This window comes from Esox lucius, chromosome 8, assembly GCF_011004845.1.
Source record: "Esox lucius isolate fEsoLuc1 chromosome 8, fEsoLuc1.pri, whole genome shotgun sequence".
Classification (NCBI taxonomy): Eukaryota; Metazoa; Chordata; class Actinopteri; order Esociformes; family Esocidae; genus Esox; species Esox lucius.
Genome location: NC_047576.1, coordinates 1842526 through 1903473, shown reverse-complemented (window position 1 = coordinate 1903473; position 60948 = coordinate 1842526). Strand labels below are relative to the sequence as shown.

Genomic DNA, 60948 nt, shown 5'->3' with positions numbered 1-60948 from the left:
ATAATTGTAAAAAAAAACAGAATGATAGTCACGAAAACATTTCTGTGTTTGTGTGTCCAAACGGCAATTATTTTGTTGGCAGGTTTAGGGTAAAACGTACAATTGGTTTTATCGTTTGAGAGTTGAGATATGAATGATTGTCAATATGTTACAAAGATAGGAACTTCAAGCACCATGAACGGTATTTTGTCAGTGCTGATTTAGAGGTTGTCCAGGAAGTCGAGCTGTCATTCCAATTTCTGGATGTGTCCTTGTTAGCTAGTAGGCTAGCCGATATGTACTATCTGTAAACATGATATGAGGTGTGCCTAAGAGCAAATTTATAACACAGTTCAATTTACCCCTTGTTGGTAATAGCGCTATGCTACGAGTTGGAGGCACAGTGGCCTGGTAAGTGTGTTAACACTATTTTCAATTGCTCAACCTTTAGCGCTAGCTAATTAACGTGAGCTAACGTTACAGTAGTTAGCTGGGTATGCGGAAAGGTGTAGTATGGTAGCCCGTGTACATTAGTAGCTACACAGCAGGCTTGTCACCTGTGTTATATCGAGGCAGTAGTGTTGAACGTAACTAGAAGTTAAACGTATGCACAACTAAACGTTTTCAAACAGCCGTAGCAAGTTCATTACTGGAGTATAGTAGTAGCTAATGTGAGCTAGCTATAACAGTACCTACTCTGTCGTTGACGTCAATTAGCAGCTAGCTATATAGCAATTGGCTAGAGGTTGATTAGGGAAGGTTGTTATTCCTCTGTTGATGATCAATAATTCTATATGATAAGTGCTAAACAAATGTTAACCAACAAGTGTTCTACCCCTCCCGTAGTTGCCAACTAATTAACGTAGCTTTGGTAGTGTGTTAGCCATCTGCAAAACAAGAAGCCGACATTCTTGTAGCCAGTTCCAGTAAATTAGTACTTTGCTAGTCAGCTAGGTAAAATTTTTGGTAGGGAATGTTACTGTACTGTATGTAGCCAGATATATGTAAGTTGTCAGGTACTGTACTTATACTAATATATTGTTTAAATTCTTACATGAATTTCAGTATTGAACTTCTTTGTGAGTCTATGAACCTGACCTGTGTGCTGTGTGTCTCTGTCCTAGTAGCATGGCCTGCAGGAACCTGGTGTCCCCCAACATGGCGTTGAGGTTCAGGATGCCGTTGCAGAAACTGCACCCGCTGTCCCGTGCCATTCACCACCGGTACAATGCCAGTGCCAACCCGCCGCGCCCCCCGCACCGATCAGCAGCTCGTCACTTCACCTCTATGTCCCGGCTGCCCATGCGACCCCCCAAACCTCCACCTAGAGGCCATGGGGGCTGGCGCTACCAGCAGCACCGCAACTTCTGGATGCTACGCTTGGCCTCAAGGCTGCTCAAGCTCCGCTACATTTTGTTGGGATCGGCGGTTGGAGGCGGATACACTGCAAAAAAGGTACCCTATGTTTCAGACGGAGGAGTGAGGGTTACACCTTTAGGGTCCTATCCTAAACTGCATAATTTCTGTTGTCCATTTGACAACAAGCACGCTGGCTTCTGTTGTCAAATGGAAAAGCTGCATCCTCCCTCTCACTAGAGACATGATCATCTCTCAACCCTATAGACAATGGCAGACAGGGAAAAGTAAAATACTTTGGTCATTTCCTGGTTGCTAAAATTCTACACAATTTCTGTTCAAATTACAAAACATGCATGGCATTGTGTAGGCAGTTATTGTGCCATTGGAATGTAATTTTTACATATTTAAAATATCAAATTGTTTTTACCGCTTTTGTAAGTTGGTTTGACCAAAGAAAATTGCTAGCAAGTGTGCTGAAATGGTGGAGTTTTTTATGGGAACCATCGTTGTTGTAATTCAGTTAACTTCACAAGGTGGGTGCAAATATCTCTAAGTCTGTTTTAAGTTATTGTCAGATCTAGATGCACCTTGGCACTGGAAAACTTGTCCCAACCCTGCTAAGAACCTCTGGATAAAAACCACACAGATATGGTTCTGTGGTCATCTGATAAGGAGGGATTTACTGAGTGCTGCTAATCTGATCCTAATATTTGAGTCCAACTATTCCACACCACGAGTAACATAAGGCATTAGTTATTTCATTTAATCAATCCCTTTACTAGTTATATTTTAAAATAAATAACACAATCAATTTCCCTCAGTGCAACCAACGTAGCTTTACGTATCACTTGTTTTCTCCAGTAGCTAGTGGCAAGAAAAGGACACAAAGATGGCAGCACCAGCACTTCCTGCTAAAGTTCATGATATACCTACCAAAGCCACTCGCCCACCTCCCGCTAATTTCAAATCAATATGTGGCATCGACTGGTGATTTGTGCCATGGAAGGCTGAGCTGCGCAATTCAGGCTTAGGAAGCAGTTTACTATTTTGACAATGTCATTATTACCCTCGCTATAACCAATCACCGGGGTTGTTATGTTTTGGGGGCATCTCCTGCCTGTTGGACAACCAAAGTTGATCTCAAATGAATGTCTAAGTACATGTTGTTTTTCAAAACGCGATTATTCTGAATATTTTCAAAACAGATTTAGTAATTATTCACTTCTGAATAAAGTCATGAAACATTATTGGGTTATGCACATTATTGCTAAGAGATTTCAAATTGCACAGCTGTTTTATTTTGTTCTTCATTGTTGACTGCAATTGATCTATCCAGGATTGAAGTCTGTACATGCATATCTTAAAGTAACTAAGTAACTTAACCCCTTACTCTTTACAGCAAGTAACTAAGTAACATAACTTGTTATTTCATGGGAACTGTAACTACTAACTGTAATTAGTTAGTTTTAACTTTCCCCAACACTGCTAGGCACCATTTTCTGTTTTGCATGACAGTTACCCACCTTTTGTGGAAAAATGCTATGTATATGTTACCATTACATCACTGCTTAAAAGGTAGAGACACTTCACTTGGAAATGGGGGGTCTGTCCTACTTCTGTCTCCTAACCCATCTTGTTTTTTCTTGGTATTTTAGCAGTTGTTTTGTCCATTTTATAAATCTGAAATGGTTAGTTGAGCTTGTGATTGAAATGCCAAGTCATGTTTTGTTATTCCAGACCTACGACGAGTGGAAGGATATGCTCCCTGATATGAGTGAATACAATTGGGTGATACCTGATTTTGTCTGGGAGATGAGTGAACAGATTGACCTAGGTAGGTGTGCCATGAAATCGCTCCACTACAGCCAGATGGCATTCACATGATTCACTGTTGTTAAATTCCTTGAACAGTAGATATTGTACACCCTTTATAAATCAGCTATTAAAACAGCAGATGTCATAGAGCCCGTATACATCAGATATTGGAACAGTAGGTGTCATAAAGCCCCTGTACATCAGATATTAGAACAATTGATGTCATAGAGCCTTTATACATCCGAATGGAGCGATTTATCTGGGACCTGTTCTAAACAAGCAACAACAGAAGCACATGGCAGAAGTATCAAATAACTTCTATATAATTGTAGTATTTCCTTTATGGTATATCCATAACCACTAATTTTATTAATGTGACTCGCAATTTAAAAGGCAACGTCAAATGCGATCTCATAGCGCCACTTATTGATTATTAACACTTACGTTTAATTAATGACAAAAATGATGTTAATCACATTGTGTTCAATATTGATCCCTAACTTTATATAGGTGGCCAATGTTAGGTAATCCCACTTCTATTTGTGACAAGAATAACAAGATCTTAAGTGGTTTGGCTTTAGAACTAGTTCAATGTAAAATGGAGGACTTAATGGACTTTTCTTCTTCTTTATATCTATATTTTTTCAGTAGTGCATTGTAGACAAATGTGTCCCCACAGTAAGAATGATTAATTTGTCTCAACAAGCGCAGGAATGTGTATTCCCCTGAACCTTTGTCATTTCTTTTTGTACTCAGACAAACTTACCAAAATGCTGCCAGAGTTAGAGGAGATAGCCAAGCTGCTGCCTGAATTCCCCGACTTTGATAAAATTGGAGAGAACTTCACCTTCCTCAAGAGTATTCTGTCCACCGGTGAGTACGAATGTAGGAGAAGATGGGCATACTGATGATCAACTTTATTTAGTTGTATTTCATTTACTTTCTTTTTTCTTTTTATTTAGATAACTGGCGAAAGTTTTGTTTTCATCTGTAATATATTGGGATTTTGTAACAGTGACACCATTGTAAGATGTAACACTGCAATTGTGCTGTCTTGTGTTAAAATAGTGCAACTACCGATAGTTTGGCTGACTCCATGGTTGTTAGTGTTATCAGTGTGCTACATGCTGACAGTCCAACTGGAGGTGACGGTGAGGATGGCCAAGTGTGTTTTCAATAGGAACCAAAATACAAGCAAATGGGGTGGACCACTGCAACCACTTTTCCGGGATTGCGGGGTGTTGCCCCCATGGGCGTGGTTTCTACTTGGTCATGGCTAGGTTGTGTGTCATCAGAACCAGAATTAGATCAACCACCAAAGAAGATGCTGATGTTTGGTGTTCAGACGTTTTCATGAAATAAGAACACCTTGACAGCGCAGTACATTGAATGTACAAAATCAAAACTGAATTGCTAGAGGATAAAACGTTTCCAATAGCCCAGCGGGCTCCATCCAATGTGGAATGAAAAAAGTTTGGAATTACTAATCATCTCAATCGTCACTAATCAAGCTTCAGAGTTTCTCTGCTCAGATGGGAGAACATGTGGGAAGGACAGTTATCTCTGCAGCACTCCTTCAGTCAGGCCTTTGTGGTAACATAGCTAGACAGAAGCCACTCCTGCGTAAACGGCATATGAAATGCCGCTTAATGGACTGAGAGAATGAGGAAACCAACATTTAATTATTACACCAATGCAAAGCACTACGTTTGGCAAAATAAGGTACTGCTCATTCAGGACAGGTTTCTGTAAGTGACCTAGACTTGAACCCAATTGAACATCTATGGGGAGACCTGAATATCATGGTTCATCCACGCTCCCCATCCAGTCTGACTGAGAATGTGAGGATCTACAAGGAAGTATGGGTAAACTGCCCAAATCCCAGTATGCAAAGCTGGTAGAGGCATAACCAATAAGACTCAAAGCTGTGATTGCTGCTAAAGGCATTTCTACAAAGTACTAAATAAAGGGTCTGAATGCTTAAAGTGGACAAAATAATGGAAAAAGCACATGGAAAGGACTGCTACTTTTAAGTTACTAAATCGCCATTACAAACAACAGCAGAGGTCACATCATGTTGTGTGCCGTTTAGCTGTCCAGTGTCAGCTATTAAAAAGGTCTGACATTTAGCACTTGGATATTTGAGTTTTCGAAGCAACATTAGACAGATAGTTATAAAGAGGCCATATAGTCAGTGGCTGAATTGCTGATGAACCGGTTGCAAAAACTGCAAAATTATTGAATGTGTCAAATGGAACAGACTCATAATTACAGCATATGCCAAACGTGGATAAATTGCATCAGCAAAGAGGAACAGTGGTCGCAATTCAGAGCGGACCAACGGAGATAGACAACCCTTAACAGGATAGTTAAGTGTCCCAAAAGCAGAGCCTAGAAAATTACCAGGGAATTGAATCAGCACTGTCTCAACAAAGGCTCTACGCCATGCATCATTCAGAAACCACTAATATCCAAGGCCAACGCACAACTACGAAAAACCTGATGTAAGGAGCAAAAAATATTGACCCCTGAGGAATGGAAAAAAGTTAAATGGTACCTTTGGAGGAAGCTAAAGGATGCCTTCATCCCAAAATGTCGGCTGCCAAGTATTAAGCATGGTGGGGGATTTGGGATGGTATGGCAAGCCATCTCTGGAAGTAATTGGATTTGATGATTGCCCTGGAGGATTGTAAAGTGAGGTACATTTCCACCTCCTTCATCCCTCAAAGAACTGGAGGCTTTTCTTGAAAAGTGATGCAAGACAGCATTCCAAGAAGGATTGGAGCTGTTCTGAATGCAAAGGGTGGCTGGCCCGGCTGGATATTAGGTCCTTGATATAAATCTGGAGTTATGTTTTCTTTATTTTGTATGTACCTAAGATATTTCAAATAGGCACGCATTTCAAAAATGTTCTCGCTTTCTCACATCCAAATACTACTCACCATTATTAGATTGATGCAAAAACCAAAGTGTTCAATTATGCCTGTAACACAAATGAATGTGGAGAAAGTGAAAGGGTCTGAATACTTTCCAAAGACACACTATCACTATTGTATTCACGTGACGAGTAAAAGTGGAAGGTGCCAGTTCAGGGACCTCACAATCTGTCAAATTTCACCAATGAATAAGTTATCGTCTGTTATTTGGAATCACAATGAGCAGATTCCCCACACAGCCGATGCAGGATGCCGCCTCAACCAGCTCAGCCTGTGGGCAGTGCCTTTACACATGAACCCCCCCCCACTTTGCTTCAGTCTTTTGATTTTGTTTTGTGTTCTTCCTGTCTCCTCCCCCCCCTCCCTCCAATCCGTGTTTTTCGCAGGTGTGAGTGTGGTTAGTGAAGAAGCTTCTGGTCTGCGTCTGTTGTTAGGTGTGTACAACCTATACTCCCCCACCACCTGTGACCTGCCACTCATTCAGTTCCTGACAATGTATGTTCAGCTGCACCCTCTCAGACCTGTTCGATCCAAACGTGATGGACCGAACACCTACGAACCCGGCACTATTGGCTTCCAGTCCACAAACGTTTCTCTTGGCCCAACGCTGCTGTGTGGTTTGGGGCGCCAAGAGAAATTGTTGCGCTGGTGCTATAGTGCGCTTTGAAGGAGGCAATGGATTTAAATTCATGCTGAGGATATTTGAGATTGATCAAAAGTGTGCATAGAGCAACATTTTGTTGACCATGTTATTTATGTTACTCTGGAAGTACACAGTTCCTTTGAAAAGAAAATGGAGATTGTCTTAAATCCAAATCAGTCAGTCTTTAATCTAGTCTACAGTGCTCTTAACAACAGATGCAGTGTGTGTCTTTCCCCCTGATCATGCATAACCTCCATACTGTATTTGATACAAAAACCTGTTAACTTTCTCAAAATACCCTAGTTTTCAAGAATGGAATTGGGAGATGGAATTTTGGAACCTCCAACTGGAATTTCTAGAAAACCTGGGAATTTGGAAAAAGTTGTTGGATTTTTGGAATACATATTTCATCAGTTTGTGTGGCTTTTCTGTCCTGTTTTTTTGTCTTTAAAAAAAACAACTTTTTAAGCTCCTCCTTTCTCTAGCTCCTCCCCTAGTGAGGTCTTTTGGCTTAGGGGATCGTCCTTGTTTACTGGTACCTGACCAGTGCTAATTTCAGTACCATTTTCGTGTCTGTCCATTAAAACTCGGATTAACATACCTACTGTTGGTGGACAGTACATCTGTATTTGCTCATACTGGGAGTTAGATGTAGTCAGAATATTTGAAGTATAATGATCAGAGGTGTAAAAGTATTCTGTAAAGGCTGTGTTCAGCAGTTTAGGGAAGTTTCTATTTAAGGCCTAAATGATCAGGTAAAGTACCTCATTACTAACCGGCGATTGATGAAACAAAAAGGAAGTCAAAAATGATAAATTTCGGTCTCTAGTTAAGAACTCCGTTTACCTCTTTATTTAACTCTGTTAGGAATGTCTGGCCGCTGTTTTACACTTTACCTCGTTATTTAACTCTGTTAGGAATGTCCGGCCGCTGTTTAACACTTTACCTCGTTATTTAAAACTCTGTTAGGAATGTCCGGCCGCTGTTTAACACTTTACCTCGTTATTTAACTCTGTTAGGAATGTCCGGCCGCAGTTTAACACATCTTAATGCTTCTACTTTGAACACATCTGGGGTTGATTCACGTATTCATACGAACCATGGAACGGGATAGCTTGGTTCATTGTTATCCCGATAGCTCATTTTGATAGATCTGATCACTTATAAAAGGCATGTTGTCCAGAGGTTTAAGCCCAAAACAACAAATGGCTGCGGAAATAAACACTGTACCTGACGCTTCTTAAATGTTTGGGAAATACATCCGTTGCCTTGGAAGCACCTTGACCCCCATCCGCCCATACCTCTTGTGTTGTGGGCAGTACCTGTCTTATTGACCGGTATTTCAGAGGCTGGATGAGAGATTTCTCCATGACTCTCAAGTGAGGTGGGTGCCTATGAGGTTAGAGCATCTGGCCATCGGTTGCTGGTGAAGTGAAAAATCTGACCCTGAGCCAGGCAGTTAACTCCAATTACTCCCAGGTGGATGCTGGAAATGAAAATATTTCTAATATCTTTATCCGGGCTCCCGGTTATTCTAGAGAGACATATTTCAGATGGTATCGTGTGGGTTGTCCGGTTCTTGAATCCTGTGGGCATTACATGGAGGCCTCTCTCCTGAGAATGCCTTTACTTTTTACCTGTCCTTGCCTTTCTGCAAGTGAAATATGGAAGATGATGTTTAATCCTGTGATCATGTGTGAGTGAGCTTAAAAAAAAAAACCTGTTTTTATGCTTTTGTGTCCCAGCAGACGCCCCAGGAGATCCTACAGTCAAATCAGCCACAGAAACCCCAGTATCGTCCACACCAGAGGCCAGCGACAAGCACTTCAAGAAGGCAAGTCTGCTGTGCGTCACTTGACTAGCTCACAGTCGCTCCCTCTGGCGTGCAGTTTTGTCTCATTAGCTAACAGCTGCTTTTTGGAGAACAGTTTGGGTCAATGCCATTTCAACAGTCTATTTAAACAAAAATTAGAGTAACTTGTATTTATGTTTGCCATTTCCTCCTCACATTATTAGTGTGTTTGGTTTTTCCAGAAGCCTGTTGGGGCATTCAGGAGATAATGCTCTTTAACTTCTGAACAATGCTTTTCTATCTACCTTTGTTTCATTCCCATTGTCTTCTCATATACTTTCCATTTTGTATTGTTCTCCTGTTCTCAATGGCTGTTGTCCCGAAGTTCAATGTAGTCTTTCTTCTAATGATTATTTAAATACATGTTTTGCTGTAAAAACCAAGAGAATTATCTGTTAAAGGAAATATAGCAAAACAGGCTGAAATTACACATCAGAACGTGCCTTTTGCCTCGCTGTCTAAAGCAGTGGTCCCTCAAATGGATAACCAAGGTCATAGGCGAACTTTATTGAAGGGTTTGGTTCATTTCTATATAAACTCAACTAAATGTATATAAATTACTTGAAAGGTCTGCTTTAAAACCCAATTGACCCCAAGCATGCTGATGCCTCGGTTAACTGACATACATTGGGCAGCCGAAGCCAGTAGTTTGGGAAGAGTTGATCTTCTACGACAGCAACACGCTTTGTACAAAATTCTAGTAAAATTCCCAGGTTTCCTTGAAATTTTTATTTCAGGATTGAAATGTTTTTCTTCTTATTACTTCCAGATATAAGACATATTCCAACCTTAGAATTTTGGGAAAATTACCAGATTCTTTCAACCTTTTTCCCAGCTTACTTTGCTTCTCATTATGCTGACACAAGCAGAAAAAAATTATGACCAGATTCCTTATTTCTGCAGTGACTAGATCTTGATATTACATTTTGAATTTCAATAAAACTATATAGTTTATCTTCTATCAAAATGTATCAAATGCATGTTGAAATTTGATCAAGACCCAAATCCAGAATATTTAGACATGTTGTTAATGTGTACGTTTCTTTAGGTTGAATGTTTTCGGTTTTGTTGTAGTTTGACTATACAAGCCAAAGAGATATTCACTGTTTAAGACTTCTAAGAACCCAGACAGGATCCACCCATTGTTTGCCATTGGCTTAGAGACACTGGTTATGGTATCAGTTGCCTCTTCTGCTTTCAAATCTCCGGACTGGCAAAGTCAGTTCTAGGTTCTCTTTGCAATTGAGAAAGACTGACTTTGTTGGGTACCGCGGATGTTGGCAATATATTTGACCAAGACATTAAGACACTCTACCCCAAGCCTTAACGGCCTGCTGAACGTAAAGACCTGACGACAGAGTGGTTGCAGATGGCCGTGAGCCTGTCTGTCTACAGCTCAGCCTTGGCCCCAGCACAGGCCCGGTTGGTCGGTGTGTTGCTGGTCCAGCAGGTTGTGTTGATGGCTGTGTTGCCCTACCTCTCTCTCAGGGTCTGCTCGGCGAGCTCATTCTCATTCAGCAGCAGATTCAGCAGGCAGAGGAGGAGGTCCGGCGGGCCGCCGCAGCAAATAACTTGCGGCCAAGCCCAGAGCCCGCCCCCAGCCACACCCCGCCTCCACCGCCACCTGTGAGCCCGCCCCGGCCTCAGATCCCTGTGCCAAAGCCAGCCACCACCCCGAACCCCGGTCCCAGCCCCCCTCTGCAAAAACGCAAGGTGAAGGTCTTAACCCCGCCACCCCGTCCCTCACCAGTGTCCAACCCTCATCAGTAGATGCCCCCTTCAGTACGTAAACAACAGAACCACCTCCAAACCTCAGGGGTGGACAAATCCTCCTCTTCGTTCAGGTTCTCTAAAGAAACGGGGAGATGTTATTGGTGGGAGGAATTGCGAAGCTCTGTCATCTGGATTGGTCTCATTTGAGTTACTTAGTGGTCCTTCCATTTGAGTATCCTGTGTAAGATGGACAAGAAGGCACTTTGGAATACTTTGTGGAATGTATACCTGTCACTGATTTCACATGAACTCCTTTTAAATCACTTGGGTATGTGCTGTGCACAACAAATTGTATTGTCTCCTTGTGCAGTGCAAAACTGAAATCTTAAACTGTTAATTCAGCACTTTTTTACCATTACTTCTGAAATATCTTGCCTGTTTTTAATTGTTTCGATTGTGGCTGGTTTGTCTTCCCGTACTAAATAACATTGCCTGTGCTAGTTAGCCAGTACTGTGTATATTTGTTCTAGTAGCAAACATTGACAACTTGCTTCGTTCAACCCACCCAAACATACTACTCTGCAGTCCCTCTCAAACGTTTTGAAATCATCTATAATCCGTCCACTTGGTGTACCTCAGGGCAGTGTTCTGTGACTTCTGTACCCTACCACTGGTGGAATGGCATGTCTGAACCCTGGGCGAGAGCAAGTTCAGTCCCCTTAACAGTAGCTTAGCCCAGTTCAGTCGCCTCAGCCGTGGCTTAGCCAAAATCAATCTCCTCCGCAGAAGCTTAGGCCAGGCTCCCACAACTCATACAAGCCGCTTGACTACGACCGACCGTTGTCATGTAACGGACGGACACTTCACTAACGGACGGACAACCTGCACTGCACGGAGTGAAGTGACATTCTGGTTGCATGGTGTTTTGTTCCTGGTGTATCTTGGTGTCAGAGTACCCCTGGACTTTTCACAAGGTCGTTGTACCATGAACTAGGGCACCCGCTTCACTAATCTGTGGTGGTCTCTCTGGAAAACATCAAATACATGGACCCATTGAGGGTCCTACAGGATTAGGGCATTTTCAAACCAATGCCCTAATCTGATAAAATAATGGCTATTATCATGGCATTGAAATGTGGGAGTAGCTAGAACCGTAACCTTAGCTGCATACCCCGTCTCATCTGTGTGTTTTAGTGTGTACTCGTCTGTGTGTTTGTGTGTGTACTCGTGTGTAGTCTTTAGTCTCCAGTCCTGGGGCTCCACCCCACTATTGCTCTTTGTGTCTGTCTTTGGGTCTCCTCCTCCTGAAAATGCTTTGGGGGTGTGGATCTGTTAATCTGGGGTGCTTAGTGAATCATGAAACATGCCTGTTGTGAATCAGTCATTATGTTGCAATAATCTTGATTGATAATTGTGATTAATTCAGAGGTCCTTTCCAGATCTTTCCTTCTGTGTTGCGTTAACTTGGCTCCCGTCTATCCTGATGACCTCCGCTCCACCTTCATGTAGGGCTGCACGATTTGGAGAAAATATTGAGTCACCATTTCTTTGACAAATATTGCAATTACGGTTGATTTGAGATTTTCAAACATGGGTGTAAACAGCGTAGTAAATCTCACTTAAAAGTAGAGATCATGGCCTACATAGTGTGCTATTAAACTACTTATTTAATGCAATGGGGTTTGCTGTGTTGCGGTTGTTGGCGTAGCTTGGTAGGCAACCTTTTTCAACCCTAGAGGTGTTTCCTCTAAGTATATTTGTAGGCACTGACTACAGGCTGAAACTATCATAATCACGGTGTTGTGTGGGACAATATATTGGTGCCTCTTCTTTAACTTGAAACATCTTTGCTAGCAGTTGCAGTGTTAACTCAAACTCAGAATTTAGACAAAATGAGGCCAGGTATTCAAGTAAAAAACCTACAGCACCTGCAAGAAAATCGGTTATGGATGTATGATGCCTGCTCGTTGACATGCATGAAGTGCTTCTCATTCACTTCATCACCTAAGTTGATGATTTGGGGGGGGTGGGATCCAAAAAAAGAAAAAATCGTTAGTATCACAATTCTGAATATAATTTGCGTAATCGTGCAGCCTTATGTTCATGCATGTTAGCTGTTTGCAGACTATGCTAGTGGTCTAACAGTTTTTGTTGTGACTTTTCGGAGTTGGAAGGTGGGTTAAGACATGTCCCAGACATGTGAGAGAGTTGTAATGGACCACTCTCTCCCTCTCTCTCTGGTTGCTCTGTAGTCATCAGACAAGGAGAAGGTGGACCAGCTTCAAGAGGAACTGCTCCGAACACAGGTAGAGCTTTACAGGATACATCATATGCAATGATAACATGGCCAAAAGCATTGCAAGACCATGCTAAATTCATAAGGTGATAGGACCATTTGTTTCTGAACGTGTATGGGGTAAAGAAAGGGTCACGTCTGAGAGTCTTGTTGACTGAATTAATAAGGAGATCCGTTGTTTAAACTGGAGCTCGTTTCTGCGTCATCCTCAGATGAAGTACCAGCGTATGCTGGAGAGACTGGAGAAAGAGAACAAAGATTTGAGGAAAGTGGTGCTGCAGAAGGACGAGAAAGGCATCCACCAGAGGAAAGTCAAGGTTAGTGTGAGTCGTTTAAAACATTATTATTAAAAATAATTCAGTAGAAAAGTATGAAGTCCCCCATCCGGCAAAGCTGCAATCACACTTCCATCTGTGTTCCTTACAGAAGTCTCTAATTGATATGTACTCTGAGGTCCTGGACATCCTCTCGGACTTTGACTCCAACTACAACACCCAGGACCATCTGCCCAGGGTATGGATGAACCGTGGATGGACCATGGCTGTATTTGAATGCCCTCTAAAATTAGCAGACATAATTTGGATGTGTAAAACACATTTTCATAGATTTCCCACAACCCCTCTGATCTGCTTCTGGGCTTGGCAACACGGTCTCATCTCTCATGGCCTCGTCTTCCTCGTCATGTTTCTTCCCTCCCTCCCTCCCTCTGTGCTGAACTGTAGGTGGTGGTGGTGGGGGACCAGAGTGCCGGGAAGACGAGTGTGTTGGAGATGATCGCCCAGGCTAGGATCTTCCCCCGGGGATCTGGAGAAATGATGACCCGATCTCCTGTCAAGGTAATACAACTGATCTATTACACTAGTAGAACCTCTTCAGACTCAAGGCACACCCCACTGTAGCAAAGTTATCGAAGGTCCTGTGTTTGCACTGCCCCACTTTCTGATTCCTCAGAGTTCTTGTAGTTTCCACATGCGCTTTGGGAAGATCTGATTGCTGCTTGTCTTGGTGTGTTGATGTAATCTGAGACCAAGAAATGGCTCGAACATTTGTTGCTTCTTAAATAAAGAATGTTGTGCGCCATGTGAAAAACGGTTTGACCTCCCTTGTTAATTCAACCCATTGAAATGGATAAATACCAGGTTTTAAATATACATTTCTGAAGGCATTTCATAAATATGGGTTACAAAGACATTTCTTAAACTCTGGGGCTTTAAGAAAGCCTGTATTTCAAAGACATATTGTCCTAATGGACAATGATTGGGACAGTAACGAATCTTGCTCAGAGTGGCTATCCTGCCAAAACCACAATGAGTATGGAGTAAAATTGTCCAGGAAGTCACAAAAACCCTGAAACAACATCCAGGGATCTGCAGGCCTCACTCTTCTCAGCTACCGTCAGTGTTCTTGACCAACATCAGAAAAACTTAGCAAAAATGTGATTAAAGGCAGAGTAGCAGGGCATAAAACATTTCTGGAGAAAAACTTGCCAAAAGCAACTGGATTATCCTCAGAGGTTCTGGAACAATGTTCTGTGAACCTTTTAGCCGACGTGGGCCCTGTTATGTCTGATGAAAACCAAACACATCTGGGCCGAATTCCTCCACGGTGCTCTTAGAGACTAATCAATAACCACAGGAAGCATTTAGCTGTCGTTCTAGCTGCTGAAGTTGGCGTAACCAGTTACTGGGTTCCCTTTGAGCTGTGCAGGTCTGATCTGTTCCACATGTGTTCCGGGTGGATGGGAAGCATTGTGTTTTGGTTTTGAACCAGGGGCTGCTGTTTTCTTGTCCTCCACCAGGTGACACTAAGCGAGGGGCCGCATCATGTGGCCATGTTCAAGGACAGCAGCCGTGAGTTTGACCTGGGCAAAGAGGAGGACGTAAGTTAACACAGTTTTGGACCAAACCGACTTTAGGGGTGTGTATCCAGGCAACCTGTTTTATGTTTTTTGACAATGTATGTTGTGGTATTTTCATGCTTTTATTTGATAGCAAATGTGGGGACAATTGAGTAGATGGCTTTTGCTATGAAGAGCAGTGGGTTTGATTCAAACCTTATCTGCAGTGATGCAGTTTTGCCCACTGGGCCACCAGTGGCCACGCATTTATTTAAAGGTCAATACACGGTCCCTTCGGCATTTGCAGTTTTATATGAAATAGTTTTTTGATGCGGCAGTCTGCATTCTACTTGGGAATATGAAGTGATTTTGAGAATTTAGTGATAATAATGAAAATTTGATTGTTTTAGAAAATCAGGGCAGATGAGCAGGCAAGCCCTTACATGATGTTGGAAATTGTTAATTTAGCAATAATTCTGCAGTCAAGGCATCTTGGAGGGACGGATTGTGTTGATCTGGATCCCAGGGAGAGTAGTTACTGCGTTTTCAACAGATAATTTTAATCCTAATCAAATTACATAAGAGCATGTGACGAGTGAAGCAGACTGAGGGCAAAGACAGTCACGCTTCCTGTCACCATGGAATCATCCAATAATTGTTGTTGTCCTTGGTGACCGTAGTCATGGATGCTCTTTGTTTTTACTGATTCATTTACGTGGCGATGCGGTGATTCTGTCCTCTGTAGCTGGCCGCCCTGAGGCATGAGATAGAGCTGAGGATGAGGAAGAGTGTGAAGGAGGGCCAGACGGTCAGTCCTGAGGTGAGGACACCCTGCATCAAATGTTCTGCTTTGTGTCTTTCATGGCTCCCCAAATGTGACACCCTACTGGGGCCCTTTTATGTATCGGGGCCCATCGGTCAGAAGCAGTTAATGAAGAACTGCAGAGAGAGCGGTGACATCTCAGCCTGGCATTTAAGCTGCTTGTAACTGTTTTATTTTGCGACAGACGATCTCCCTGAATGTCAAAGGCCCGGGCATACAGAGGATGGTGCTAGTGGATCTACCGGGAGTCATAAGTGTAGGTAACACACACACACACACACACACACAGGTCGGAGCAGTGATGGTGTGGTGATTTCATGCCGTGTGTTCCCATTAGACCGTAACAGCAGGCATGGCGTCTGACACCAAGGAGACCATCTTCAGCATCAGCAAGAACTACATGCAGAACCCCAACGCCATCATCCTCTGCATCCAGGGTAAGTCGACGCCGGAGTCATCCATTTAGGTCACGTCATCCTGGAACTCCTTAACTCCATGTCTCTCTCGCCTCCCCTTTGCTCCTCTCCTTGGCGGCCTCCTCTTTATCTTCTTTAACCTTGCTGTTCATGTTTTACATGTTAGTAGTTTAGCGGCCACTCTCGTGCAGATCGATGTGCCGTTGGATATTTGGAAAAGCCTGATGCACAGAAAATCACATTTGGCTGGGAAGGGCTACAGAACTTATACATTTAAAAAGTACATTTGGAAAGACTAACAGAATGACTTACCTACTCACGCACTGACTCCCTCCTGTCTCCCCCTCCGGTCTTCACTGTTTCTCCCCTGTCTCCCCCTCTGGTCTTCACTCTCTCCCCCTCTGGTCTTCACTGTCTCTCCCCCATCTCCCCCTCTGGTCTTCACTGTCTCCCCCTCTGGTCTTCACTGTCTCCCCCTCTGGTCTTCACTGTCTCCCCCTCTGGTCTTCACTGTCTCCCCCTCTGGTCTTCACTGTCTCCCCCTCTGGTCTTCTCTGTCTCCCCCTCTGGTCTTCACTGTCTCCCCCTCTGGTCTTCACTGTCTCCCCCTCTGGTCTTCACTGTCTCCCCCTCTGGTCTTCACTGTCTCCCCCTCCGGTCTTCACTGACTCCCCCCCGTCTCCCCCTCTGGTCTTCACTGTCGTCGTTACCCCCCGTCCCCGCCCCCCTCCCGTCTTCAGATGGGTCAGTGGATGCCGAGCGCAGTATTGTGACAGACCTGGTGAGTCAGATGGACCCCCAGGGAAAGAGGACCATCTTTGTCCTGACTAAAGTGGACCTGGCAGAGAAGAACCTTGCCAGTCCAAACCGGGTGAGAGGACACACAGATCACAACAGTCAACAGCAGGAAGCATGAATGACATTTCAATCACAGAAATGACTTTTGACACAGAAAAGAGTGTGATTGTCTCAGTCCAGTATGTCATTTTTGCTTCTGGTTGTAATCCTGTTTTACCACAAGAGGGAGCGCTTTAGTTTGTTTTCAAAGCTTGATAATACACAAGTCATGTCTGATGTCCGACTCAGTGAAGTCCATGGACATTTGCCTTCTGCTTATGGAGTTTTGCTTTTCTCCCCACAGATTCAACAGATTGTTGAAGGAAAGCTGTTTCCCATGAAGGCACTGGGCTACTTTGCTGTCGTGACAGGGAAAGGTAGGCTGAATACCAATACTGACATTAACCACTAGGCTGGATATCCTGAAACCACTGATTAAGATTAGTGGATTTTTTAAATATTTATTGGAATGATGCCATCTTGATTTGTGTGGTAGTTGAGTAATCAGGCCTTGAATTGGTCTCCACCTCTTCACCAGGCAGTGCTGGGGAGAGCATCGATTCAATCAAGGATTACGAAGAGGACTTCTTCCAGAACTCCAGACTGCTCAGGTGAGTGTCCCAACTCCTCTTCATCATCATCATCATCATTTATATGTGGACACATGCAGTTCAGGAGGTACCGTATGGGTCATTCATTTAGTTGGTGGGCTTAGTTTTTTTCTGAATGAGTTCTTAGGGGCTTTGAGGTGGACCTAGTTGTCCCTGACCCATGTTCTGGTTGGTCCCCGTCAGAGACGGCATGCTGAAAGCCCACCAGGTCACCACCAAGAACTTGAGCCTGGCTGTGTCCGACTGCTTTTGGAAGATGGTCCGGGAGTCCGTGGAGCAACAGGCCGATGCCTTCAAAGGTAACCTCGTCCAATCACCGATGCGAACGGACTGTCCATTTTGACTGTCTCATACCGGGTCCCCTGTGGGAATCGAACACGCAGCGCTAGTGTTGCGCACGCCGTGCCCTAATGACCGAAGTCACCCAAGGAGTGAGACTGGATCACCGGATGACTTGATAACCAGCGCCGTTCCTTCTAGTCCCTGTCAGCAATTATCCCAGACGGTTGCAGGTGTCCGTAGTGGCAGAGATTTATGAGCTAGCGGCTGTGGTTAGTCCCTGTGGCTCCCCTTGCCATTGTGTGGTGCATTGATCCACGCATAAAAAAAAAAAAGAAAAAACTCCCGAGCAGCGAGCCTGGTGCCCGACGCCATGGTCCAATAACCCAGCCGCAATGACCTTCATTTACTGGCCTTTGATTAAGAGCGCGCTCATAAGACGATGATCTCAGCCTCGGCGCCGCTGCCATTTGTACTGTTTGCGAATGTGACTTAGGAATGAACCTGGTCCTGAACACACTTAACGTTAGTGACTTTTTCAATATTTCTAATGAATAATAATTAACCCCCCCCCCCCCCCCCCCAAGATAATAACAGACAAGGCCACTTTTGGACAGTGAAGTTAGTCTCAGCAGCTGCCCTGTCTGTGCCACTGTCTACAGGAGCCTCTCAGCCCTCACTTGGTTCTTTAACGATGGAGACAGAGGTCACATCATCCCATCTCCCTGGGCTAAGTCTGGTGCTCATCCACTAGATTGTCTATGTCTCAGGCTTCTCAGTTAAACCTTCAATATGGTACACTACTCTACTGAACCCTTAGAAGAGAGAACCCTTCAATATGGTACACTACTCTACTGAACCCTTAGAAGAGAGAACCCTTCAATATGGTACACTACTCTACTGAACCCTTAGAAGAGAGAACCCTTCAATATGGTACACTACTCTACTGAATCCTTAGAAGAGAGAACCCTTCAATATGGTACACTACTCTACTGAATCCTTAGAAGAGAGAACCCTTCAATATGGTACACTACTCTACTGAATCCTTAGAAGAGAGAACCCTTCAATATGGTACACTACTGAACCCTTAGAAGAGAGAACCCTTCAATATGGTACACTACTGAACCCTTAGAAGAGAGAACCCTTCAATATGGTACACTACTCTACCGAACCCTTAGAAGAGAGAACCCTTCAATATGGTACACTACTCTACCGAACCCTTAGAAGAGAGAACCCTTCAATATGGTACACTTCTCTACTGAACCCTTAGAAGAGAGAACCCTTCAAACGAGGCTCAGAATCAGATGGGTTTGCATCTCACTGTTTTAAAGGTTATAAAAATAGATAATTTTGGGCTTAGTCGTGGTCAGTTGGCAGTGTACAAATAATTGTAACCGTATATTCTGCCCGCCTGATCATCAGTTGTGAATCTAGTTGCCCCAGTCCTGACTCACCTGGCCTTCTTCTGTTCCCTCAGCGTCACGTTTTAACCTGGAGACAGAGTGGAAGAACAACTACCCTCGTCTCCGAGAGCTGGACAGGGTAAGAGCCACAGAGATGGGTAGATAAACACCTCAGTATGCATACAACTTCAAAATAGTTATTTTCTTCTTTTTCCACAGCTCTAAAAAAACCTGCTTCACATTTTCAAACTAAATTTCATGAGACCGATGATAAATGTACCAGATTCTGCTCACTTATCCCTATTCTTCTGTGTTGATTTTTTTTTCCCCCAGAATGAACTCTTTGAAAAAGCCAAGAACGAAATCTTGGATGAAGTCATTAGCTTGAGCCAAGTGACACCAAAACACTGGTTAGTGTTTTCCCTTATGTTTCCCATATACTTGTCATATGTCACCTGCAGTGTCTGGACATTATTAGCGTTTTTTTTTTATATATATAGTGGAGTTGCTGGACACAGTGCTTAGCTGTGGTATATTGACAATATACCACAAACACCCAAGATACCTCCAAACCAGTTACCAGCACAATTACATATGTGAAAAGTGAGGTCATGCCCATGGTATATGGTCTCTTATACTACGTCCATCAGGTTGTACACTAAACAGTGCGCCTTAGAGAGAAAAAACAATCCATGAAGTCCAAGGAACTCTGTAGAATTGTGTCGAGGCATTTGGAAGGTTCTAAGAAAATTTAAAAAGCTTAAGTTTTGAAGGTTCCCAGGAGCTTTGTGGGCTCCATCATTGTAAAGGCAAAAGTTTGCAACCAACAAAACTTCCTTTAGCTGGCCGTCTGGCCAAACTAAGTTACCGGGCAAGAAGGGCCTTTATCAGGGAGGTGATCAGAACCCAATGCCCACTTACAGAGCTTTAGAGCTCATGCCATCCATGTGGTGAAGCCCAAGGTGGAAGCATCATGCAATGGGGATGCTTCTCATCTCCAGGAACTGGGAGACTGGTCGGGATTGAGGGAACAAACAGAGCCAAATACAGAGAGGTCCTTGAAGTCCTGATGCAGAGCTCACAGGCCTGTGTCGGTTGTGTATAAATAATATTCTACAGAAGCTCTGAGTGATGCAGGTGATTGGTGGGGTGGGGGGTTTCTTTCCATTCGTGTGGTTCTTAGCCTGTTCCAGAAGTTAACAGTTGGCTAAATAAGATGGATGTCCAGCGTTTGGTGAGAGCCCCGCTGCGCCCCATCAGTTGCACTGGATCAATGGCCTGATGAATGGGCTACGGTGCGACCGGGGTGGTGTGGAGCCAAGATGGCCCTGTTAGCCAGCAAGGCTATTGAAGCATCTGAGATGTGTTGTATTGATATGAGTGGAACGGGGAGCGAAAACAAAGGGTTGTAGATAAAATATGACTGCTAGTGATTAATGGGATGTCACGGCATCCCGGGGGGATTGAGGAGGGGCCTGTACCATTGTCAGAGCCTGGACCGGTCCGATGAAGAGCCTAGCTTTAGTTAACAAGCTGTGGAGCACTTCCGTGGAAGCGTGTCCTGAAAAGCAGTCTGTTCCCTATGTATTGCACTACTTTTGACCAAATAAACACAGCAGTCCATTGCTGTCTGAACAGTGAGGGTTTAGGTTTTGTCAAAATGGTCATTTTCCTTTGCATTCTGATAACTTTATATGAAAGTGCTGGCCAGGTCAAAGCCCATATCCTGAGCTATTTATCTATGTTTTTGTCTTGTGGCTGCTATACATTTTTTTAGATCTATGAATGTGCCGAGGACACAACTACTGAATGCCACTTGAGTGTTTTTGAAGATTCAATAGAATTTCTTGATTAATATATTGCTGTGAACATAAAAAAAGGTGATGGAGAACGTTTGGATTAAAACCACTGAGGGCTAGTCCCGGCTATATCCGAACCACACAGGCCACCATGTTAAATTACAACCACTTGCCCATTTGTCATTTCAAGTCTGCTTTCTCAACAACAGAGGGCTTGCTGGACTGTGTTTTGTCCCTGTCTGGCCCTTGATTCATGTAGGGAGGCCATCCTGCTGAAGAAGCTGTGGGAACGAGTGTCCACCCATGTCATTGAGAACATCTACCTGCCTGCCGCACAGACCATGAACTCTGGTACCTTCAACACCACCGTGGACATCAAGCTCAAACAGTGGACCGACAAGCAGCTGCCCCACAAAGCCCTAGAGGTAGCCGACGCACAGTGGCTTAACTCCCATTATTCCCACTCTTCGGGATGGTCGGGCACATCATGTTTTGTTTGTTATTGTATGTGAATGCTTTTACCGTGGCAGTTGATGGTTTATTTGGTTTGAAATGACCATTCGTCTTTCTCTGTCGCTGGTTGTGATGTGACGTTTCTGATTTAGTATGGCAGTAATGTACTGCGGGGTTTCCCACACCCCTCCCCAGGGACCTCCTGGCGTTTCGCATATCTGTTGTAGCCCTAAATTGGCACAACATCACCAGTCCTGGAGAAGGTCCGGCGGTACTTCTGAACCAGGGCTCTCCGGCAGGGGTGTTGCACGCTTAACGTGTGAGGTCCGGAGCCTTCTGGTTTTCGATGCTGGAGGAGGTACTGTGTCCGTTTTCACCTGGATCTCCGCTCCCCTCAGGTGGCCTGGGAGACACTCCAGGAGGAATTTGCTCGTTTCATGGCCGAGTACAAGGGGAAGGACCAGGACGACATTTTTGATAAGCTCAAGGAGGCGGTGAAGGACGAAAGCATCAAGAGACACAAGTGGAACGAGAGGTCCATGGACAGCCTGGTATATATATAAATACACACACAAGCACACCTGTGCACATTCTAATGGACATAAAAAGCCAATCATTTTTGTAGCCTGACAAATATTGGTGAGTCAGTCATACAACCTGTTTCAGCACATTAAGACTAAACTGTGTTGAATGACAGACTGCAACTAACTATTTTTTAGGTAATACATTTAATCTGTCAACACATTTATGGTACTTTATGTTCAAATAGGTTAATCGCCTTTCTCCTGTATTTTGCAAACTCAGTGGAGGATGTCTGCTTTGTATAAATATTTAACCATGCCTGTAATTCTGTATAGGAAAACTCGGTTTTTCACACACACATTGTGGCATTCTGTATGAAATTAAGCAACCTGTGTGTGTCTGTTGTTATCAGAGAGTGATCCAGCACAATGCTCTGGAGGACCGTTCCATCACAGACAAGCCCCAGTGGGATGCTGCCATCGAGTTCATGGAGGAAACCCTGCATGCGCGCCTCAAAGACAGTAAGTCTTCACCCATTTCCCCTCTAGCCCCCCCCCCCTCAAAGACAGTAAGTCTTCACCTATTTCCCCTCTAGCCCCCCCCCCCCTCAAAGACAGTAAGTCTTCACCCATTTCCCCTCTAGCCCCCCCCCCCCCCACACCCACCCTCAAAGACAGTAAGTTCCTCCCACTCTCCGATCACTTGAACTGGGTTTTGGCAGAGTCATTAGGTACAGCCATTCTCCATGGCTTTTTGATCATGTAACACGAACCCCCATAGTATGTTATTGCTTTTATATATCAACGCAATTAGCAGAGGAAAAATGCATGTTTTGTCTTGTAGCTTTTGACTAGTCAGGGTTTCAACTGTCTGATAGGCTTGTTCTAACCCACTGGGCCTTTAATATGACTACTTACCTCTTATTATTCTCCTGTCTCGTTCCCAGCGGACTGTGTGATCAACGACATGGTCGGTCCCGACTGGAAGCAGCGCTGGCTGAGCTGGAAGAACCGATCGCCCGAACAGCACATCCGCAACGAAACCAAAAACGAGCTGGAGCGCCTGCTGAAGCTCCATGAGGACCACACGGCGTACCTGGCCAACGACGAGGTCACCACCGTGCGCAAGAACCTGGAGGGCCGAGGGGTGGAGGTGGACCCTGTCCTGGTCAGTCACAGGACCATCTAGCTGTTTCTCAACCCTGCTCCTGGAAGGGTCTCTCCCTGCCCTAACACACCTGTTGTAGTTCATGAAGGACTTGATAATGAGCTGATCATTTGAATCAGGTGTGACAGAGCAGGGAGAGATCTAAAACGTGCATGGAGGGGGGTCACCCAGGGCAGGGTTGAGAAACACTGGTTAACTCGCTCTCTACTACTGGTTAACTCGCTCTCTACTACTGGTTAACTCGCTCTCTACCACTGGTTAACTCGCTGTCTACTACTGGTTAACTCGCTCTCTCTACCACTGGTTAACTCTAGCTCTCTCTACATCTGGTTGGGGTTTAGGGTTAGGGTAACCCTGTACCTCTGGTTGAGGTTTAGGGTTAGGGTAACTCTGTACCTCTGGTTGGGGTTTAGGGTTAGGGTAGCCCTGTAACTCTGGTTGGGGTTTAGGGTTTAGGGTAACCCTGTACCTCTGGTTGGGGTTTAGGGTTTAGGGTAACCCTGTACCTCTGGTTGGGGTTTAGGGTAACCCTGTACCTCTGGTTGGGGTTTAGGGTAACCCTGTACCTCTGGTTGGGGTTTAGGGTAACCCTGTACCTCTGGTTGGGGTTTAGGGTAACCCTGTACCTCTGGTTGGGGTTTAGGGTAACCCTGTACCTCTGGTTGGGGTTTAGGGTAACCCTGTACCTCTGGTTGGGGTTTAGGGTAACCCTGTACCCCTGGTTAATTCGGAAGCTCAGAAGGACCCTTGGATGACTTAACATGATGTGCAAAATAAGATTTTTTGGAACAAATCCTGTCCTGGTCCTGGTGCCATGCACAGTATTGATATCATTGATATAATTGATACCCTTGTTAAGCTTCACAATCAATTTCAGATGGGAAAAGTCGGTAGGGTCAACTGAACCAAACACCAAACCAAAAACCATTACAGGTGGCAAAACAGCACAGCTTTTATACCAGGAGATGTTTTTTTTCTTCAAAAACAGGAACATAATAAATGAAGTCATTTCATGGCAGTCAAATAATTAAAAGTCAAGAAATAATAGCATATAAAACCATTTGATGTGTGAAACATAGTGTGTAGGGTAACATTGGACTTTGAAGGGATTTGTGCCACAGGTTAGCATTTCAAAACATTGCAAGGATAACCAGAGCATGCATTCTTGTCAAACCTTTGCATAGACCGCTTAGCAGGTAAAGACACTAATGCGACATTTCGTAATTTGGATATATCCCTTTAATTCTGAAGGCCGAGCAGAGATGCGCTGATCCTAGTCTTAGTCTTTAGCCTGACTCTAAAGATTAACCTTGCAGTTTCTGGTGGAGAACTCCAGTCACAGTGTTTGTCCTCATCGTCCCCTGACTGTTCTCTTTCCAGATCAAGGACACATGGCACCAGCTGTACAGAAGACACTTCCTGCAGAAGGCTCTTCAACACTGTAACCTCTGCAGACGAGGCTTCTACTACTACCAGAGGCATTTCGTTGACTCTGAGGTAAGGAACTAGGCCCTGTGGTAAGGAACTAGGCCCTGTGGTAAGGAACTAGGCCCTGTGGTAAGGAACTAGGCCCTGTGGTAGGATGCCAGCACTTAGCTGTTTTACTCTAGGAGGCTTCAGAAGGATATTAAGATTTAGGTTTATTCCCATAGTTTCTCCTAGCCCATGTGCATTGATCCTTGTTGTTGCTTTCTCTTTGGGGTTTCAGGACCTGTAAAAGCCCTTAGTGACAAAATGCAGCTGACTTTTTGGGCAAAGTTTCTAGAAATGATTAATCCTGTTAATCTTCTCCTCCTCAGCTGGAGTGTAATGATGTGGTGCTGTTCTGGAGGATCCAGAGGATGTTGCTCATTACCGCCAACACTCTCAGACAGCAGCTCACCAACACTGAGGGTAATGTTGGGTCTGGTTCAGGGGTATCGGTCTGGGTTATGGTTCTGGCTCTGGGGTATGGTTCTGGGTGGTTCTGGCTCTGGGGTATGTTTCTGGGTGATTCTGGGTCTGGTAAAATGCAGACAAGGCCAAGGTGGAAGCAGATGGGCTGTGAGCTCGGCTGTCTCGTTCCCAGAGCATTCGCTTCACTCACTTAATTTTTTACTACCTTCTGGTGATCAAAGCAGTAAGACTGTGTTATGGCTGCTTGTGGGTGTGTGTGTGTGTGTGTGTGTGTGTGTGTTTGCTCTCACAGTGCGGCGCCTGGAGAAGAACGTGAAGGAGGTTCTAGAAGACTTTGGTGAGGACACTGAGAAGAAGGCCCATCTCATCACTGGACGCAGAGTACAGCTGGCTGAAGACCTCAGTGAGTCACACACCCTTTGGTTGATATTTTGGTCGGTCTTACTAGAGAATGTATCTGATGTATTCTGGTAACTGGAAGTTAACACAGATTTTGCCTGTCGGTGAGGAATGTCGTAACTTGCCAGTAGATGGCAGTGGTGTAAAAGAAAAGTCCTCTCGGTATACTGAATGTCCGTGTCGAGTTGGTCTCTGGGGTCTGCAGCGTGATGCCACAGAGAGTGACACTGTCTTAGAAGGTTGATGAGTCTGCTTCATGGCGGTGACCTCTGACCCTGACCGCTCACTGTGCTGCTTCCGTTTACCCAACCACCCAGACACGTGTGTGTCATGCGTTGGAAATCTCTCTCGCCTTATTCTCTCTTCCTGGCTCACTTTCTCCCTTCTCTGTTTATGCCTCCGCGGGGCTTGATACTTTAATTGCTGTTCTCTTGAGAGGAGGAGTAGGAGGAGTTGGTGGAGGGAGGGGGTCTGGCGCTCGTCGTAGCTCACCGTGCGCTGCAGCCAGCCTGTCACGTCCACCCTCCCAGCCTGCTCTCTGGTTAGGAGCCCTGCTGATTAAACACAGCAGTTTGTTGGGAGGTCAAACGGAGTGCCGACAAGTCCAGGCTAGTTCTTCCCCACCCACCCTCTGATAGGCTAAGTGACCGCACTGCCACATCAGTTAGTGGGGGGGGGGGGGGGGGGCTGGGGGGGGGGGCGTGTCCCTGTCCCCTCCTAATGAGGGACTGGTCCAGGCCTGGCAGGGATACCAGGTGAGGGCAGGTGACGTCCTGGTCAGAAGGAGGGAACTGCTTTGTCTTGGCCTTCCTGGTCCGCCATTGGGTGTCGGATGTTTTCATGCGTCGTACTTTACGGTTGGCCTACGGTTTAACGGCTGTGGTTGGAATTCTTCTCCTGTCAAATTTTCTGATAACCATTTTCTGGGTGTGTGTTCATGTATTGTCCTATCTTGAAGACAAGTGAGGACATTGGCCTGGTCCCCACTTGCAAAATAATATTTCTGTTTTCTTTTTGATTTGCACTTGGGATTTAGGGTTAGATATAAGGCTCTAGGTAGGTTTTTGGAGTCTGATTAGAATGCAGTTTGTTTTATGGTTAGGACAATGTTTTTCATTGGTGCTCAATTTTACAGTCTCCATTAAGATAGAAGTTGGAGTGTGTGTGTGGGAGAACAGTTCCACGGTTCTGCCCATTTATTGAAGACGTGGTCACATTGGTCAATACTACCTGTCAATACCTGCCTGCACACTAGGATTTCCTGTGCTATGTACATGCTTGTCTCAACCTGTGGTCAGTACTACCCCTGCCCTTAATGAGCAGTCCTGTCTGTCTCTTGGTGTCTGTCTGTCTGTGTCTCTGGTGTGTCTGTCTGTCTGTGTCTCTGGTGTGTCTGTCTGTCTGTGTCTCTGGTGTGTCTGTCTGTCTGTGTCTCTGGTGTGTCTGTCTGTCTGTGTCTCTGGTGTGTCTGTCTGTCTGTGTCTCTGGTGTGTCTGTCTGTCTGTGTCTCTGGTGTGTCTGTCTGTCTGTCTGTGTCTCTGGTGTGTCTGTCTGTCTGTCTGTCTGTGTCTCTGGTGTGTCTGTCTGTCTGTCTATGTCTCTTGGTGTGTGTCTGTGTGTGTATACTGTATGCCTGTGATATGAGTCATTAGAACAGCTTTCGTCGTTGTGGTAACGGGTGACCTTATCGTTGTGGTAACGAACTCCTAAGCGGTTGGCTATGAGACAAATACTCAGCGGCAGACATAAAACACACCCCAATGTCCTGCCAGAAACTGACCGTTAGCCATGCCGACTATTCTGATGAAGACAAGTCTGAGCTTGAACTGTGTGTGTTTGGGTGGTTGCTAACTCACTACCAGTCATTGTTTCTTGGCTCAGTTGGTGAGGTGAAACTGGGAACCATTTAACACGCCTCTCTCCCTGGAGCATCGATCTGCGGGACCCCAAAATCCAATCCAGAATGTTTGCTCACATTTACTTTCTGCCTTCTGATGAAAGCTTCTTCAGTTGTGACAAACAACTGCACAATTTTCCTGCCCTCTTCTCTTTGCTCTTCTGGTTAGATGCTAACAGCATTTTGTTGTACTGTACTTGTACTGTTCAATGATCAAGTTGATTGTAATCTAAAATAAGCCTGCTGGTGTGGGAACGGAGAGACCTGTACTGCCTGCCTGATGGTAGGAGGGAAAACAGTTTGTGGCCTGGACGTGGAGGGTCCCTGGTGATGCTGCACACCCTGTGCTGACACCGCTTCCGCTGGTGGTCTACGATGGCTGGGAGCTGGGCACCCGTGACATGCTGCAGGGTTTCCACCCCCCGTTGCAGGGCCTTCCACCCAGCCACGGAGAAACCGCCAAACCTCACTGTGGTGCAGTTAGTCAGAATGCTCTTGATTGTGCAGCGGTAAAAGTTCACAAGGATCTTGGAAGACAGACGGGCCTTCTTCAGCTTCCTGAAGAAGTACAGGTGCTGCCGTGCTTTTTTGACCAGAGCTGAGGTGTTGAGGGACCAGGAGAGGTCCTCGGAGATGTGGACACCCAGGAATTTGAAGCTGGACACGCTCCACCTCTGTGCCATTGATGAGAACTGGGGTGTGACTGCAGCCTTTAGACTTCCTGTTAGCCAAAATGAGCTCCTTGGTTTTCTTTGCGTTGAGGGCCAGGTTGTTATCAGCACACCATGCCGCCAGGCGCTTGACCTCCTCCCTGTAGGCTGACTCGTCATTGTCACTGATCAGGCCAACCACCATGGTGTCGTCTGCGAACTTGACGATGATGCTGGGGCTGTGTACAGGAACGCCGTCGTGGGTGCAACATTGTTTAAATATACTAGCATACCCGTTAAAACAAACTAGCATACCCCTTAAAACAAACTGTTGTCCATTGTTTTCTTTATTATTCTTTATTTCTTTAAAGCAATTTGGAATGGCACCTTTCATACTTCAGGACAAAACGGCTTTGTAAAACATCTGTTGCTACATGCAATTAATAAAACCCTTTATTTTTTGCAAATGCTTTCTCTGTTTTATTAATACTGTCAAGTTGTTTTAAGGAGCACATTGTGCAAGATGAGAAACACCCTCTTAATATATATATATTAAAAGACGTGTAGTTAATCCTGGAATAATCTATTAGATTATCAAAAATAGTTGTTCGTTGCAGCCCTGTTCTCTGTATGAATGAAATGTGGGCGGAACCTCTTCAGTGGTGCTTAGTGACTGAGGGGGAGTGGCGAATGAAATGTGGGCGGAACCTCTTCAGTGGTGCTTAGTGACTGAGGGGGAGTGGCGAATGAAATGTGGGCGGAACCTCTTCAGTGGTGCTTAGTGACTGAGGGGGAGTGGCTCTTGTCTTCTTATCTCACCCTCTTATCTAAGTGCTTCAGTGTGCCTCAGTGGAGCCGCGCACGAGATGAGTGCTGTCAGCCAGGCGGGCCCTTGTGATCTCCTTTACACACACACACACACACACACACACACACACACACACTCTGTCATTTACCATGACACACACATCCAGTTTTAAAAAATCATGGCAAATGGATTTGGCCACAGCCTGAGAAGTCACCAGTCACATACACAGACAGGCACCGACAAACCAGTTGTTAGTTTCTTCTCAGACTAGATTGGTAAAAGTGTGTACAATGGTAGTATTCCACGTACAGGAATGGTAAGGTTTCGATAGTATTCCACCTACAGGAATGATGAGGTATTTTTTGTGTGAGGAGCTGTTCTCTTCCCTTATCGGATTTCCAATACGGAATGGCATTATGACCTCAGGTGAGGTCAGATTGGCTTTGCTACCACAGAAGAGGAGTGAGAGAACCCTTCTCACTAGAGGAATTCCTAGACCTGCCCGGCCTTGCAGCTCCGCCTCCCCAGCCACCACACCTTTCCAGGTGGCACGGTTTCCACACAACGCCTGCTTCCCCACTGGAACACTGGTCCCCTTTTCAGTACACTAGGAACTAAATAGTTAGGATGGCATTTGGGATGCTGGTCTGTATTCTTCAAACCACTATGACCTAATGTAGCTGTGGTCTTTGGGGCGTTTGAAAAACCGCCAAGTCTGTAGCACGGAAGCGTCGATACGTTGGAATGAGCATGAATTGAACTTGGAGGCCCGAAGCCTTTTGATATTCGGCTTAGTGTGCATTCGATTAAACCCTCTACCTTCCCCTCCCAGGGAAAACAATGGCACGTGTTGGCACATCAGCCTTAACTCCTGAGCTCCACTCCTCTCCGGTTCCTTGAAGTGCCAAGGGGGACTTTGAGACAAGCCCGAGCAGGGCCCCTCTCCGTGGGGTGCCTGGCTCGCCGCTCTCCCCCCCCCCCCCTCGCTCGGGGAGGGCAACACCTGCAGCCGTGGGCAGAGTCAGTGTAGTGTGAAACCTGTTCCCAGCCGACCAGCTCCCCCTCAACCCACATCACACATTGCTTAACAGGAGGAAGTGTTCGAGGCAGTGAGTTATTTCCTATTCCATAGATAGTCTATACCCTATTCAGAAGTTGTGCTCTAGATGGGGTGTGACTTGGTGTGATCACAGGTCGACAGGTGCTCAGAATGATCACAGGTCTACCGACGGCCATAAGATGGTCACATTTTGTTTCATTATTTGGTCAGACGCTAATGTGAATCGTTCTTGTACTGATGTCAGACTCTGCTGAAGTCTAGGTTTTCACTGGTTGTGGGTGTGATCTCAGACCTAATGTTATCTGAATGTTGGTCTTCTTGCCATCCAGTCCAGGGCTCTTGGAAATCGGACTTTGAGCTAAATTAATGTGAGACTCGTAATCCAGTCTGAATTAGTCGTTGCGTTTTCCTTCTATATAGTAAAGGTCAAGTGTTTATAGATGCCTATGGTGAGCTATGAACCAAGCGTCTTGGAGGTTCTGCTTTACTATCGTGAGCCTCACACCTGGGGGCCCTTTAGGCCCCTTGCTCTACTATGGTGAGCCTCACACCTGGGGGCCCTTTAGGCCTCGCCCATCATACTCGACAGGATGTGCCTTCGGATTCAGACAAAAGTGGTTGTTTGGGCCACAACCATGGTGGAAGCACTCGTTCACCTTTGAGGAAATCTCCTGTCGATATGAAGCTACATCAGAACTGTTCTGGGCTCAGGCTGGAGTCCTGCATGTGTCTGCGTTTTGGAGCGTGGAACTCAGACCGTTTTGGCCACCGCTGTTTTCCGAGAACCTCCCTACAACCACCAATATTTTTCTTCTGCAACTCCATTCGCCCGCATAGATTTAGTTACCAAAGCTGAACCGTTAACCCACCGAAACAATCTATTTATTCATGCCTCCAAATGTAATAAATCTGTCATATTCTTAACTTCAATCTCCTGCAGTAATTCAGTTTTGGGGGTCTGCTTCTTTGAACCACTGAATTTATCCATGAAACCCCCTAAATAATTCCTAAGTTCCTGGTACATTGCGTGACATTTTTGCTTGAGCTAAAATGTTTCCCTGAAAAGTAGTGTTGCTAGCAAAGTAGTATTGCTGGTTGAGATAACTAGCAACAGATTATATTCTTAGGTGGGGAAAGGGACAGTTCCTGCTCAATTTCTTCAACTCTCCCTGAAATAAAGTTCTGTCTTTTATATAAAACGTTTCCAGCCTGCAAAAGTAATAGTTTTTAAACAGCAACTGAGACGCAGAATGTGATGCCTAGGGAACCCACCACTCTGGCCTGTGCTAGCTGCTAAATCTCATTCAGTCTATGAATACGTTGCTGTCTGTGAGCACATCCTAACCTTTACTATTCAGGTTACATGTTCTACTAACAAAACGCACTGCTCAGAAAAATTAAGGGAACATGTAATCATCACAATATAACACCAAGTCAATTAAATGTCAGGGATATCAATCTGTCCAATTAGGACACACAAGCGATTTTGAATCAGTATCACCTGTTTTGGTGCAATTGACAACAGTTGCACTGCAGAGGCAACCGCAAGACAACCCCCAAAATGGGAATGGTTTTGCAGGTGGTGGCCGCAGACAATTGCTCTCTCCTTATCCTTCCTGACTGATTCTTCTCTAGTTTCACGTTTTACTAGTGTCCTTGTCACAACTGGTAGCATGAGGCAGTACCTGCAGCCCATTCAGGTGGCGCAGGCAGTCCAGCTCCTCCAGGATGGCACATCCATACATGCCGTCACAAGAAGGTTTGCTGTGTCTCCCCTGTAGACCGTAGAAGGGCATCAACCCAGCAGCTAGACAGATGACATCTCTTTTTTTGCGAGTAGGATCAGGAGGAGCACTGTCAGAGCCCTACAAAATGACGTACAGCTCGATTGGCATTTGCCAGAGAACACCAGAATTGGCCGTCCACCATTGCCCCCGGTTCACTTCACAGATGAGAGCTGGTTCACACTGAGCACATGTGATAAACGTGGAAGAGTCTGGAGACGCCGTGGTGAACATTATGCTGCCTGCAACATCATCCAGCATGACCGGTTTGGTGGTGGGTCTGTGATGGTCTGGGGAGGCGTATCCTTGGAGGGTCGCGCAGACCTCCACGTGCTAGCCAACGGTACACTGACTGCTGTTAGGTACCCAGATTAAATCCTCAGAACCATCGTCAGATCTTATGCTGGTGCATGGGGCCCTGAGTTCCTCCTGGTGCAGGACAATGCCTGGCATCATGTGGCCAGAGTGTGTATTCAGTTCCTGGAAGACGAAGGCATTGAGGTAATTGACTGGCCCTCACATTCCCCAGACCTGAATCCAATTGAGAACCTCTGGGACGTTATGTATCTGTGCGTACTCTGTCAAATGGTTGCCGTTCATACAAGGGCCTGTTCATTGCCCGATATGACTGTCAAATTGCCCTGGTAATCCTGGTTCTGAGGTCAAGCAGGTGGCTTCACCAACAGTTGGTTGTCCAGAGGGTGCTGGTCATGGGCATCTTGATGGTTTGTCTGTGTGTGTGTGTCTAAAATTGAATGCGTTGGCCCTTGAAATCCCCTCCAAGCTGTTGTTTTACGCTCCTCTTCTCCTGTTCGGAGGGCGGAGGTGACAGTTTCTCAAAGGTGTTAGGCCAGGTCAGAGGTCGGCTCCAGGGGTCAGCTACCTAATTGATCGTGCCGAAACATTAGATCTTCCCCTCTCTCACTGTCTCTCCTGCTGTCTGCTTTCTCTCTCCCACTCCCTGTTTGTGTGTGTGTGTCTTAAGTGGGTGGGAGTTAAAGGTACCAGAGCCTCACCTGGCTGTGTGCTGGGAGGGAGGGAGGGAGGGAGGGGGGGGGGCACTTTTCTTAATAAAGGCAGAAATGTGCACCCTGAGGCAGGCTGTAGCTGAGAGTGGTGTGCCCCTACTCGCAGCCGACCGGCAGAGCCCAACTCCACTCAGGTTTCTCATCGGGTCTCTGGTGTGTGTGCCGGGCAGACGACCTCCGTGTTCATATGGACCTGCAAGGCCCGTCACGAGACCAGAGCCTGGATGAGGACCTGTTTTAACTCTTCAACCCCTGTGACTTTCCGTCCCTCTCTGTTCTGTCTCCACCTCCTTCCACTGTCTTCTCCCCCCTCTCACCCCTTCTCTTTCTCTCACCCCTCCTCCCCCCTCTCACCCCTTCTCTTTCTCTCACCCCTTCTCCCCCCTCTCACCCCTTCTCTTTCTCTCCCCCCTCTCACCCCTTCTCTTTCTCTCACCCCTCCTCCCCCCTCTCTCCCCTTCTCTTTGCCTTGTGATCGACTGTTTGAGTCTCGATAAGTGGGAGGAAATTGCTGCGTAAACAGTGCCAGGGATGGCCCTCCTCCATGGCTCCTCTGACAGCAGGACTCTTCATGTCACATCCATTGGTGGGCCTGACAGGGAGCCTCTGGCTGTCACTTCCTTGTGGAGTGTAAATGCCACTTGTCACGTTGATGGAGAGCGCGTGTGTTGCAGACTGGAGCACAAAGCCAGAACTTAATAACTGAAATTATAAACCACTTAGCTGTTGTTGATGTTTTTCCCTCCAGTTAGCTGATGCTTGGTTACATTGTATACATTTCTGAATTTCTATTTAATTTTACTGAACTTATTTTGGGCCAAAATGTAAATATATGTTTGTTTGCCTTTTTTATTATAATTAACCTGTTATTCCCTATTCATCTGATCTCAATCAATCAATCAATCAAATGTATTTATATAGCCCTTTTTACATCAGCAGTTGTCACAAAGTGCTTTTACAGAGACACCCGGCCTTAAACCCCAAGGAGCAAACAACAATAGTGTTGAATTTCAATGGCTAGGAAAATCTCCCCAAGAAGGCTGAATTTTAGGAAGAAACCTAGAGAGGACCCAGGCTCAGAGGGGTGACCAGTCCTCTCCTGGCTGTGCCGGGTGGAATCTGTCATGTCTAGCAGTAAAAATAAGTATTTTAAATGGTGTAATAGATATCCATAGTTAAGTGTGCCCTCACAAGCCTCATATTAAACTCAAATGTATTAGGAGTATGTTGTTGCATTTGTTACAACTGACTCTTTACCTAAAGTTTGGCTGTTTTAAGTGTGTATAACTGAACGCTGAAGAGGGCATGTGTCAATTATTCTCTGAATTTCCTTTTTCCATACTCAGTTTTCTTCAGACCACTCCTATAGACGCGTCCACATGGTGCTGTTGGCAAATAAATGCAGCTGTTAGGCCTGAGCAAATAAATGCCTACAAAAGCGATTCCATTCTTAATGGCTACACTCTCTAATACAAATTCTGAATCGACTGGTTAACTGAAAGATAATGTTGTTTCACAAGACAAGCTGCAGTGATGGATTGTGTCCTGTTTATTTTCCACCGGGCTTTAGAGTTATACTATAGTATTATTTAGAGCTGTTTATCATATCACCATTACACACCCTGCTGTCACACTGAAAATCTGTATTCAAAACATTATTTTGAGGAAGTTGATAAAGTGCAGGACATATGACCGATTAACCACAGTAATTATGGAATCTGTAATGTTTTGGACAAACCGGATTTAGTTCTGAAGCTGTTAATTTATGTATTTGGCTGTGCTCACAGAGCAGTTTGAGCAGGGAGATTAACCTGGAAGGCGGTGACAGATGAAAGCCGTGCAGTGTCGTCCCAGACTCTCTCACAGCCTCTGTAAACACACACACCTTGAAGTATACCAACACACGCGCACTAACTTCAGTACTCCGCTTCACGTGTGTGTGTGTGTTGGTATACTTCAAGGTGTGTGTGTGTGTGTGTGTGTGTGTGTGTGTGTGTATGTGTGTGTTGCTCCACAATAGCACTCTTGGTTGTCTGGACCTGCTCCATGAAATTCCCTCTCTCCCGTCGTCTTCCTCCAAGCCTTTCATCTGGCTTCGCTCTTCCTTCCCTCTCCATTGAGCACCTCTTCCTCTGGGGTGATTAGTGGGCGTCAGTGAGAAGTGGCCCTGTGTTTCCTTGTGCCCCAGTGGCTGATGTATAGGACTTTGTGTTTGTGTACTCGCGCACTCGAGGTTTTACTGTGTTTGCTCTGAGTAGCAGCAGAAAGGGCCCTAGTAGCCTGGATCGACCAGGCCCTCCTAACACACACACCCTCTCTCTTGTCTTTGTGTTTGCTCTCTGGTCTCGGTGGAAGCATCTGTTTTAGGACGTGATGGCACTTGTCTGTTTGTGACGATCCCTTGCCTCTTCCACACGGTCTGCCGGGGACTGGTGCAGATTTTGGGGAGAGCCTGAGGGCTACGTCCATTCTGCATGTTTGAAAGATTATTGCCCATCAAGTAACTTCGATTCAGTTACGTTTACGTCATGGAAACCCATGGGGAGAGGTTGCTGTGAACCCCCCCATCTGCCGGAATAAGCTTCCATTTAGGATGTGGTATCTGCCTGTATTTAACAATAGATTCAGAAATTGGAGATCAATGCTTAAATGGATGGAGACCAGATTTTGCTTATGCAAGCATTTTGTGGTCACCTTGTCTCAACTCTGTCTGTCTCTCGTTGGTTCTCTCTCCCCCTTCCCCATTTCCTTTATGTTTTGAAAAAATATTTCATTGTCTTAACTTCGTCTTCACAGAGGCTGATGCAAGGCGATGGAAGTGGTCTTACTAGAAATGGAGGGTAGAAGCTACATTTTCAAAGCAAAGTCTTTTTTCTACTTCTTGGATTTGACTCCCTGTTTGTCCCAAATGGCACACTGTTCCCTATGTGGTAGACTCCTTTTGACCGCAACCAGTTCCAGTTGAAACTAGTGCATTAAGTAGGTAATGGAGTGCCATTTGGGAGGTTGACGCTAACGCTGGCGTCTATTGTAGTGCTGAATCAGGTATTATTATATATATTTATTTTTTTATGAAGAGGAAACATCAAACATTGACTCAGGGCCAACATGTCCATTTTCTCCAGAGCTGGCAGTAGACAAACACACTGTTTGGAGTTGTCATAAAGTTGCTTCAGTGCATTCTGATCTGGCTTCTCATCTCGAGCCAGTTCCCTCAACTCTCACACACACACACACACACACACACTCTTCTAACGTGCACACGTATGCATGTGAGTAACAGAGAAGCGTCTCGTGTTAAAAGCATGTGTCGTGTCTCCTGTTCAACCCCGCCCCCCTGACCAGCCAGTCCCCCTCTTGCTTTCTCTCTTTCCCCTGACCAGCCATTCCCCTGCCCTCATCCCTGTCTTTCCCCTGACCAGCCATTCCCCTGCCCTCATCCCTGTCCTTCCCCTGACCAGCCATTCCCCTGCCCTCATCCCTGTCCTTCCCCTGACCAGCCATTCCCCTGCCCTCATTCCTGTCCTTCCCGACCAGCCGTTCCCCTGCCCTCATACCTTTCCTTCTTCTGACCAGCCGTTCCCCTGCCCTCATCCTTCCCCTGACCAGCCGTTCCCCTGCCCTCATCCCTCTCCTTCTTTTGACCAGCCGTTCCCCTGCCCTCATCCCTCTCCTTCCCCTGACCAGCCGTTCCCCTGCCCTCATCCCTCCCCTTCTTCTGACCAGCTGTTCCCCTGCCCTCATCCCTGTCCTTCCCCTGACCAGCCATTCCCCTGCCCTCATCCCCGTCCTTCCCCTGACCAGACGTTCCCCTGCCCTCATCCCTCTCCTTCCCTGTCCTCTAGAGGTTGGGAAACCAGTCTATCCACACCTCGTGTGTTATGGTGACCCCCCCCCCCCCCTTCCTCTGTCCACACCCCCCATCATCCATGCCTGTGTTTCACAGCCTCATTGCTGTAGCTGTCCCAGAGTGGTGGTAAATCACTCCTCACTGCCCGTGCAGAGAAAGAGGGACCAGGGACGTTTTGGGAGGCTGTCCACCTTGTCAGAGACTGGGCCCAGACAATCTGTTAACCCACCTCTACAGCAGTAGATAAAAGCATTTAAGGATGTAACAGTTCAGTCACAACCCAATATTGACTGACTATTGAGATACGTCCCCAGTTCTCCTGAGAGTGTTGAGTATCCATTCACTACCTTCTTTCCCATGTTGGATTCTCTCAGGAGTACCAAGGATAACAGATGTTCTGGGGTCAGTGTTCCCAGCTCTAGTAGCAGTACCTGAGGCAGAAGGTTGGGGGGGGGCTGATTTGTGGTGCTTCTGGTTTTCAAGGCTTTGGTAGTGGAGGTCGTTTTGGAGAAGAGCTGTGCCTTCATGGGACTATGTGGCGTGCAGAAGGCTGAATCGCTTTTAAATTGGATTTCCCTTGTGTCTCGGATCTGAATTGGCACTTTCGAAGAAGGAGTGGATGAAAAACAGCAGGAGTGGATGGAAAAACAGCAGGAGAGGATGAACAACAGAAGTGTTTTTCTGCCCTGCAGGACTGGAGTGGTACAGCCTTTTGGACTCATTTGACCATGACTGGAATTGACCGCATGTGTGTGTGTGTGTGTGCACTCGATGATGAGGTGGGTCTTTGGCCCTGATTTGCTGTCTTCTCTGAGTGTGTTCCAAAGCTAAGGAGATTCTCGCACTTGTTGTCTGTCACCGCTATTTAACAACTTTTGTGTGGTGTCAGGCTGCTTAGCGATGGGGCTGACCAGTCTGGGGGCTGGAATGCAGTGACCTCTTGGCTCAATGATTTCACATGATTTACAATCCCCTCATAATTGACCTCATGTAGGGCTTGTTTACATCATTCAAATTTTCAGAGACATATGGAAGAACATCCGAGACCCCAAGTTTGAATACATTTTCAGATATCGATCGCTTGAGGCGCCATTTTTGATAGAGCGCCCCCCCGGAGTTTTGCAAGTGTGAAGAGATCGTAATTGTATCATGTTTCTTTGTGGTTTGCACGCATTTTGCTAAATGTTCAGTTGTCTTTTTTCTGAATTCACCTGTTGCACAGGTTTAATGTTGAGATTACTTTACTCTGAGCTTGTCAGTGAAACAAAACCCCAAAGTCAAAAGAATGAGAATTGTGTTTTCTCGCTAAGTGCATTTGGACCTCTGATGGTGCGATTAGTTTGCATTTTTCTTATTAGCTGCTATTAGCAAACTCTGGGTGACGTTTAGGTTGCAGTTCCCTCCTTTAATTGGTCTTGCTCCTTGGATTGACCCAGCATCAAACCTCTTGATTGCTGCCACGTTAGCAAAAATCCACTTTACAGATGTAATCTCCAGGTTTTGCCCTGTAACCCAATTTTACAGTCCCTTGCTCTGTTCACAGTTGTTGACCTCTCACCCTTCAAAGCTGTGACAATGGCTGCCAATAAAACTGCCCAGTGACAGAACCTCACCTGTTGTTGTTTTTCCAGCTCTGCGTTTTTTTTCTGTCCTGGCCTCAGGTTGAACCTGTTCAGGCCCGAGGCTCCTTAGATCAGCGCTCTCTGCTGGCGTCTGGTTTCTAGATAAGACCTTCAGGGCCTAGGCTGATTCATGGCTCTGCCACAGACATGGCGTTTTGTGGTGGACGACATCCCGTTCTCTCCCTCCGCCTCCCGTGGCCTGGTGCTTTTATAGTGTGTTACTGTACAAATTTGGCGGCTGACTTTTTCTGTTTGTTACATTAAGAGATCGTCTTTCAGTTCAGTCAGGGCCCCCCCAACTGTAACCTTGCCCATGCCAGAAGTTAAGATTTAAAAATGTTTAAAAAAAAGGGGTCAGCAAATCCAGTTTGTGATGGGAGCCTGGTGACCAAGAGGTGAACTCTGTCTTCACCATGCTGGGCTGGTCTTGAACAGAAGCACCATGCTGGGCTGGTCTTGAACAGAAGCACCATGCTGGGCTGGTCTTGGCACCCAACATTAGTCACTAAAAACCATCCGTTGACACTTTCTAAAACAGTCTCCCTTCTCTAAACTGCTTTCGTCCATTCAAGTCCAACTTCCAGAGAGCGGCGTCCCCCATATTAAAGAGATTAAAGTCTCTCTCTAACCAGTGTGCTGTAGGGCTGATTCCCTCTCCTTCTGTATGTAGCTGTCGTTGGGCCGGGGCCACACTGTTTCACAGTCTAATTACAGGTCAATTAAAGGCTTATTCCTCCATCCTTCTGTTGCTCCAGCCACCGGCGCTGACAGCCTTCCAGCTCAGCAGAGTGGGAGTAAGAGAGATATCATTTCATGTGTAGATCAGCCGAGAGACGGACCTGAAAGAGGGGATTGGTGAAGACCCTTTCTGAAAAGGCCCGGAGTTCCCCCACAGGCCGCCACCTAAGAAAGGGGCCTCTGGGATAGAGGCCAGGGGATTATGGGAATATTCATGACCAGATAAAGGGGAGGGCGGCTGAATGGTCGTGTCTTGGGGCTCATCTCTTAGGTAAACAGGCAGTTAAATGGACTTTTTAGATCCTCTGAGACAACGAACGGCCACTCTGTCCACTTTGTGTGTTGCGTTTCCGTACGCCTCAATAGAAAAGCCTTCTTGTTGTGGCCTTTTCTTTCCCTTGTCGTCTTGCGGGACAAACAGATGGCGGAGGAGAAATAAATATCTCTTTCTCACCGTCGCTGTCCCGGAATATTGGCTTCTCCTCAAAGCGCTGTTCACACCCCCCCCCCCCCTGCCTTCTCCTCTCTCGTCCTGGCGGGGGCCTCGTTTAAACAGCGTTAGAAAATAATTTGCATAAGTGAATGGCAGAACGTTTGGCTCCGTTGAATGTTCATCTCACTGTAGTCGTCTCCTGTTGGAAGGCATGCACCGACTGCTGCCGGAACGGTTACCTTCCTCCCCGAGAGCGTCTCTGGACAGCGTAAGTGGTCTGGCCGTCCCTCCAAGCCTCCTGGCTGGGCCGTGTCTCGTCTCTGTTCACCAGACATGCTTTGAAGGTGAGCCGGGGGTTTTCCCCCACGGTTTTGTTTCCGTGTGACACATCCCCCTCCCCACTCCGGTGCGCTGCAGGAATGGCTTGGACAGATGTTGCCGTCGATCCTGGACCGATGACTCCTGCTGGGTTGGGTTGTTTTGCGGTCGGCCCGGTCTGTGCGTTGGGTCTGTCTGGGAGGAGGGCTGTGAAGTAGGGTCCAACTGGGTTGGGTTTCTGCCCTGTCACACCTGCTGGTGGAGGAGGTGGGCCGTGCACACGTATAGTGTCCCCTCATACCTCCATTCATATCCCTCCAACATCACCTCATTGTTCCGCGATGTGTTAACCTGATATCAGAAGATGGAGGACGTGTTTTTGCCACCTGTTGACAGAGAGCGCGAGGTCCGGAGCGGGAGAGCACACACCTGTCTCATTGTTTTACACCATTCTGTGTTTAGTTCTCTGTTGTTGTTGTTTTGTCTATATGTAGATTGCAGCTTAAAAATGAAGAGTCCACTGCACCTTTTTCTTTCCTTTCCAAAATGTTTTGAGTGAGGAACAGGAGCGTTCAATTTGCGGTGGTCTCTAAATTTTAACCTTCCTCACTCAAACCTTCCTTTTTGACTTTTTTGGAAAGGAAAGGATAAGGTGCAGTGGTCTCTTACTCAGCTTTGGGAAAAAGTGTGTGTGTGTGTGTCTGTGCTTTTCTATAATGATTATCCTAAAAAAAGTTATTGTTAATAATTTGTTCAAATATTGTGATTGTACTTTGGCAATATGTACACGTGCGTCATGCCAGACTCAGTGAGACAGACAGACTCAGTGAGACAGACAGACTCAGTGAGACAGACAGAATCAGTGAGACAGACACAGACAGACAGACAGACTGACTCAGACAGACTGATTCAGACTGACAGTCAGACACTGAGTGAGTGAGTGAGACCGTGTTGAAGTAATTGTTTGTGCATGTGTGTGCGCGCGTGCCCTCGAAAGCCGCCATGTGCCTTTCATCCGTCAGAAAGGGACACCTCTGCACCCGTGTCCCTATCAAAGGTTCTGGCATGAGCCTGTCGCTCTAGGATACAGTTACCATCCAAACCCAGAAAGCCCCCCAACCCACCCTCTTACCTGAAAGGGATACTTCAGACACTGTTCTGGGGTCTAAACCAGTGTGATGGGCCTTCCTGTGCAAATCAAGTGTTTACTTCTTCTTTTTTTATTTAGCTTTCAAACCATTTGTGTGTTTTTGTCAAAAGCATTTGAAGATACTCTTGTGATTGTATCTCGTGAGGCTGATTGAATGTACTTTGGTTACAGTTTTGTTTGAGTTTGTGCTTGGGACAGCTGCAGTCAGATTAGTCCATGGGAGGAGAGGAGAGAGACTTGGATGTTGCTGGCAGTGCTAGCCAGCTATAGGCCTCTCTCTCTCTCTCTCTCTCTCTATTTGGCCCATACACTGACACACTGTTTAATCAGCCAATAAACCCTTTCTGTAAGCGCAGCTCATCGGGAGACGTTACGTGTTGTCGTAGAGATGGATTTCTCCTCAGGAAGACAAAGGACGCCGACAGTGGGAGACAGTGGCTGAGCTTCCACACCCTGTGTGCTTTCCCTTTCATTTCACACTGGTGTCTCCCATCCATTAGCTAGACTTGTGCCTGGGGGGACATACCAAGTCATGAGTTTGGAGGGAAAAGGGGGGTCTTTTGATGTGGTGTGTCAGTTACCTGGGAATGGTCCACAACCCCTTCTTCATCCCAGTGGTTCACTGAAGAGGCTGTTTTTATTTTTTGGGGAGGGGGACCATCTGATGCCTGGTTAAACTGAGGTAGCCGTGGAGACAGCCTGGCCTATCACGTGTCTTATTCTGTTTTAGAACCAGTGGCGTCCTTAGGCCATGTGAATAACAGAAGTCTGTCTGGGTTTTGCTAATACATTTTATTTGAGTAATTTAGTTGATTCTCTTAGCCTGAGTGTCTTGTTACAGGCGCCACTAAATATGTTTCTTCTTGATGGCTCTGGGGTTTGAACCCACTGCCTTTGGGTTCTTGGTCCAACACTCTAACCACTAAGCTGTCTGCTGGAATAGGGCTCCTCAGAGGACTCAACTGCAGGACAGTTTTTTTGTCATGTTTTTCTGTATAAAACAAAGCTCGACTAACATCTCTGTTTTTCTCTGCAGAGAAAGTCCGTGAGATTCAGGAGAAACTTGAAGTGTTCATAGAAGCTCTTCACAAGGAAAAGTAGAACATGAGGTATCTTCCACTCATCACCTAGTAGATATCGCACACAGAGAAACCATTCTGTTCATTCTTATTTCTATAATCTCATTTCCTATAGAACTTTCAGTTAATTGACCACTAGTGTACAGACATTTCTGTAAAACACCTCATCACATGATTATACTGAATTATAACCTTTTAATGATATTCCAGTATTGTAACTCAGCAGATGTTTGCTGGGGTGTTGTGTTGAATACTTCTAACTGTGTGAAAAGTATGAATGAACAGCGACCCATCATTTTCTTCTAGGCACAAACCATTGGAAGCAAACCGGCGGACTGCAAAAGCAATGCTCTGATCTAAGAAGTCTAATTTGCCCCTCTGTTAAAGACTGCCCCCCCCCCCCCCCCCCCCCATCTGATTTTAACGTCCACGGCTTGGCTTGGCTTGGCCCTTCACACCACACGGACCGGAAGGCAGCCCGTAGCACCCCCCCTTTCACTTTCAAACACAGAGAGAAGAGGAAGGATCCTTTGAACTGAGCCAGGTCAATGTGGCAGGGGGCACCTCCTGACCTCTGAGTGGCCCTCCTCCACGCCTCCTGTTTCCAGTCCAGACACAGGAGTTCAGCATCCTTCGGCTTCCCTTTATTGACGAAGAAGAGGGTCTGAAAAAAGAGCGAGCTTCAAGTTGTGTGCTCCCCCCCCCCCCATATAATTTCTAATAAATGAAGGAGTTGTACAGCTTTGGACTTTCACTCCCAGCTTCCTTTCTATTGACTGAAGATGAATTGGCTTGATCACCTGTCATAGGTGGGCGGTTTCCTGGGTGGGCGTGGTTAAAGGTCCTGATCGTGGTTGGGGGTGTGTTGACTCTGTGTTAGTCCAATGTGTAAGGATGATGGAAATGAACCCCCCCACCCATCGCTGCCTACCTTTCCCCTTAGGGCCTGTAGGACCTAGCCCGGGGGATAGCCCTGTTCTGTCTGCAGGGGGATAGCCCTGTTCTGTCTGCAGGGGGATAGCCCTGTTCTGTCTGCAGGGGGATAGCCCTGTTCTGTCTGCAGGGGGATAGCCCTGTTCTGTCTGCAGGAGAATGGCTGCCTCGTCAGTCTAGATGTGTAGACATCATTACTACCCAACAGCGTTTACCTCCATCCTTCCTGGACTCTCCTCTGTTCTCAGGAGATCATGTTCCACAAACTAGGTGTAAAAATAATGTCATTTATTTCTAAATTAGTAGATGCAGGTTTGATTTTGGGGGTTAATGGAAATGGATTCACTCTTTTTCTTCTGTCTGTGAGCGCACGCACAGCCACACTTCATTTTGTATGTTGCTTTTGTGTGTTTACCTCAGCCTGTGCTTGAGTGCATTCATTTCACAGTGGTACAGCGCCATCTCTTCTGCCTTGGAATTGGTCTCCATTGGACTAGAATCAGGTCTGAACTGCGGTGGATGGAAGCTCATTGTCCAGTCATGTCTGGGTTGAGATGCCGGGGGTCCAGCCGTGTCGATACGTGGTTAAAGAGCCCTGGGTTCTTCACAGCGGACACATTCTCCTCCCCATTCACACGAGTTCTGGTTCTGGTTGTCGAGGCTCGTCTGTCTAAATCCAGGGCACACTGTCTTGTAGCTCACTGTCCCTTGCTTCGTTTCTTTCGGTCCACCCCTTTCTCTTTCCATCCCTCGCTCGCTCCACTACATCATTGCTCTTTCCAGAGAGAAAGGGATGGAAAGAAAGAGAGAGAGGTAGCTCTTTCCCACCCCTTTGTTCGTTCATCAATTCTAGTGTCTTTCTCTCTCTCCCTCTGAAGTGTTGGTCATGAGTAGATTGACCGGGGGAATATCTCAATGGCTTAACCCTGGACATTCATATGTGTATATGGGGGTATATATATGTAATATATATATATCGTACGTTGTGTAAATGTGAAGTTAATAGAAGCCCTGGTTGTGTTGGCTCTCCCTGTCATTGGGTTTAGACGTTGTAAAACGTAGTTTGCATGATGCCCTCCTGCACCCTCAGATGTGGTTTATTTATTACAATTTCACTGTTTAAGGAGAAAAGAAAGTTGAAATAAAACGGACATTATTAAAAAACATTGGTTTCCGTGAAGTTGTTCTGTGTTCTATTGTGTCTTCTGTCGCCATGTCCCTGGATGGTTTTACTGTTCCTGTGCATTGTATCCTGCATGTGGTACCCGAGAATCATCTGGACCGTGCGTGCGTGCGTGCGTGCGTGCGTGCCTGTATAGACCACTGCACCTTTTTCTTTCCTTTCCAAAAAAGTCAAAAAGGAAGGTTTTGATTGAGGAACAGGAGGGTTACAATTAAGGGACCACTGCAAATTAAAAACTTCTGTTCTTCACCCAAAACCTTCCTTTTCAACTTTTTTGGAAAGGAAAGAAAAAGGTGCAGTGGTCTCTTAATTTATTTATATATACACACACATACACACACACACACACACACACACAGTGGTCTTTGTAGTTATTGGGACAATGAATCAAATTCCCTTAATTCCCTCTAGACTTAAATACTTAAATTATGATGAGGTTGAAGTGCAAGTTTGACTTAGAAAATGCTGTCATTTCCAATTAAATCTATGTCCTGTGGTCTCCTTGTTTCATGGAACCAGATGGGTTATTATTTAGTGTTATTTAGTATTCTGTTGTATACAGAGCATTCAGAAAGTTATGGGAAAATGTCACTAAAATGGATACAAATGTTTCCCCTGTCAATGTACATACAGGACCTCATGATAACCGTGTTTGGGGAGGAGGCTGGGGGAGATGGGAGTGTGGGGGAGGCCGGTGGGAAACTGAGGGGTGTTGGGGGAGGCAGGGGTTAGACTGGGGGGTGTGTGGGAGGCAGGGGTATATTGGGGTGGGTGGGGGAGACTGAAGGGTGTTGGGGGAGGCAGGGCGACACTGGGGGTTTGGGGGAGGCAGGGGCAGACTGGGGAGTGTGTGGGAGGCAGGGGCAGACTGGGGGGTGTGTGGGAGGCAGGGGCAGACTGGGGGGTGTGTGGGAGGCAGGGGCAGACTGGGGGGTGTGGTGGAGGCAAGGGGAGATTAGGGGGGGTTGGGGGAGGCAGGGGGGGAGTAGTGAGAGTGTGGGGGAGACTGGGGGCATTCAGAGGGCTGTTGTAAAGTCTGGTAGGCTGATTAATAACACAGGGCTAGAGCCCCCCCCCTCCTCTTCACAAGGCCCTGGTTGTAATCACATCTCCACGTTGCCTGGGGGGCTGATGGGGGGAGCCTGCTTGCTACTAGACCTGAGGGGCAACTTGTGGTTAACTTGTGTTTTTCTGTGTTCGGGGGCGCCTATTATATTCCCTGTTTGTAAAAAAATAAAATAAAAAAAGACCAGAAAAACTGTCTAATGACTCTGCACATGCTCTCAAAAGAACAAGGGTGTTGGGGGGGCACCTCCAGCCGAAAAAGCCTTTGTGCCATCAGACACTGTTCAGCAGTGGAGGGAGGACACTCTATATGGCCATTAGCATCTCCAAGGACAGCCACGTTGACTAATAGCTGGGCCCACGGAGACCCGCGGGCCCGTCAGTGTTGCACCATCGTGACCCCAACACAAAGGGGCTGCAGACAGTAAAGACCTGTCAGAGGAGTCACTGCAGTAGACTTCACAAAGCAGCATTCCTCCTCCCAAAAGACAAGTCTTGTTCTATTATAACCGCCTCCCTTTGCTTGTACCCCTCCCCTGTGTTTTGTCGTGATGTCGGGGGGGGGGGGGGGGGGGGGGGTTGGGGTGTGGATGGCACTACTGGATAAAGGACATAAAATCAGAGATTGACCGGTTTTGGCAGTTTGGGTCGTGTGAGCATTGGTTTTCCGGCTTGTTCCTGTCTCTCTCTGTGTCAAAGGAGGGAGACAGGTAATTGTCTGTCTCTCTTGTGATTTAGAGGAACAGGTTCCTGTCTGTCTTCCTGTCTGTCGCTCTTGTATTACAGAGAGCGGTTCCTGTCTGTCTCTCTTTATTGATGAGAGTGGTTCCTGTCTGTCTCTCTTTATTGGTGAGAGTGGTTCCTGTCTGTCTCTGTATTGCAGAACGCAGTTCCTGTCTGTCTTTGTTGGAGAGAGTCTGGCCAGCACTGAGAACCACACAGGGAGATCAGGGAGGAATTGTTCAAATTGTAATATTCTTTACAGTCAGATCAAATTCAAAGTGTTATGTTCTTAACATAGTGTCAGAGGCACAAGGCATTTACTGAAAGTTATGTGGGCCCAAGACGATGAACCATGATGTGTTTGACATGTTGCCCTGCTGCATCTCCCAGGGTCCATTCAAGCCTTGACATCTCTGGAACATTTGTGGTTGGCCTCAGATCATGGGGAAGATTTTACTCCATGTTTTTAATAATCTAAATGACACTGTCAGCTGGCTTCTCCCTTAGCGTCTGTCCCTGTGAATGAACGCGTGTGTAGATAGAGGATGTCAATATAATAATAAAACAGGGTAATAATACAGTTATACACCGATATCCTCCGTAGTAGTGGTGTTGATGGTGGTGAAGAGATAAGCAGTAAGGGGACATTTGTCCGTGCTGAGGTAATGTATTGGTCTCATTATTCAAAGACCTGTCATCTGATGTTTCTTTTCTTAACTGATTCATCAGGAGGTGAAAAACGCATTGACACTTTCAATTGGACTGTAAATATGTAATTAGTTGTCCCCCTTGCAGGTCAACTGATACTGCCTATATCTGGTCCGAGGCAGGCCTCGTCCCTGGGGCCCAGCAGCCAGTCTGTTCAGAGGAGAAAGATGCCACAATCACCCATTGTCCACTGTGTTCCAGGCATCTTCCCACTGCACTGTGGGGTCCATTTTAACACTGAATTGGGCCCAGGGGGATTTCAACCAAGTCACAGGGGTCAGAGACCACCCCCCCACACACACATATATACACACACACACACACACACCTTCATCTTGGTAAATTGTTGGTAAGCTGTAAATTGCAGTGCCTAAGTTTATATTAGCTTGTAGTTGTAAGAGGAGCTCCATTGTGAATCCTAATTTTGTGTGTGTGTGTGTGCGTGCTTGCGTGTGCACGTGCATGCATGCACGAGTGTGTGTGCGCTTAACAAAGGATCTATCTCCTCGCTATTCATTCCAATGGGTTGCAAGATAAGAAAGATACAACCATAAAACGATCTCACTGTCTCACGACGGGGAAAAGCCATAAATGAATTAGTGCTTTCCCGAGGCGACAGGGCCATTGAATGGATTACCAGTGGCTCATCTATATTTCTGACTTAATCCCTCCATTCACACACAACAGGCCAGGCCAGCATCTCTCACTCCTTAGTAGCCACAACAGCTCTTACTGGTAGAATCCAATTATCTCCACACCCACTGTCTACCAGGATAGAGGGTAAATAGTAATATTGAAACAAACCAGATGAAACCGCGGGGAGCTGGGGACGGAGGGAGGGGCTGTTTATTTTTTTCATGTGTTGATAAGCAGTTGCCATGGAAAAATCCACCGCCACACAAACAGTTTCTTGAGGCGAGCGGTGGCCCTGGTGTCTCTTGTGTAACGGGGTGGTGGGTTTGCATGTGCTTACGAGGATTACAGACGGCATTCATGGCAACCCGGGGGCCAGCAGGTGAGGCGTGGGCTCAGCCGGCTCATCCCTTAGGCAAACAGCTCCGGCGGGCCCAGGTTGCCAGGTTTGGTCTGAGTTGCTGGGATGAAATTGTATCAGTGTGCACATCGGCAAAACAGGGAGGGTGGGCTGAACCCTCGCGGTGGAGCTTGTCTGATGGGGGGCCCAACACTTGTCCCATGATGAGGGACACCGATGGACGCTTTCACTGCCTAAGTGCCGTAGTGTGGCCTCAGGGGAAAGAGTCTGGTGACATTACTTGACTGGCAAGAATGGTATCTTAGCAGGCTCTAAAACCCCAGTCAAACAACAAGGGGCACGGGTGAATACAGAGGATCTACGCCAGGCCACACCACTTCCTGCCTGGCCTCTGTAGCGCAGCGCTGACACGAGCTGACAGCTCTGCTGGTGAAGTGATCAATGCCAAAGTCTTTTTTTTTTTGCCTTTTCAAGAATTACCAAGGTGATTTAGACGGGACTGATGCCCTTAATGGGCTTTGCATTCATAAATGGACTGTTGTGTTCCATGGTTTTACTGGGACCGGTTGTGCTTAAAGGCAACCTTTCATTGAAAGAATGGAAAGCTTTTCCTCAACCTAAGAGGACCATGACATCATACCTTGCATGTTCCTTGGGAATCTCTCTTTCCTGTCTTCGTTTCGCCTGGTTCTGAGAATCTGTCAATATGATGTTTGTGCTTTTCACAATGCTTTCCCTTGGTTACTGTGAATTAGGCCTGTGTGTCTTTATCATCATTAAGAATCTAAAATCCTGTGATTTTTCTATCAATAATGCCTGTTGTCGGGTTATTCTGTGAATAATTATCAACATGTACGGCATTAAATAGAAAATTCACAGAATTAGAAATAAATTAACAGATGATTCTGAAAATGGCAACATTGATTTTTTTGCCAATTTAGAATTCACTTTCAAATGAGGTATAAATAATAACTGTATTTATGTCATATATATATATATATAATCAAAACTGATTTGTTAAGTTTCTGTCATATGGAGGTCTCATTCTGCAAAGCCACAAACTTATATCAGAGAATAACTCAAACTATTTATATCTCTCCCTGACAGTCTCTCTCCCTGACAGTCTCTCTCTGATATCTCTTTCCCTGACAGTCTCTCTCCCTGACAGTCTCTCTCTCTGACATCTGTCTCCCTGACAGTCTCTCTCCCTGACCATCTCTCTTTGACATCTCTTTCCCTGACAGTCTCTCTCCCTGACCATCTCTCTCTGACATCTCTTTCCCTGACAGTCTCTCTCCCTGGCCATCTCTCTCTGACATCTGTCTCCCTGACAGTCTCTCTCCCTGGCCATCTCTCTCTGACATCTTTCTCCCTGACAGTCTCTCTCCCTGGCCATCTCTCCGACTAGCTTTCTCCTTGACCACAGTCTCTCTCCATAAACGCCCCCCTCTGACTTTCTCTATCTTGGGCCTGTTTGCTCATCTGACAATGTGACAGCTCTGGTCAACTCCTTCTGAAAGGTCCAGCGCTGTCCCTTCGGCCTCTTTGTCTTGTTCCCCTGACCCCTCTCCGGCCTCCACACGTCTCTTCTTGGGCGGGGGCATCCTTGAGCGTCCTGCAAATATTGTCTCAGTGTCTTGGGGGGACTTGTACACTGACTGTGGTGGTTGACAGTTGCTGGCGAAATGCTTTGTCCCTTTTGTCAAGCAGCGCGGGTGCATGGATGACCTCCGTACCCCCCCAGCCAGAGCCGGCCCTCTGCTACCAGGGAAGAACATGTGTCCCACCACTGTGACCTGGTGCTCAGGAATGTTTGCATCGACAATAACAGAACAACTGTAGTCACGTCCCCAGCTCTCCAACCTCAAGGCAAACAGACTGTGGCCGGGCGAGGGACCAGAGGAGGCCCTTTATCTCCCAACACATGGCTCTCCCTCTAACCAAGAGGAAGGTAAATACTGGCAGGGCTTTGATTGGTGGATAATATGGTGTCAGGGTGTGGAGGCTGACTGGGGCTGTTGCTGTGTAAACAGGTCTGACTAGTGGGATACAGCATGTTCTCTTTTACACACTGACCGATGACATGGCACTGTGGGGAGAGTCCAAGATCTGAAACCTTCTCCCTCTGAGTTTTTATCAGAGATGCACACACAATGAAAGTTGACTGCATCATTTGTATTGGTTGAGTCTGTGTGGTTTGCACATTGGTATACTTTATCTATGGCTCAAAGAAGGTTTGTGATGATGAATTCATACTGACATAATTCAATGGCAAGTCTTTTTTAACATTTATTCCCTGGAAATTACTAGTCATAATTTCTAGTTCTAATAATATTATATTTTTACTTGCTAGTAACTATCCCTATTCCCAAGCTTCCAAGAAATATAAAGACATGGATTCGCAAATTGTTGATGTTTTGTCAAATGAAAATTAATTATTTGTGTTTTTACAGGTTTAATATTTTGTTATTTTAGATGTGTTCAATTAGCAAATTCACATATTGCTATTATCGTTTCCTATTCTTGGTTTTAAATAACATGCAATTTTGGCATTTTTTTTCTTCTTCTCATCCTTGAATCTAGGACACGCCCCTCAGGTGTCCTATCACGTCAGGTTCCAGCCTTTCTGACCAGATGACCCCTCCCTTGACGACACTAAGCCGAGCAGCTAGATGCCTCCAGGGTGTGAACTGGTCAGTGGTCATGTGTTGCCTCGTATCGGTCGGAGATGTGGATGTTCAGGACTATCTAATCACACGGATGTTATGGCGGAGTTGTTGTGGGGTTCAACACACTGCTCAATCAATCCGTCAGCCGGGCAGTCAATCATTCAGCGCTTTGGAGTTAAATCTCATTCCCTCTCTCACACATGCTGACTGGCGTTTGACCACACACCTCTTGGCTGGACACATTCATCACGGCCTGACAGTGGGACTGTCATCCTTTGAGAGCATGTCCACTCGTTCTGCCTCATGCCGCTTCTTCACATGACCTCACACCCCAACCAGAGGGACAGAGTAGAATCATTTAACCTGCAGGCCTCTCCCCTGTGAAATGTTGACCTTCCGTCACCCCCTAACTGTCCCCTCTCCCAGTACAAACACCAGGGACCAATTAAGAGAGTGTCTACCTGCCTGAGGCTGCCTACCTCTCCCCTGACCCCTGACCCCTGACACACCATCCCAGTGGTGAATGAGAACTCACAGGAGAGTCACATCAAGACTACCCTCCAACCCTCAACCCCCCCCCCCACCCCCCCCCACCCCCCAACACACACACACTCATGTCTCTGGCTACACACGCCAAACCGAACAACAGAAAAGTGCACAGACCACTGATCTTGGGTACTACACACTCCCCTCCTACACACACACACTAAACACCAGATGGAGGTCAGGGATTAGTTTGTGCCATAGGTCAATACAGTCCAAATTGGGGTGGGTGCGGACAGCTGCAGACTGGAGCTTCAGGAGGCCCATGAGGACGGCGGAAGCAAATGACCACTGGAAACATTAGATAAGACCTTGCCACCACTCACCACCACTGACAGAAGTCTACTCATCCTTTTCACAACAATTCAAGTGATGTCCAATTAAGCTTTTGAAAGCGGTCAAATAGAATTGATTCTCCGTGTGAAACTTGGTGCATTGCAGCAAAAACTGTTTGTTTTCGAACCAACTCTCCCCTATCCAGCGGGTTACGATTAGTTTTTAAATGTATGGAAATTGAAGAGACAAACAAAATATCCACTGAATGCATATTATAAAACTCCCAAGCACTTATGGTTTCACCTAAATTTTGGTCGGCCAGCTTACAAATCGATATACTTGAAAATAGTTGAAAGATGTTATAGTGGTTTGGTTCAGTACTTGCTTTTTCTCACTTGAACTCAAATTGAGTGAACAATGTAAAATGTTTGCAACCCGGAAATGAATGGAATTTGTTTGATCCAGATCTACCCAGTCTCAGGGATGGAAGTCACATACAGTTAGGTCCGGACATAATTGGACACTGACAAAAGTTGTATGTTTTCTGCAAAACATATTCAAGTTACAGTTAAATGATCAACATGAGCTTAAAGTGCAGTCTCTCAGCTTTATTTGTATTCACATCCAAATTGGAAGAGGGTTTTAGGGATTATAGGTCTTTAATATGTAGCCCCCTCTTTTTCAAGGGACCAAAAGTAATTGGACAACTGACTCAAAAGCTGTTTCATGAACAGGTGTGGGATATTCCTTCATGATTTCTTCATCAATTAAGCAGGTAAAAGGTCTGGAGTTAATTCCAGTTGTAGCATTTGCATTTGGAAGCTGTTGCTGTGAACCCACAACATGTGGTCAAAAGAGCTCTCAATGCAAGTGAAACAGGCCATCCTTAGACTGCAAAAGAAGTCCATCAGAGAGATAGCAGGAACATTAGGAGTGGCCAAATCAACAGTTTGATACATTCTGAGAGAACAAGACCGCACTGGTGAACTCTGCAACACAAAAAGACCTGGACGTCCACGGAAGGCAACAGTGGTGGATGATCGTAGGATCCTTCCCATGGTAAAGAAAAAGCCCTTCAGAACATCCATCCAAATGAAGAACTCCAGGAGGTAGGCATATCATTATCCAAGTCTACCATAAAGAAAAGACTTCACGAGAGCAAATACAGAAGGTTCCCCACAAGATGCAAACCATTCATAAGCCTCAAGAATAGAAAGGCCAGATTAGACTTTGCCAAAAAAAACATCTAAAAAAAGCTAGCCCAGTTCTGGAACAGCATTCTTTGGATAGATGAAACTAAGATCAACCTGTACCAGAATGATGGGAAGAAAGAAGTATGGAGAAGGCTTGGAACGACTCATTATCCAGAGCATACCACATCATCTGTAAAACCTAGTGGAGGCAATGTGATGGCATGAACATGCATGGCTTCCAGTGGCATTGGGTCACTATTGATGATGTGACAGAAGTGTATATGGATGTATTGTCTGCTCAGATTCAGCCAAATTCAACAAAGTCGATTGGACGGCACTTCACTTTACAGATGGACAATGACCCAAAATATACTGCGAAAGCAACCCAGGAGTTTTTTAAGGCAAAGAAGTGGAATATTCTGCTATGGCCAAGTTAATCACCTGATCTCAACCCGATCGAGCATGCATTTCACTTGCTGAAGACAAATCTTAAGGCAGAAAGACCCATGAACAAACAACAACTGAAGACAGCTGCAGTAAAGGCCTGGCAAAGAATCACAAAGGAGGAGTTTGGTGATGTCCATAGATTCCAGACTTCTCAACAAAGTATTAAAAAAGAAAATTTGATTTATGATTGTGTTAATTTATCCAATTATATTTGAGCCCCTGAAGTAAGAGGACTGTGTATGAAAATTTTTGCAATTCCTAAACGTTTCATACTATATTTTTGTGAAATCCCTTGAATTTAAGCCAAAAATCTGCACTTCAATTGCATCTCAGTTGTTTCATTTCAAGTCCATTGTAGTGGAGTACAGAGACAAAATTATGAAAATTGTGTCAGTGTCCAAATATTTCCGGACCTAACCGTATAACATATCTAAATCTGGTAGGTTGTGTTACGTTAGGTGACATTGTGTTAGGATTAACAAACCAAAGGATATGTTTGTTAAATTACCCAAAACAATTCATGATCAGTTACGTCTGCCATTGTTCACCGATGAGCATGAGGAAGAAGTTTGAGGAGGATGATCTTTAAAAAAGAAAACGCCTGTCCAGTATTTAGTGTTTGAGAGTTTGTACTTAGATTTAGATTTCCTTACCTCTCCTTTTTTTTGTTTACCATGAACCCTTTATTTCTTACTTCTGATATGTGGATGACGTTACAGATATCCGAAGAAATAAACACAGTAACCTTTTGGGCAGTGTGTCAGGACATCAAAGCTCCCAGCTCAGCTCAGAAAACACAGGGAGGAGTGAAACTGAAACACAACCACAACCATCCTGACGGAGCAGTGAAGGACAGAGAGGTCTCAGTAATACTGGATCATCCCTGATGTAACACGCCAACCCCCCCGCCCCCACACAAAGAAACCCAGTGAGGCCAGTGATGGTGGTCATTCTCTGACCATGTTTCCATGCCAACCCTGCTCTAAAGTCCCTCCTCGCCCCCCCCATTCAACCGCGGGTCCATAGACCTCAGCCCCCCCCACCATATTAGAATCCACTGGATTAGGGCCAAAGATGCTTTGTCTCCAGATGTGTCCAAACATGGTGGGGGGTTCAAAGGTCGCACAGGCCACTGACCTTGGCCCCCGGGGGAGAGGGCGTAGGGGCATAGCGGAGCAGAAGCTGGGGGCCCTCACTGCGCGGCAGGTCCACTCCGTAATCAGCCCGGAGGTTGGTCCGGCCCGGACCGTCTTTGTCCAGCTGCCCACCCAAAGGCCTGTCGCTGAATGGAAGGGCATGGAGAGGTCAGACTGTCCGCAGTGCTCCACTGCCTTTCAAATGCCATCCATACCCCTTCCCTGCTGCTCCCGCGCCTCGCACCTCCATTCTGCTCCTTGCTACTCCCGCGCCTTGCACCTCCATTCTGCTCCATCCTGCACAGCAACAGCAGTGTCCATGGAGACTAGTTTTCCATACCACAACAGACATTATTTACCTCACATGTAGGCTACATCTATTTCTGTTACCGACACGATACAAATAATTGTCATTATTTCTCTGCCGAGTGACAAATCTTAATCTGTATCTAGACTAAATAACCTCGGACCAGAGGTGGGTCACTGTCCTCTTTCTGAAGCCTCCTGGATGTGCGATCTGATTGAGTGTATTGCTGTGTAGGTAAAGAGCCCCTACTCCCTTCACACTCCAGGCATGTACTCAGCATGTTGACACAGAACTCAATTAGGGCCCTGAACGCACAGGACCTGGTTGTTCAGCATAGCCGATAATGTCTTTAGTCGGCCCTGTGAGGGCAAGTCTAGAGACACTAATTCTATTAGATCTGCCTGCTTCACAGAGCCTGGTAATGTCATCAAGTGTCCCATCAGGCTGCGCTAACCTACACACACTAATCACATTTCAGTAGAACTGAAATAATCAATTGAGCTGCACTGATGGACGAACATGTCAGAGAGAAGTCAGGCAGCAGACAACCAGCTGAACGGTTAGGTAGTTTTTATCAAACAGTGGATGGGCAGCTGAATGGTCAGGTAGTTTTCATCAGGCAGTAGATGGGCAGCTGAATGGTCATGTAGTTTTCATCAGGCGGTGGATGGGCAGCTGCACGGTCAGGTAGTTTTTATTAGGCAGTGGATGGACAGCTGAATGAACAGTTCTTGATGTCATTGTTTGAACGTTCCCAGTGTAAAAATCCCAAAATACTGCTGTGGTACATAATTATGTGTGGAATATCTCCTATCAATTATAAGACAAGAGTGAAAAAAGATTTGGAAGTAAAAGAAAACCTGATCAATGTTAAGTCAATGAGCATATTTTTCTGTGTTAATCAGGGGAAGCTTATAAAAGAATTGCTAAAGCATTGACATTTCCCAGGAGCACAGTGGGCTAGATCACTGTGAAATGAAGAAGACGTTTGGGACCTCCAAGTCTCCGAGAACTGGCCACCTGGCCAAAATTGGTAGCATGGGACATGGTCATGGAGATACAGGGCTTTAGAGTTTCTCTGCAGACATGGGAGAACCTGCAAGAAGGACAACCACCTCTGCAGCACTACATCAATCAGGCCTTTATGGTGGAATGGCCAGAATGCCTGTGGTGGAATTCTCCTCCAGAGTAAAAGGCATAAGGCATGCCGCCTGGAGTTGGTAAACAGCACTTAAAAGGAAAAAGATTCTCAGGAGAAATAATCCATTAAGGAATGCTGACAGGACCTCAGACTGGGGCAAAGATTCATGTTTCAGCACGACAACTTGAATCACACAGCCAAGACGACGCTTGAGTGGCTTCTGTGAATGTCCTTGGGTGACCCCATTGAACATGTGGGGAGACCTGAAGATTGGAGTTCACCAACGCTCCCCACCAGATCTGACAGCGCTTGAGAGGAGGAATGGGAGTAATTGGCCAATCCAGGCCAATCCAGGCCAATCCAGGCCAATTCAGGCCAATCCTCACAACACTGGTACCCAAGATGACTCAAAGGGTCTGAATACATGCAGTGGCCCTCAAAAGTATTCACCTCCTCAGACTCACATTTTGTTACAACATGAAATCAAAATGGATGTAATTAAAGAGGTTTGGCCACTGATCAACACCAAAAAAAAAAGTGAATTAGTCAATAATTGGCAGAGACACCTTCAGTGTCAGGATAGCAATTACAACCATGCATCTATTTGAATTAGTCTCTACCAGCTTTGCACATATGGGCATTTTTGCCCATTTGCCTTTGCAAGATTTCTCAATCTCCTAATTCAATCAATTTTGACTTATTTGTGTAACACAATAAAATGTGAAACATATTGTGGGGGTACTCCTTAGGGACACTGTATGTTCATGTGATATTGAACTTCTTTATTTAAGTATATTGGCACATATTAAAAAACGTTTTCATTATGTGGTATTGGATATAGATTGATTTAAAAAATATAATGTATTCAATTAAAAATTTGCAGTTGCGAATTGGAATTGGAATTCAACCTCAGTACTCAGGCAGTGGGTGGGCAGCTAAAGGGTCCTCCTACTTTATTCAGCCCATGTAAGGACATACTTTTTAAACACAATGTGTGGCTGACGGAGAGTGAGTAGATAGGTGGGTGGGTGTGGTTCTGTGGCACAGGGATAGGACGAATTCAACACTCAAAACACTCCCTTCTAATTAATAAACCAAAACTACAAGGAAACGAGGAACAGCCAGAGAGTACCACCACAGGAGCTAACAGAACAATCTGGCGTTGAGTGACTGAAGAACCAGGGAAGAAATACTGCAAGGCTGATAACTTGGTGAGAGGCAGGTGTGAATAGTTGCAGGTTACCAAAAGCCCAGAGGAAGGGAAAACATGGAGAGGGGCTGAAGTCACGGCCTGGACCGTAACATGTGTTTGGTGTTTTTACCGCTTAGGTGCTTTGAACAGAAATGGTGATTAGAAGAGTGTGCATATTAAAATTGCCATAATTGCCAACTTGAACTATTCTAATTGTTTAACAGTAATAATGGATGGTTGCTATTTCATTCCCTAATCCAGGAAACACATTGCATCATGTGGCTTCCTGGAATACACAGAGAGGCGCAGGTTCCCGGTTACGCTCTTTACCCTAATGAGATGGCAACCTTCTTGCTCTCCAAACACCATCGGAAACCCATCCCCGGTGACACAAAATGGCAGGCATCGCAGCCAGCCCCGGGAGTGAGAGCCCTCCCGTGCCTCAGAGTGTCCCCTTTAATGAAGCGGAAACTGGTCGGCCACTCCGCTCTACAGAGGACGTGTGAGAACCTGGACGCCTGGTCTTTGGCGCCGTACAGCCTAATGGGACCTGCCAGTGGAAGCTTCCCAATCCCTTTCTCTCTGCTCACACCAGCAAGTGCAGCAATTAAATCCAATTGGAACCTATTGCTGGGGACTGTGGCCCCTGGAGGCCCCCGAGCCGGACATTTAATCACAAGGTGACCTAGTTGCTTGATAAATGGGCCTGGGGAGGGAAACTGGTGGCCGGTCATTAATCTACAGGCAGGTCAGGACAACAGCACACGGCCAACTTGCCGTTAATTGGCCCCTTATTTCAGTGAGGGAGGAAGGGAAAGGAGACATGGAGATGGATGTAGCTGGGCTGGTCCATAATTTGGCCCTTTGAGGTTCTGATGCTGGGAAATGAATGGAAAGGAGGACGTGGGGGGTGGGGGTAGGGGTGAGATGGGGAGAGGGGAGGAAGGGAAACAAGAAAATAAATGGAGTGCACCCATCCAGGGACAGACACCCGGTTGGAAATGTGTCCCAGGGCTGTGGGACAGACAGCCGGTTGGAAACGTGTCCCAGGGCTGTGGGACAGACACCCGGTTGGAAACGTGTCCCAGGGCTGTGGGACAGACACCCGGTTGGAAACGTGTCTCAGGGCTGTGGGACAGACACCCGGTTGGAAACGTGTCTCAGGGCTGTGGGACAGACACCCGGTTGGAAACGTGTCTCAGGGCTGTGGGACAGACACCCAGTTGGAAACGTGTCCCAGGGCTGTGGGACAGACACCCGGTTGGAAACGTGTCCCAGGGCAGTGGGACAGACACCCGGTTGGAAACGTGTCCCAAGGCTGTGGGACAGACACCCGGTTGGAAACGTGTCCCAGGGCTGTGGGACAGACACCCGGTTGGAAACGTGTCCCAGGGCTGTGGGACAGACACCCGGTTGGAAACGTGTCCCAGGGCTGTGGGACAGACACCCGGTTGGAAATGTGTCCCAGGGCTGTGGGACAGACACCTGGTTGGAAACGTGTCCCAGGGCTGTGGGACAGACACCCGGTTGGAAACGTGTCTCTGGGCTGTGTGACAGACACCCGATTGGAAACGTGTCTCAGGGCTGTGGGACAGACACCCGGTTGGAAACGTGTCCCATGGTTGTGGGACAGACACCCGGTTGGAAACGTGTCTCAGGGCTGTGGGACAGACACCTGGTTGAAAACATTTTTGTTTTTAACTTAAGTAATTCTCCAGATGTTCTCATCCAGAGCAACTTGCAGAGGTGATTGCTTACATTTTCATACCTTACCACTCCTGGTCCACAGATCAAACCCTGACACCTTCCTCTAGGGCAACCATCCATGGGTAAAAACTACCAGCATAAGACTGGGCCTAAACATGGAAGGGAGGACTCATACACAGCCTAATACTACAGCCTCAAACCACAACCTCATATTACAACCTCATACCACAACCTCATATTGCAGCCTCATACCACAACCTCATGCCGCAGCCTCATAACACAGCCTCATACCACAGCCTCTTACCGCAAACTCATACCACAGCCTCTCAGCATAACTTCATACCATAAATAGATCAATTTGTATTTTGAAACCTATGTAGTTTTCACAAAAAAAATAAAAATCCTGCAGCAAACCATGTTTACTCTTGCCACTGTAAATTCATCTGTTGTTTTACCAGAAGGCAAAAACCTACACAACCTCCTAGTTCCAGAGACTACTTATTTTAATTGTGCTTTTAGCTGCAACAGGTTATTTTCTATAAATGAATTTGTAAGTGCCTCTGAAGGGGGTGACTTTCCACTGACTCTTAGGTTTTGGTTGATTGCACGGCTTGTGGGCATCTAACTGCAAAACCAAACACATCCACGTGTCCCAGAGACTCTCGTGACGTTTGTTGATCCGACTATTTGGTAATGACTGTTTATAGGACATGACCGCCACCACCGACGGCTCCAGAAGGATCCATCTGTATGCCAGGTTCTGTGTGTGTGAGCAGGTTATGGTGATGACCAGCTTGTTCCCCTGACTCCGCCCTTACATTAAATTACATGTACATGTGTCACAAACACGTTCACAGACGTGCTAGAGTGTCTTGTTAGGGAAAGGTAACAGCCAATGAGGCATCCAGGTTATACATTTAATGCAATGGTTTCGCCTGGTTCGCAAGATTCTGCTAGAAACAGAAAAATGGCTCTGCACAAACACGACAGAATCAGGCCACAAATTCCCGTCCAACCGCATAATGACAGACGTATGGATTTTAGGCTTTTTGTCACAACAACAAATGTAAAAAGGTATTTATGAGATACATTAGATCGTAAACAAAGCAATCAACTTAAGGAATGTGACAATATCAAAAATTAGGACCATATTTATATGGATGAATCTGCTCTAGCCAATGAATGTGAATGTGAATGGTTATAACATGGGCCCATATCGGGCACATATTCACACTTGATCAGTAATTCCACCTAATTGGGAGTTTTCACACAAATGTCCTGTCCAGGCACCTCCACTAATGAACGAGATTTCCTTCAGTTCCAGGGCTCTGAACAGCAGCTGTGGACTGGCCCGAATGGCCCGCTGGATCCCCCTCCATCAGCACTCAGCGTCCAGGCTTCAGTTAGCCTCTGTTGAATGCAACCTGAGCCCTCTGCTCTCCACAGGAGAGCCCAGCCCAAAGCTCCGGCCCTGACCCAAGCACAGGGGGCAGCGGGCAGGGTCAGACCCCAGTGTCAACAACCCGGGAACGGGGCTCCACACCACCCCGTCCCCCTCCCAGCGCTCTACATGCCTAGCTGGTGCCCCGCTGGGAGAAGAGCAACCAGGGCCCCCGGAGGGTCATTGTAACTGTTTAGCTGCCACTGACCACTGACAAAAGGCTCTCGGGGGCCGGTGGTCAAGACGAGGGGGCAGAGGCCGGAGAGAGTAACAGTGAGGGGGATCGGGGCACCCCTGTGGCTTGGGTCTAATTTGGCAGGATGCCGGCCTGTTGTACGCAGACACTGACCCCGACAATGGCCAGGCGCACAGGCACACAATAATGTTTGTGCAGGGATGTTTCTGGGGGCCGATCTGACACCCTCAGCCTCCATCTGGACTGAATAAGCTGTCCTGAGATGCTGTTGAGAACACAAGTCTTCTTCATTTCGTGTGTCTTTTGAAACAAGGCCCTCTGTGTGTTTGGCTGTGTGGGTCTGCCTGAATGACAGATGCTTCTGATTGGAGATCTGTTGGAATGCAACAATGTCCCCCAACGATGTCGTCTCTTAGTGTTTCAACAAGTCTCCAAGTCTCTATCTCTTGAAGAGACTACCCATATTTTCACTACTTTGCAGTCATATGTAATCATTGTTTGAAGCCTTATCACATGTGCCATGCTTGTAACGTATTACTAATGCTGATTTTGACCTTTCCAGGATTGTCATAGAAGTTTTCCTCAGTGTCTAATAAAAAAGTGAGGTTTCTACTGTCCTTGCAGACTGGTCTAGTGGTAATACTCCTGGTCTAGTGGTAATACTCCTGGTCTAGTTGTAATATTTGGTCCATTGGTAATACTCCAGGTCCTGTGGTAATACTCCTGGTCTAGTAGTAATACTCCTGGTCTAGCGGAAATACTCCTGGTCTAGTGGTAATACTCCTGGTCTAGTGGTAATACTCCTGGTCTAGTGGTAATACTCCTGGTCTAGTGGTAATATTCCTGGTCTAGATGTAATATTTGGTCTAGTGGTAATACTCCTGATCTAGTGGTAATATTCCTGGTCAAGATGTAATATTTGGTCTAGTGGTAATACTCCTGGTCTAGCGGTAATTCTCCTGGTCTAGCGATAATACTCCTGGTCCTGTGGTAATACTCCTGGTCTAGTGGTAATACTCCTGGTCTAGTGGTAATACTCCTTGTCTAGTGGTAATACTCCTGGTCTAGTGGTAATACTCCTGGTCCTGTGGTAATACTCCTGGTCTAGTGGTAATACTCCTGGTCTAGCGGTAATTCTCCTGGTCTAGCGATAACCCTTCACCTGTGTCTCCACTTCACATTTCCCTGATTCCTCTAAAAACAAATATATATATATTTTAGGAAAGAACTAGTTTAGTGATGTGATCTTTCTATTGTCCTCAGAAAAGACTAATGTAGTGACATTTGTACTGTGCTTATTGTATACTTGTCTAATGAGGTTTCTAGTGCCACAAGTTATTCTGGGTAGGAGTACATTTCCTACAAAGGGCAAGAGCCAAAACGCTGTTCAAAAAAAAATACATGACATTGTGTTTTCATGAAGTCCAACCCCTCCAAGAGTTTACCCTTTGAGGAGAGCTTCTCCTGTCTGGAGGAACAACCCCCCCTGTATAAAAGCTCTCATAGAGGCTGGAGCCATGTGACTCACATCCCTGCCCGCAGAACGCTGAATATACCACCAGTGTTTTTCACGGTCCCAAACGGAACCCTATTCTCAGAGCAGTACCCTACTTTTGTCCTACGTGCATAGGCAGTAGTAGAC

General features: G+C 46.2%; 1 protein-coding gene across 12 annotated transcripts; it reads left to right on the top strand.

Annotated features, from left to right (window-relative positions):
- Window positions 1-206: 206 nt before the first annotated feature.
- Window positions 207-43565, top strand: opa1 (OPA1 mitochondrial dynamin like GTPase). 12 transcript variants are annotated; one of them, XM_010871247.5, is made up of 30 exons: window positions 207-390; window positions 1104-1434; window positions 3076-3172; window positions 3910-4026; window positions 6476-6523; window positions 8478-8566; window positions 10073-10297; window positions 12550-12603; window positions 12806-12916; window positions 13020-13106; window positions 13316-13429; window positions 14392-14472; window positions 15176-15250; window positions 15438-15509; window positions 15591-15690; window positions 16410-16540; window positions 16811-16883; window positions 17045-17117; window positions 17301-17416; window positions 18874-18938; window positions 19133-19209; window positions 20858-21023; window positions 21450-21602; window positions 21986-22094; window positions 22520-22740; window positions 24121-24237; window positions 24540-24633; window positions 24929-25039; window positions 41410-41482; window positions 41759-43565. In XM_010871247.5, the coding sequence occupies exons 1-29, from the start codon at window positions 362-364 to the stop codon at window positions 41472-41474; spliced, it is 3201 nt and encodes a 1066-aa protein (XP_010869549.1). In that variant the 5' UTR covers window positions 207-361; the 3' UTR covers window positions 41475-41482; window positions 41759-43565. The 12 variants fall into 12 exon arrangements, with proteins under 12 accessions (XP_010869549.1, XP_010869550.1, XP_010869551.1 ...); XM_010871248.5 differs by having other exon boundaries at window positions 208-390; window positions 1107-1434; XM_010871249.5 differs by having other exon boundaries at window positions 208-390; window positions 8481-8566.
- The last annotated feature ends 17383 nt before the right edge of the window (window positions 43566-60948 follow it).

Excerpts from the sequence above, each read along its gene's own strand:
- opa1 (XM_010871247.5), top strand. The coding sequence starts at position 362 with ATGCTACGAGTTGGAGGCACAGTGGCCTG. Across the intron at positions 15,510-15,590 it reads ATCTACCGGGAGTCATAAGT|ACCGTAACAGCAGGCATGGC; the intron begins GTAGGTAACACA and ends TGTTCCCATTAG. Across the intron at positions 25,040-41,409 it reads ACAGCTGGCTGAAGACCTCA|AGAAAGTCCGTGAGATTCAG; the intron begins GTGAGTCACACA and ends TTTTCTCTGCAG.